A 72,089-nucleotide genomic window follows, 5' to 3' on the forward strand; every position below is an offset into this window, starting at 1 on the left:
GCTTCCTATAGTGTTTGTCCTTTAACCATGAATGAATAGCACCGATCTTTTCTGTTTTCATCAATACAAGCTCGCTTTTAACAATTTTCATAATTCCATTCTCTATATGAGTTTTGTACTTATGACTATCTATTTGTCTTTAAGATAATAGATTCTTCCTCAAGCCTTTGACATGTCGTACCTGTTCAATTGTGCGACATGTACCATTAAATATTTTTATTTTGGTTGTACCAATACTAGCAATCTCTAAGGCATGATCATCACCCATATATACAGATTCTCCTTAGATAGGTTCAATTATTTTCTCCAAGAGGTCATGTGGTAGATAGCTCTTGAGTTTATGAACCAAACGTCAGATAGCCGTTTTCTGCCTTTTGAAACAGTTGTTGCCTTGCTATAGAGAATTTCACCATCATCTGAGGTACTTGCTACACACCTTGAGCATTTGATGACACATGATCTTTACCTTCTCTTCTCTTATGGTTGTTCTAATACTCTTTCTTGACATGTCATTTCTTACCATAGTTGTAGCATTTAATATTCTTTTTACTTTTGGACTTTGATCTACTATGATTGTGACTCTCACTAGGGCCACGTTATGTTGATCTGCCTCTCATTAATAATAGTGTTTTTACTTGTTGCGACTGCTCTCTTCATTTAATACGGAGGCTGCAACATCGTTGAAAACTAGGCTGTCTATTGGATTGTTGTTCGTCAGGTTGATGATGAGTTGATCATACGAATCTGGTAAATTTTGAAGTAGAAGCCCTGCACGTTCATTTTCCTTTATATTATGACCCAATATTATGAGTTGTGAAAATAGAGTTTTTAAGGTGTTGATGTGGTGGGTCACTGATGTAGATTTCGTCATTTAAAGAGTATAAAGTCTCATATTTAAGAAGACTTGGCCTCGTACAATTTTATGTAGTATCTCATATTTCTTTTGTTTTCTTTTTCTCTTCCACACTGGGTAACATCCCATCTGCAAGTGCCTACTGTAGATCAACAATGACATTTTCGTCTATATCGTTCCACTTGTCATCAGTTATTTCCATGGGCCTTTCTCCAATTGTTACCAAACAATTATTTTTCCACAATACAACTTTTATCTTCATTTTCCACAATGAAAAATTATTTCTATTGAATTTCTTAATTTCGTATTTCGCTACCATCGCTTTTCACCACAAACTAACTTTGCTAGGATCGGCTCCCGCCGTTTCACGTGAACAGTAACCGTATATGTGAATAGTATTTTTACGTGAACAGTACCATCGACTCCAAAAAATACCCTTAGCTCTGATACTAATGTTAGGAAATTGATGGGTGAAGCAGAACCACAACTAAAATAAAATTAGAAGAAAAATAAAGAACAAGCAGAAAGAGGACACTGAGAGATTACGTGGTTCGATTTTTAGCCTTACGCTTATGGGCGAAGACAGAAGGAAATCATTTTACTAGAGATATGAGGATTACAAGTATTGTGATATTTTAGCTCACTACCCAAAATCCTAATACACCGAATCTCTCACTCACTGGACTCACAAGAACTTTATAATTTTAAGCTTTGAAAATCACTCAAGCTCTCTGCTTATTCTTACAAGACTTTTAGATTATTGAAAATTGATTAAAAAAAAGAGTTGAAAAGTCAAATTGAAACACATCATTTGAATTCAAATTGGAGGTGGCCGAGAACTTTGACAAGCAATTAGAAGTGGTCAAAACTATTGAAATGGTGGCTATTGAATGTTGAAAAATTGGCTTGATTTTAGGTAAAATTTTGTCTATAAAAGGAAGTTTTCATTTGAGAGCTTGGCATCCCAAATCCTAGAGAAGCGATCTAAGTTTTGGCGAGAAATTGAGAGAGAGAAATATTCTTAAATATATAGTTAGATTGAAGGAGCATTTGGCTCGTCAATATGGGTATTATGGGTTTACTTTGTTAAGGAATATTTCTCGGGATTGTATATTTGGGGTTTAGGTGAGAGAAAATTATTTCTGAGAGTGTGGTTGTAATAATTTTTCATATAGTAAATATTTTTGCTCTGGTTGTCTCTTGACAACGACTGTTTTTATTCCAAATTTAGAGTTTTTCACGTAAATCTTATGTTGTGTGATTGATGTATTCTCCATTTAAGTTTTCTTGTTAATTTGTTGCTTGACAAATTGCTTAGAGTGATCTTGGAATGAAACTCAATTTCTTACCAGTGGTATCGTCAAGAAAGAGTGTTGGAACAACCAGAAGAGAAGAGAGAGTAAAAAACATGAGTCATCAAATGCTCATGGGTGTGTAGCAAGTCAGATGATGGTGAAATTCTCTACAGCGAGACAACAACTGTTTCAGAAGGCAGAAAACGACTATATGACGTCTGGCTTATAGACTAATGTTTTTTTGCTCTGGTTGTCTCTTGACAACGACTATGTTTTTTTTCCAAATTTAGAGTTTTTCACGTAAATCTTATGTTGTGTGATTGGTGTATTCTCCATTTAAGTTTTCTTGTTAATTTGTTGCTTGACAAATTGCTTAGAGTGATCTTGGAATGAAACTCAATTTCTTACCAGTGGTATCGTCAAGAAAGAGTGTTGGAACAACCAGAAGAGAAGAGAGAGTAAAAAACATGAGTCATCAAATGCTCATGGGTGTGTAGCAAGTCAGATGATGGTGAAATTCTCTACAGCGAGACAACAACTGTTTCAGAAGGCAGAAAACGACTATATGACGTCTGGCTTATAGACTAATGTTTTTTTGCTCTGGTTGTCTCTTGACAACGACTATGTTTTTTTTCCAAATTTAGAGTTTTTCACGTAAATCTTATGTTGTGTGATTGGTGTATTCTCCATTTAAGTTTTCTTGTTAATTTGTTGCTTGACAAATTGCTTAGAGTGATCTTGGAATGAAACTCAATTTCTTACCAGTGGTATCGTCAAGAAAGAGTGTTGGAACAACCAGAAGAGAAGAGAGAGTAAAAAACATGAGTCATCAAATGCTCATGGGTGTGTAGCAAGTCAGATGATGGTGAAATTCTCTACAGCGAGACAACAACTGTTTCAGAAGGCAGAAAACGACTATATGACGTCTGGCTTATAGACTAATGTTTTTTTGCTCTGGTTGTCTCTTGACAACGACTATGTTTTTTTTCCAAATTTAGAGTTTTTCACGTAAATCTTATGTTGTGTGATTTGTGTATTCTCCATTTAAGTTTTCTTATTAATTTGTTGCTTGACAAATTGCTTAGAGTGATCTTGGAATGAAACTCAATTTCTTACTAGTGGTATCGTCAAGAAAGAGTGTTGGAACAACCAGAAGAGAAGAGAGAGTAAAAAACATGAGTCATCAAATGCTCATGGGTGTGTAGCAAGTCAGATGATGGTGAAATTCTCTACAGCGAGACAACAACTGTTTCAGAAGGCAGAAAACGATTATATGACGTCTGGCTTATAAACTAAGAAGTTACCTGGCACATGACCTCTTGGGGAGAATAGTTTCACACATGAACGTATCTCAGGAGGATCTGTATATATGAGTGATGATCATGCCTTGGAGATCGCTAGTATTGGTACAGTCAAAATAAAAATGTTGGATGGTACAATTCGCACAATTGAGGATCTCAGGAGGATCTGTATATATGAGTGATGATCATGCCTTGGAGATCGCTAGTATTGTTACAGTCAAAATAAAAATATTTGATGGTACAATTCGCACAATTGAAGAGGTACGACATATGAAAAGCCTGAAGAAAAATCTATTATTTTTTGGACAAATAGATAGTCATGGGTGCAAAACTCATGTTGAAAATGTAATTATGAAAATTGTTAAAAGGCGCGCTTGTATTGATGAAGACAGAAAAGATCGGTGCTAATCTATTCATGCTTAAAGGACAAACACTACATGAAGCTAATGCGTGTGTTGCATCAAACAAAGAAGAGTCAATGATGATGTGACATCTCAAATTTAGCTACATCTCGGAGCAAAGTTTGAAGATTCTCTCTGAGCGAAAATTGCTTCCAGGATTTAAATCGGTAACTTATAATTTTGCGTGCATTATGTTACAAGTAAGTAGCATAGATTAAAGTTCAGTAGATTTGTTGTTAGAAGTAAATACATTCTAAACTTAATTCACTCTGATGTTTGGGAATTACCAGACATATCCATTGGAGGTGTAAAATACATCGTGACTTTCATTGATGATTATTTCAGGATATGTTGGGTGTATCTAACTAAGAAAAAGTCAGATGTGTTTCTAGTGTTCAAGGAATACAAAGCGCGGGTTGAACTTGAATATGAAAAAAGAATCAAGTGCTTGAGGACGGGACGGTGAAGAGTATATAAACGGCGAATTTCTTGTTTTTGGTAAGTAAGAAGATATTCAGAGGCAGTTCATGGTAGAATACACTTCTCAACAAAATGGAGTGACAGAGTGAATGAATAGGACTCTTACATAAAGGATAAGAGGTATGTTGAGAACTACTGATCTATCCAAGTCATTCTGGGTAGTGAACTAAAATATTAGGATAAGAGCTATGTTTTGGCCACTTCCAATTGCTTGTCAAAGTTCTCCACCACCTCTAATTTGAAGTCAAATTATGTGATCCAATTTGACTTTTCAACTCTTTTTTTAATTAATTTTTTTTAATTTTACTTTAGCTGTGGTCTTATTTTATCTATTAATTTCCTAACATGACTCATCTATGTAAGATAACCCACTTACAAGGATCTTAGATGAGGCCTACTCATTTGAGTTTGGTCTTGCATGCTTAGCTTCCTTCTTATGGGTTTATTGTTATAGACCTGGGTGTTACTCTATAAACTAAATTTTGCTCTCTTACCTTTCCAGAGCGAAATTATGGAATTTTTAAATAACAATATGTGTCTATAAAATAAGAACTAGAAAATAAATAAATGATCGACATAGTCGCTTTCAAGCCACAAGAATATAACATAAGAATTAAAAAATAATTTTAACAAAACATCTCCCATCAACACGATTGGTGCTATTATTATGTATATTCGCCGTTGCAGTCAAAATGTCAATCATAATATATATATTCATGCTATCAGCTTTATAATTATTTGTTCCCGATTAGTTGTAATTAATCTCCCATCAACTCGATGGATATGATATTTTGCAGCCACGGCTACTAGCACCATTAGTAATTGTTAACTTTTTGTACTTCCCTAAATCTCAACCGATTGATGGAATATATAGAAAGATCAAACAGAGGACCAATATGATATAGACAGGTGATAAAATTGATAATAACTTGCTCATTGAGGTATCCATAAACATAGAAGAAAATAGACAACGCTGGTACAATTTTTCACGGGGGAAATTAAAAGAGGATAATCATGATTAGAACATAACTATCATGAATATTTTTCTCCACATATCAAGATTAAGAGTAAGGGGAGCAGAGTGTTGGCACAAGATGAAGAGGTAATTTCTTATGAACCACTAGCCCATTAACTTCAAACATGTCCAAATTCTCCTCAACTTCACCAAGAGGCAAATTCCAATCAAACCAGTACAAAAGGTTGGCCATCACATACTCAACTGCAGCTAACGCAAATGATATCCCTGGGCATCCTCTTCTTCCAGCACCAAAGGGGATAAATTGGAAGTCTTGGCCTTTACAATCCACCGGGTTAGAGAAAAACCTGTTTGGCAAGAAATCTTCTGACCTGTCCCAAACTTGGGGATCTATCCCGATACCTTGGCATTCATATAGGAGGATGTTAGCAGGTGTGGTTTTGGGCCGGTTCGAGATCACAATATCATGAGTTTTAAACATTTCACAAGCCAACTCAGCCGATGAAACCACAAGGGTTGGAGAATTGCCACAGTAAACGAACATCAAAGGGCCGTACCGCTCCGAAAGAGCTTTGAGAGAGCGATGAGGGAGAGTTCCCAGAAGCTGGTGAAGGTTGCCGAGAATGGGGAGCTTTGGTGGGGATGGGGGTAAGTTGAGATGGTTACTACTACGTCTGGTGATTTTCAGCAACTGTACAAGTGTGAGCAAGAGGATAAGAAGAAGAAGAAAGGTGGACAGAGCGGGGTTGTAAATTTCTGATATGCCCGTAAAAGGCTGCAGCAGTCGCTTCATCAGGACTGATACCGTAGCCATTTCAGGTTGGGATTCCCCAAATTAAGCTTCAATTGGGGTTTGCTCGTTGAATTCTCAACTCTATCAAGCTTTTCAATGAGGGAACTAATCCCTTGTAGCAGGTGACATGCCTATGAGATCACATTTAAAGATAAGGTTTCCACCAATTCAATTGGCACGTCTGATTGCTCTTTTCATTTTCTTCTGTTTTTGAAATTTCTTTCAATAGTGATGTAATAGAATATGAGCATTACTAGTAGCTCCATGATGATTTTGTTACAAGCCTATGATATCCAATTTAAAGATAAGATTTCCGCCAATGTAATTTGCATGTCTGATTGCTCTTTCCTTTTCCTCTGTTTTGGAAATTTCATCGATAGTAATGTAATAGCGCATGAGCATTATTAGTAGCTCAAACCTATAATAAACTGTTCGGTATTAATGAAAAAAATTGGTTTTTATTTCTTAATTATTTAAAAGCTTTCTAGAGCTGGCTATAAAAGCATGGAGTTTTCTAACTACTTGGTAATTACTGTAACTGGTTTTAGTTAATTACCAAATATGAATTAAGGATTCTTTTTAAATTTGAGCTTTTCGAGTTTTCTAAGGGTCTTGTCTCACTTGCAGTATTACACTCCAAACTCAGATGGATCTGAGGAGCAATCTTTCTTGCAATTCGTACACCGACGAATGTGGCAGAAGTGTTAAAGCATAGTAAATAAACTTTCATTGTTAATTATTGATTGAACAAAGTTGCGACATTACATACAGCATAAGTTTTGAGAAATCCTTAAAAATCCAAAATTTAAAAACTTTTCTAATCCATTGATAGATGCAATTGTCAGAAGAAGACATAATGCTAAATCATCTATGATCCTCAAATCAAGTCATTCAATTTTGTGAGTTCATTTATTTTAGTAATCATGAATCAATATTTATCTTCGGAATCATAAACAACTATAATGAATATAATCAAGCAATTTTAAGTTTTTTAAATTTGTGTTGTTATAATTGTCTTCTCCATCATAAATGGACATGTGGGATTGACTTCTAACTTGCTTGAATTGATTGTAATTGCCTGCATATGCATTTTTTGATGATAGAATACTGAATTTTGTTCAATATATGCATGCATTCAGGTTAGTAACATAAATCATTAAGAAGAGGATTCGTGTTCCTATGGAGCATGTTCAAACTTCAACGTATACTGATACTAACGAGTTCAAGCAGAGGAACTCAAGACTGAAGCTGAGGCAAGAGGTGAAGTCATCAGTATAAAGAAGCAGTCACTAAGTTTTATGGTAGAAGGTGCAACATTGGAAACTGTTGATCCCATTCCTTATGATGTCGTCAACGATCTTAATTCTTAAGGGTGTTTACTAGGTTGCTTTTTTAGTTTTGTTGCTGTTTTCTTACTCATTGCAAAGTTTTGCAGACATGGTCAGCTTATTTGGATGTATTTCATCCTTCTTAATTTTGTTTTTGGAGAGGAACTGCTATAGCAAATACGTTTGTTTTTAATTTTCATTTCATATTAGAAACAAGAGATGTTTTCCAATGCAAAGTTATATGCTTTTGAGGATGTGTTATGGAGATGGGCTCCAAATGAGTGTTCATCTGATGGTGAACGTTGCCTTAACTAAGCATTTTTTTTTTTTTTAATACTGATAATGCATCAGAGTACTGTAGTATACAGATATTTACAATCAAATATATAACTAGAACTTACATTATTACATTAATTCTATGAAAGGGTAAAAATCCATTTAGTCCCTATATTTTAACATTAGTATCCATTTAGTCCCTGTATTTTTAAAAATACTTCAAAACATCCCTGCCGTTAAAGTATTGATACCCATACCATTACTTTTTTATTTCTTTTGACTTACTTTTACAATATTACCCTTTTATAATAATTTTTTATTTGGACATTAATAAAAAGAAAATAATTAAATTACCAATTTAACCCTAAAAATTTAAAAAAATTATATTAATTTTTAATTGTCAAAAACTGTATGCAAACTACCAAGTGTGCAAATGGTGCTTGCAAAAAAAATTAATAGATTTTTTATTTTCTAGGTTAAATTAGTAATTTAATTATTTTCTTTTTATTAATGTCCAAACAAAAAAATTATTATAAAAGGGTAATATTATAAACGTAAGCCAAAAGAAATAAAAAGTAACGGTAGAGGTATCAATACTTTAACGACATGGATGTTTCGATGTATTTTTGAAAATACAAGGACTAAATGGACACTAATATTAAAATATAGGGACTAAATGAACTTTTACCCTCTATGAAATACATGCTCAGACATATGATTCTCACAGACGAGGGATGTCTATACTCTAAGGATGTCAAATAAATATGGATCCGGCCCGGATTTGCAAAGATCTGGAAGATCCGGATCCGGATGTGAAAGATGGGGATCCGCATGGATGCAGATGCAAGTGCATCCGAAAAACCGGATATCTAGATCCAGATAAATTTTATTTTAAATTATAAATTAAATTAAAAATATATATTAAAAATTAAAAATAAATTTTATTTGTGGATTTATTATGTTGTTGTATATTATTCATGTTGAATTATTAATTGTTGGTTTATGATTGAATTTTATTTGATATTATTAGGTAAATTATTGAATTTTATTTTAAATTAAAAATTAAATAAAAAATATACATTAAAAATGAAAAATTAAATTTTATTTGTAGATTTATGAGATTATTTATATGTTATTCATGTTGAATTATTCATTGTTAAATTATGATTGGATTTTATTTGATATTATTAGGTAAATTATTGACTTTTTAAATTATATATTAAATTATTAAATTTTAATTTTTGCGGATCCAGATTACTCGCATCCAGATTCGCATCTTTTTTGTGAATTCAGATGCAGATCTGGATGTAAAATTATTAATCCAAATCCGGATTTTGCCAACCCTACTATGCTCCACTCGCATTTCGCAAGGGAGAAAAACTTACAAATTAACTCCACATAATTTTTTGCTTAATTGAGGGAGGTTGAGCATATGAAGACTCGAACCACTATCTTTATAATCTTATTTTAACTTTGAGCATAGTAGTTCACCACTGTGCTAAAGCCCAAGTGGTTGACTGAGCATTACTTAGCTGCAAGAATACTAATACGTTAACCGAGCATTACTTAGCTGCAACAATATTGATATGTTTTTTAACGTCCAGGAAGCATGGTTGACACTTGACAGTGTGCAAGTGCTAGGCTTTTAACATCTTGAATTTCATAAGCATATTGATTTGAGTTTGTAGCTTCTAGGTGAGTTTTTCTCAAATCATTTAGGTTTTATGAGCATTAGTCTGTTGGGTTTGTGAGAGTAATGGAGGTTTTGAATTCTTTGAGACTGAAAGTGATAAATGCATATGTTGCTAGCTTCAAAGGATTAAGCAATCATGGAATTTGAATTTATGATATTAAAAGAATACGATTGGAGGTTTTGGATTTTATTTATGTTTTGATATTATTTAAAGGTTATTTAATGGAATTATTTGTTTCAATCTTTATTTTACAAGTTATATATTTAGAAAAAGTTAAAAAAATAAATATTATGATGTCCAAAATTTAAGGTTATAAACTTCGATCTTTATAAAGAATTATGATTTTTTTTTAAATTATATTAAAAAATAATGTTAAATTTTTAAATTTTAAGAATTTTATATTTAGTATTTTTTTAAAGTACTAATAGATATTATTTTTTAAATATGTAATTAAATTAATCACTAAAAAATTAATACAGTTCAGTGCAATATTAAATATAATATAACAAAAAATTAATACAATACAATATAGTATCAAATATTATACAATATTATTATAATACATTATTAATACAATACAACATAATATAATATAGTATACTAAATATACTTTTATTGAATTCGATAATAATACCTAAAAATTAATTGAAAAAAATTAAGAGTGCTGCTAATTGTCTAGAAGGGCGAGAGAAACGCGAGAGAAACGGGGACACACATAATGCCGTTTCTCTCCCCCCCAGCTCGCGCCCTTCTAGATAAAAAAAATTAAAATTTTAATAAAAACTAATTTTGAATTGAGACGACATTGAAGACAAAATCCCTTACTCTTATCAGCTTATCCTCACCCACTCTGTCTTCGCCATTTTCTTCCCTCTCTGGAACGGCTCTCTCGAATAGTACCGCTGCCGACGACGACACGACCGCCGCCGACGACACGGTCACTCATTCACGCACTCGTACATAGTTTCCCATTATGGAATTGCGTGTTTTTTGAGGCGTTGGCTGGAATTGTGGATTACTTGAGATCTGATCTCCATATATTTTGCAGTTTTTGGTTTTGGGTAATGGGAATGCAAAAGCATGATAAGATTATAAAATAAATGTGGGCTACGGGATATGAATATATAGATATGAATTCTCTTTTTCAGAAGTGGTAACAAGGAGTAAATGTGTGTCTCTTTCAGAAAATTTTCCGATCTCTGTGTTCTTTTTTCTTTTCTTGTGCTTGCTATTATTCATATAAACTCTCTGGTTAAATTGGTTTTGTGGCTTCACATTATTCATGACATGAGCTTATTCTCTCCTTCGGAAGTGGTAATAAGGAACAAATGTGTTTCTCTTTCAGAAAATTTTCTTGCCTTGTACAAATAAATACTAAGATAGAGGGAAAAATTAGTAATTAAAAAGATTATTAAGATCTGAGGTAGTTTTCTCTTGATTATATTATTGTTATTTTTTTTTATTAATTTATTAATTTTTTTATCTAGAAGGGCACGAGCTAGTGGGGAGAGAAACGACATTACCATGTGTCATCTCTCGCTTCTAGACACTTGGGCATTTTCAAAAAATTAATAAACTTACCAAATAGCGGTCCCTGATGAAGGTCAGGCTACAGTGCAATTGTGGTACCGTGTCACAGTTGTACCAACCGTTGGATCCACTCAAATGAGTGGGGTTCACTTAAATAAGTAGAAATTCAACGGTTGGGTGCAACTGTGGCACGGTACCATAATTACACCACAGATTTATCCTCCTGATGAGTAGGCCGACGCCAACGGCCGACCACATCACCACACAAATTTTACTCTAATATACAAAGAGACCAAATTTTACCTGAAAAAATAAATAAAATAATAAAAGAGAGGATCTATTTTCAGCAAGTTTCAGATAATGCAACTTAGTGGCCTAAAATGAATATAAAAATAAATAAAATAAAAAAGATAAAGCCTCTTAATTGTTGAAAATTATAAAATAAAAATAACGTCACAAGCAACCGGTAGTCTGGTAGCGGTTTAAATTCTAAAGTGCTTGTTATATGTCAGTTGTCTTCACTCTAAGGTACGCCGCAGCGGCCAAAAGAACTGAGGATTTGATTGAGGTCATGATCTTTTGAAATTTACAAATCTGTTTCTGGGTTCTTCAATTTAGTGGATTGCTGATCTGGCTTCGTTTATTTTCAATTTTTTTTCCCAGTAACCACAAAGACTTGAGTTTTAGCTCAAAAAGCAAGGTACCCATTTCCAAGGCTCTATTTTTTTTTGGTTTGATTTTGAGCCTGAATCGTTGTTGATATATATTGCTATGTGAGTAGTGTTTTTGATATGTTTGCTGATTGAATGTGTAGAGCAATAGTTCTGATCTTTGCTGAAATGGGTAAAATTTGGCTCTTGAATTAGAGACTTGAAATTGTAATTATAGGGAATCATAGTTGTGATTGCAAGAAAGTTAATTATTTTATTTTGATATCAATTTGTGTGAAGCTTTGTGGATGATCGTGTTAGGAAATTGAGTTTCCTTCCAAGATCACTTCAAGCAATTTGTCAAGTAACAAATTAAAAGAAAAAATTAAATAGATAATACACTAATCACACAATACAAGATTTACGTGGAAAACTTTAAATCCGAAAAAAAAATCACGGTCGTTGTCAAAAGACAACCAGAGAAAAAAATTCACTATGTGGAAAATTATTACAACCACACTATGAGAAATAATTTTCTCTCACCCAATCCTCAAATACATAATCTTGAGAAATATCTTTTAACAAAGCAAATCTGTAATATCCATATTGAGGAGTCAAATACTCATACAATATAACTACATGCTTAAGAACATTTTTCTCTCTCAATTTCTCACCAAAACTTGGATCGCTTCTCTGGAATTTGGGATGCCAAGCTCTCAAATGAGAGCTTCCTTTTTTAGGCAAAATTTTGCCTAAAATCAAGCCAATTTTTCAACATTCAATAGCCACTATTTCAATAATTTTGGGCACTTCCAATTGCTTGTCAAAGTTCTCGGCCACCTCCAATTTGAATTCCAATGATGTGTTGCAATTTGACTTTTCAACTCTCTTTTTTTTTTTAATCAATTTTCAACAATCTCCACCTTAATTAAAAAAAAAATTCATAGCCACTGCTACAAAACACTGTCTTCACCAACAATCATAATTCTCAACATAGAGAATTATCTTACTCCACCATAAAGAGCATACCACTTATAATCAACCGTTCTAAAGTTTTTCTCGACACATGTCGAACATATCCGCTGAAAATTATGGTGCAATTCTCATGCTTGGTTTCCCTAAGAATTCTTCAGCCATGACATAACTTTTCCACCACACATCTTGCATTTATACCAAGCCAATGCTCGCGTGCAAACTTGTGGACCCCGCTGATAATAACATGTTCTCTTTCATGGCAACTTGGAGATCTACATGCCAAAAGAACTAAACTAGTCTCTTATAAAAAGAAACTCACCGTTTGCGAGAATATCAATATCTCCTTTATTGATTCGGGAGCAATTTGCCAAACCTTGAGGTGCCAAAATTGTCTACCTTCTTGACAATTTCCTTGGGGTGCCAAAATTGTCCACACCATCAAATCCTTGTGCATACCAGATTGGACATGCCTTTGACTTGAATTCTCCATAAGCCAACAAAAATCATTCTCCCATTAATTTTTCAACAACTCCACCAAGATTGAAAAACACAAGTTGTTGACATATTTGCTTTACAGATGACCCTATACTCTTCACCACGGACTATTTGGATTGGCTCCACAGCTTCACGTAAATAGTACTATACATATGAACAATACCATATACGTGAACAGTACCCTGACACCAAAACTTCAATCAATGACTCTGATACCACTATTAGGAAATTGAGCTTCCTCCCAAGATCACTCCAAGCAATTTATCAAGCAACAAATTAAAAGAAAAAATTAAATGGAGAATACACCAATAACACAACACAATATTTACGTGGAAAACTCTAAATCCGAAGAAAAACCATGGCCGTTGTCAAAAGATAACCAGAGAAAAAATATTCATTATGTGGAAAATTATTACAACCACACTCTGAGAAATAATTTTCTCTCACCCAATCCTCAAATACATAATCTTAAGAAATATCTTTTAACAAAGCAAATCCATAATACCCATATTGAGGAGTCAAATACTCATACAATATAACTACATGCTTAAGAACATTTCTCTCTCTCAATTTCTCACCAAAACTTGGATCGCTTCTCTGGGATTTGGGATGCCAAGCTCTCAAACGAGAGCTTCCTTTTATAGGCAAAATTTTGCCTAAAATCAAGCCAATTTTTCAACATTCAATAGCCACCGTTTCAATAGTTTTGGCCACTTCCAATTGCTTGTCAAAGTTCTCGGCCACCCCCAATTTGAATTCAAATGATGTGTTCCAATTTGACTTTTCAACTCTTTTTTTTTTAATCAATTTTCAACAGATCGTGGGGGAAAAGAAATGATTTCTGGGTTTTTGAAATTCAAGGTTTGAGGTTTCAATTTTTGGCATATCAATGATTTGGATGCTGAGTGTAAGTGATATTTGTAGCTAGTTTTGGGTATTAAGTCTAGTTCTGTCCATGATAATGGAGAAACAAAGTAGTTTTAGGACACGGACAATGGAGAAACAACAAAGTATTTGCAGTGTCACCTTTGAAAAACAACCTAGTATTCAAAGAGTTACAGAAGAACAACAGAGTTTTCTTGGTGTGAGCATTAATAAACTGCCTAGTGCTTGTGGAGTGATAGAGAAACAACAGAGTTTTCATGGTGTGAGTATTGATAAACAGCTGAGTACTTGTGATGGAAAAACATGAGTTTTTGCAGTTTTATGGAGAAACAGAAGAGTTTTTGCATAGTGACGGAGAGACAACTGAGTTTTATAGGTGGTGGTCAGAGGAAGAAGAATTAGGATTCACCAGGAAAAAGAAGTCACTTGCAGCTACACTTGCCAGGTTGAACTGGGAATTTAAGTAGAGTTACAGAGATTTTGCAGGATTGTGATTCTAGTGAAGCTAAGGAATTGTTGTCGAAACAAAATCAAGAAGTCGAGACTCCCCTTTATGTGGTTGCAGAAAGTGGCAAACTGGCGCGCTTTGATGGTTGAAGAGATGCTTCAACATATGAACCTTGAAACTGCGTCTATTGCAGCTGGGAATGGATATGATTCATTTCATGTGGCATCAAAGTAGGGTCATCTTGGTAAGCTTCCAATGATTTTGCATTTTTTAGTGGATATTCCTGTTAATATTATTTTTAATGCTTAAGAAAATTGGAAAATTGTTGGTAGCTATGCTAGACAAATTAGGAATAACAGTTGCTAGCAAGCACCCACATTTATACGTGCCGCTGAATAAAAGTGACTTGAATAGTTTAACATTTATTTGCACTATATGTTAAAAAAAGTTGAAACGAACTAAGAAATTTGCATGCATTCTACTGAAAGTTTTAGTTTCTTTGGAAGTTTGCATGGGCACTAAATGTTAGCATGCATGTTTTGACTTTTATAGCATGTGAAAGAATGCATGAAAGTTTATGCATGTAAAGAGTTATTGGCATTCATTTGTTTATTCGCATGCTATAAAAGTAAAAAAATTCATGTCAATATCTAATGCCCATGCAAATTTCAAAATAAACTAAAACTTACATGGAATGCATGCAAATTTGTTAGTTCATTTTTTCAACTTTTACTACAAATGAATATTAAACTATTCAAGTCACTTTCATTCAAAAATTCTCCACTTTGATTTGAATAGTAGTAACTCCACCCTGACAATAAATCAGTTCGCCTTATCCTTCACAGTAGCCATGATTCTCAACATTGAGAATCACTATAGTCCACCTACTTGGATACTCATGTTAAATTTAATATTCCAATAATTCATGGAATCATCATACATTATTAAACAATAAGCTCAGAATGAGCTTCTCTAAGGAAGAAATGTTTAAATTTTACGAACTCAGTGAACTCAAGTATACTTTGGTAGAAAGACTGGGGTTTGGATAAATCCCATGGTTTAAAAAACCAGCCTTTCGGAAAAATCTTTGAAATTGCTTGAAATGGATCAGAATGATAAAACCCATCCTCCATAGATAAAATATTTTGTTGATAGGCTTTATTAAACCAATCCGATGATTTTTGTGAAAGCTTTGATTGAGAAACAATAATTTGTGAGGAAGAGCTTTCACATGAAACGATTTCTTTAGAGGAAGAAGGTTTTGAAATTTCTTTAGAAACAAGTTTTTCTTTCTCAGGAACTTGAGAAAGGGTTTTAGTTTGAGAAATATTTTGTAAAGTGAGCATAAGCTCTGGAGACTTTGTAATGGAATTCATCCATTCTTTTACCTGATCTTCAGAGGTAATGGCTTTGTATTGGGCTTCTTGTTCTTCAACCATTTCAATCTAAGATTTGATGGGCATGACAGAAGAAAGTAATTTTTCTTTAGAGGGAGTTGATTGGGGTTCTTTTGAGGTTGCTTTTGACTCAGTGTCTTTAAGAACAGCTTTGCTTTTGTTTTTTTTCTTGGGTGACATTATCTGTTTTGAAGAAATTCCCTGGTTAGAAAGTAAGGGATTGAATTTGTATCACCTTTAATAAATTCAATTGCAAAATAAAAAACATTTAAGATGACTTGCCATCGTGCAAAAATATGTTTTGATGCAATATTTTGAACATCTTTTTCCAAAACATGTTTTGCAGCTTTGCAATCAATCCTAAGTAAAAATTTTTGATTTAACAAATCACTTTGAAACTTAGAGATGCATAAAACAATAGAAAGAATTTCCTTCTTAATAGTAGAGTAATTTCTTTGACATTCATTCCAATGAGCAGAAACATACTGTACTATTTGTTCTTTATTATTCTCGGATTGCTTTAGTATACCTCTATAACCCAAATTTGATGCATCTGTTTCAACAATTTTAGGTAATGCAGGGTTTACAAGAAATAAATATGGAATATTTTTAACAGAATTTTTTATTAGCTTAATAGCTTTAGTATGTTCATCAGTCCATGCAACAGGGTTCTTCTTTAATCTGTCATGCAAAGGTTTCGACATTCTGTTGATATTAGGACAGAAATCAAAAACATAATTTAGACTACCTAAGAATCTCTGCAATTGTGTTTTGTTAAGGATTTTATCAGGAAATTTATCAGCAAAGGCAAGCGATCTTTCAATAGGCATAATGGTTCCCTTGGAAATGTAATGACCTAGGAACCTGATCTTTGTTTGAAATAAAGAGACTTTAGAACTAGAAATTGCCAGACCAGCCTTTCTAGTGGCAAGGTAGAAAGTTTTTAAATGTTTGAAATGTTGATCAATTGTTTGGGAGAAGATCAACACATCATCAATATAAACAATGTAGAATTCAGAAAAAGGATTATAAATATCATTCATAATTCTTTGGAATTCTGAAGGTGCGTTCTTTAAACCAAATGGCATTACAGTCCATTCGTATTGTCCAAAAGGAACAGTAAATGTAGTTTTATAACGGTCTTTTGGATGGATTTGAATTTGCCAAAAACCCGATTTCATATCAAATTTTGAAAATACAAAAGCAGAATATCGTTTTTGGAGTAAGTCTTTTTTATTAGGTATGGGATACTTAATCCATTTTAATGCTTTATTGAGAGGTTTGTAATTTATTACAAGTCTGGGTGTTCCTCTTTCTATTTCAGAATTTTTGTTAACATAGAAAGCGGCACAATGCCATAGAGACCTAGATTTTACAATGAGTCCTTTTGATTCTAAGTCTTTTATTTCTTCTTTACAATGTTGTTCCAATTCCATATTCATTTGGATTGGACAGGCTTTGATAAGTATTTGTCTTTCATCAAAAGAGTTTTCATAAGGCAAATCTACTAAATGTTGCCAGTTTTTATAAGGCAAATCTACTAAATGTTGCCTTCTATTCTAAAAAGCAGAGGGTAGATCCGCCCATATCTCTTTTTTAATGAGATCTTTAAAATCAGAGATTTTTCTTTTTATAAATTCATTTTGTAATTGGTTTTCGATTCTCTGTAAACTCAAATCCTTTTTTAAACAAATCAGGTCATTTTGTTTTGACTTGAGGAGTACATTGATTTGGTTCTGGTAAACAGAACAAGCTTTAACTATATTCAAATTTCTTGTTTTAGGTTTCTCAATGAAAGAGAAAACAAGTTTTTTGGTTTTTGCTTTAAAGGATATACTATCGTAGTTGACAGTATAAGGAGTAATGAGATTGATAAAAGGAGTTCCTAATATAACAGTGTGATGGATATCATTTGTTAAGAGAAAGGAAGTCCTAAATTCAAATTCATTATTATGCACTGAGGCATCAACTTTAGATTTTACCTTCAATTTTGAATTATTGGCGGCAGAGAGTCTTTCATTTGTTTTTTCATGAAATCTTTTAGGAACAATATCTTTTTTTATACAATTTAAATCGGCACCAGTATCAAAAAGGGCAATGGTGTCAATTTCAAAGTCTTTAGAAAGTATCAAAGTAATTTTAATCAAGTATTTTCTTGTGGTGTTGTTTTAAAACAAACAGAAAATCATTGGGTATAGATTCAATGTTTTCAACGTTTTGTTCATTTTCACCATCAGATTCAACTTCTTTTTCTGAATTATCTTCAAGTTGTTTTTGTAGGAGGAGTTGAATGGTTTCAGAATCGTTTTTTTGTTTTTCTTTTAGTTCTTTTATCTCAAGTTTGATTTCTTTTATCTCCTTTTGAAGATCTTGGATATTAGGAGTTATAGTTCTCTTTGTTTTCTTTTTGTCCAAAATCTCAGTAAGATCATAAGTGTTCGTTTTAATTAGTGGGGCTTTGGAAGTTTCTGTTTCATTAAGTTCTAGGGTTTTTAAGAGTTTATCAAGGTATTCCTTTTGGAGATTTGGATCAGAAATATGTTTAACCAATTCAAGAAAAGTCTCTTGTTCTTTAGTCAAGACATTAATCTTCTTTAAATAAGATTCTGTATCAGAATCACTCTCACTGGATACAGATGTCTTTGAGTCAAATAACTCATCAACCTGTAGAGGTTCATTATCTCCCGTCATAGAAGACTCAGAGTCTGAAGACTCTACAAGCAGAGAGGCGACTTTAGAAAGAGTTTCTTCATCAAGGCTAAGCTCATGGAGCTTTCTATTCATTCTACAAAATTTTACAGTATGGCTTTTCTTTTCACACTTGTAGTATGTGGCTTCTTTGTAGTTAAAAGGGGTTTTTTGTTTGGGTCTAAAGTCCTTTCTTTTAGAGAGGTTAGGCTTTTTATAAGGCCTTGAGGGTTTCTTATAAGAAGGTTCTCTAGACTCTTGGAAAGATTTTCTATGGCTTTTGGACTTGTAATATTGTTTGTAAGGTTTTGAAAAACACTTACCATTATAATCTTTAGAAGTAGAGGCTTTAAAGGGATCATAATTGAATTGCTTGCAGAAACTGCCTAATTCTTGCTTAGATTTCCTAAGCTCCCATTTTAGACGTTTCTGAAGTTTCAAATCTTGACAAATCTTTAAACCTTCCTTGTTAACAAAACTGACAAGTTCACCGTAGGTGAGCTCATCATAAGGAATACGGTTGTCATACAAGGCTTTTATAGAATTCCTAACCTTTTCTCCTAGGAGGGTTGGTAGACCTGCAAGGAATTTCTCCTTCCAGGTTATATGATTTGCATCATCCCTAAGGAAAAGTCTGGTAAAGAATGTGGTTTTGTAACTTTGGAATTCACTAAGTTTCCTACATCTCAAGTTATGTAGTAACTCAGCATTCTTATCTCTTAGGTGTGAAGGATTACCTATGAAATGAAGGGATATAGTCAGAATTAGGGTAGCAACAGCATCCTGAATTGGATTATTGAACTTATCGAGAATGGGGGCTCTATTCTCATCTGTTTGAATAGAATCAAGGATATATAATTGTTGTTGTTTGGTGAGAAGATGATCCCACCAACCTTTAAGTTGACCAGTAAAACCAACAATGAGAATTTCTGCAATGGCTTTGTCAGAAGTTCCCGACTGAGTTTTATAGGCATTGGCTGCCATGGTCATCTGTTGCAACAATCCTATGATGTTATATTCTGACATACCATCAATATTCCACTCATAGACAGAGGATGCATTAAAGCGGGATTGGTTTAATGCAGCAGGTCTGTTGTCTATGGCCAGGTCAGGTGGAGACTTGACAGTAGGTAGGGCTAATTCCCAATGGATTTTGTTGGCTTTAAAAACATGTTCTTCTTTAAATGCTTCTATATCAGAAGAGGCTATAGAAACATTGTCCTGTTCAAGTACACCAATCTTGCTAGATTGGGCACTATCAGGGGCTATTTTGATTTTACTAGATGAGGAAGAAGAAGCTTTTATTCTATCTAGTTGTTTTTTAATGGCTTTAGCAAAATCTAATTTTGACTCTTGAACAAGCTTTTGACTAGTTTTCGAAACCTGAAAAGGTTTGAAAATAGGCTCTTTAAGCTTTTTGTCAGAATCCGATTTTGATGTAACAGGAGAGACAACTATGGTTGACTTCTGGAATTGATTTTCTATCCTAGTCAACTGTTTTCCTATTGTATTTAGATTAGCATTACAGAAATTATTCTGTTGGATAATGCTATCTAAATTTGTTTCTGGATCTTTGTGGATTTTATAAAGTGAGGCTTTAATCTCAACAGGAGGCTCACCATGTTTAATGGTTAGACTCCTAAGAGGTGGATGCTCAGATTCTATGATTCTACCACTACCAGAAAAGTTCCACTCCGTGACTTTCTTTCTGATAGTAATGGGATTTGATGCTTTAAACGGATATGAAATGTTGTTGTCCGAAGCATACATCTCAAACCAATCAAAAAACAATATATGAATTTTATGCAAATTTATAAATTCGTAATAAACTTGTTGGATTTCTTTTCTTTGGTTTAAGAAATGTTTGAAAAACCAAAGTCTTTTTTCTTTATTGGAATTAGAATAAAAATAATTGTGAAGAAGAGTTTTATCTAATTCAAATTCTTTTTCTATAACATTAATGACATTTTCTGTGACGGCAGAAAATATAAGAGAAGTTGGAGGAGAAGGTTCTTTTTCTTCTTGTCTTTGTTCATGTTGTCGGCTAGTGTAAATAGGATGTGGGATACTAGTTGTATAATCGACAGAATGTATGGAAGAACTAGGTATATCCGAAGTGGAAAATTTAGGTTGACTTTGTACTTGTTGAAAAGGGAGATTTATAACAGAAGGAATTTTTGAAAATTTCCTTTCTAAAGTAGGAATATTTGTGCTTGAGTCTTTGTCGGAGAATCTGGATGATGTATATCTCCTAAAGGATAATTTGACTTTACCATCTGAATACCGAGTCACATTTTGCAACTCCGTATTTGGCTCAAGTTGTTTTGGAATAACTGGAGCAGTGACTCCTTCAAGAATCCATTCGTCTGGAAGATTGACATCTTTCCATTGGATTGGTTTTGGAATAACGGTGTTGGCTTTAGACATGTCAGTCTGTAAGAGAAGAGTCTCATCTCTTTTTGACTGAAATTTATGTTGCGTGCTAAACACAAAAATCATGGCTTTATAAGAAATTTTATAGATTAAGGCAACAGGAACAGATCCCTCAATCATGTGATAATTATGGGTCTTGATTTGTAAAATCATGCTTTTTAGAATATTCTTGTCTTTTAGAGAAATTGTTATGTTTGGGTAACAATTGAATGAAATGGGACCTTTACAAATACTTGATTCTATACTACTTAGTAAAGAATCATCAAAAGAGATGAATCACCCATCTCTCAAGACAGCAAAAATAGAAGTATTAAGGCCTTCTTTAGTAAGGGATTTTATGCCGATTTGTATTAGGCCGATGTGAACATAATTAAAGTTTTTATCTTTTAATTTCTTTAAAGATTGTTATGAAAACAAATGGATTGTTTCAAAAGGCTTTGAAAGGGTTATGTCTCTTTCTTCAGTTTTTATAACATAATCATTCTTTAAAAAATTAAGTTTTTTTTGTTTTATAGATAATTTCTTTATTAACTTTTGGTAATTCCCAATTATCAATTGCTTTATTAAAGTCTTCAATTACAAATTCTTCCGAATTCACAACATTCTTTGAATCACTAATTCTTCCAGAAGAAGAGCTAGAAAAGGACGATGCTCTACAGAGCAGAGAATCCATGGGTCAAAACCTATATCCTAGTTTTAGTCTTGTCGGTATGGCTACAATCCAAGACTAAGAATTGGCTTTACTGCCCTTCAACCAAATCGGGACTTACGACCAAAAGCTACCAAGGCACACAGAGGTAACACTCACCACACAAACAAAATTTCAACTAAAACACAAGTCTTTAAACATAAAGTCTCTGACCTATATTACACTATCCTACCCTTGACTCTAATACCAGTAGGAAATAGGATCGAAGGATGGATGTGAATTAAGACAAATTTATATAAGAAATTTTAATTTGCAATTTATAACTTGGAAATAAATCAGTACGTGGCGTTGTTACCAGATCGATGCAGAACTTAATCTGCCTTTGTGACCAGATCTGACTTAGAACAGATCAATATCACGCACGTTCTATTTTCCAGCCGATATACCAATTTAATTTTAAAATGTTTTAATTAAGTAATTTTAAAACAAACCTAGCAACAGATCTAAAGGCTCATAGATAATACTAGATCTGGATCCCAAAAATAATATTCTGATTAGATGGAGGGAGAAGAAAAGATACAACTAAGGGTAGAGACCGGTCTCTTTGCCTTAAAGGAACGTAGCAATTTATATGAACTTTAAATTACAGAAATTTAAACGGAATTTAAAACATACATTTGAGACTTTAAACTTTAATTAAATTAGATGAGAGATGCTTACTTAGATTGCTTGGATCCGAGAGCTTTACAATGAAAATTGTTTACAGATTTGTAGAAAGGGAAAATTACAAGACAGAAATGAGTTTCCTTGATGTCTTGATCCTGATTTCCCGAAGAGAGAGAGAGAGAATGTGAAAATTGTAAACAAAACTTTGACCCTAAATGCTATATAGCTTTGAATTTAAAACAATTGAAGCTTGAACTGTGGCGAGTCTGTAGCTTCAACTGTAGCGAAACTGTAGCTTTACCAGAAAAAGCCAACAAGGGAAGTGTCATGGAAGACAACATGATTGAAGGCATCTTCAGCTTTATTTGCTTTTGCTGTAGTTTCACATGCGTGGTTGGTGGAGCGGGATCGTCAAGACATGTGGGGGACAGCATCATTCTGCTTTACAACTTTGAAAGAAAACAAAAAAAAAATGGGTGAAGAGACATGTGCGCTCTCACTTATGTCCAAGGGACCACCCAAAGAAAATAAAAGAAAATACAACTTAACAAAAAATAATTATAATAATTTACATAAGTGCAAATTATAGAAAATAAGGATAATTGTTACGTTTTTTTTTTGAGCTTTAATGCTTTAAGGGGGAGAAAATTCCGAAGCAGTCATCTTCATTTTCATCTCCGAGGGAGATAAACGGTTCAGCTTCTCCTGAGGAGCTTGATGAAGAACTTGCAGCAGAAGTCTCTGATCTTGTGGCAAGAAGTTGCTACATTACTTTGAAATATTCATCCTCGGTTTTGGCACTGGCCAGCAGGGATTGGGCTTTTGCTCTCTGGGCAAGGAAAGTGCTTTGGGCTTTGGCTACGTCTTTACTTGGGGCAATGAGGCCTCTTGTGGAAAGCCAGGATTGGACCGTGGCTTCAGACAATTTTGACTGTTCGTCAAATTTAGACCACCATTTGACTTTGAAGGTTCTTTGTAAGACTAGTTGGGTGTCTACGGTGTGGTATTGAAAATTGCACATCCAAACCCAAGGAAGGAAAAAGTTTGTACAAAAACAAAGAAAATGAGGAAACCTCTTCTCAGACTCAGAAGGAACATAGTGGGCTTAGTATGTTCATTAGTCCATGCAATAGGGTTCCAATTAGGAACTCCTTTTATCAATCTCATTACTTCTTATACTTTCAACTACGATAGTATATCCTTTAAAGTAAAAACTAAAAAACTTGTTTTCCCTTTCATTGAGAAACCTAAAACAAGAAATTTGAATATACTTAATGCTTGTTCTGTTTACCAGAATCAAATCAATGTACTCCTCAAGTCAAAACAAAATGACCTGATTTGTTTAAAAAAGGATTTGAGTTTACAGAGAATCAAAAATCAATTACAAAATGAATTTATAAAAAGAAAAATCTCTGATTTTAAAGATCTCATTGAAAAAGAGATATGTGCTGATCTACCCTATGCTTTTTGGAATAGAAGGCAACATTTAGTAGATTTGCCTTATGAAAACTCTTTTGATGAAAGACAAATACCTACCAAAGCCCATCCAATCCAAATGAATATGGAATTGGAACAAAATTGTAAAGAAGAAATAAAAGACTTATAATCAAAAGGACTCATTGTAAAATCCAGGTCTCCATGGTCTTGTGCCGCTTTCTATGTTAACAAAAATTCTGAAATAGAAAGAGGAACACCCAGACTTGTAATAAATTACAAACCTCTTAATAAAGCTTTAAAATGGATTAGGTATCCCATACCTAATAAAAAAGGCTTACTCCAAAAACTACATTCTGCTTTTGTATTTTCAAAATTTGATATGAAATCGGGTTTTTGGCAAATTCAAATCCATCTAAAAGACCATTATAAAACTGCATTTACTGTTCCTTTTGGACAATACGAATGGACTGTAATGCCATTTGGTTTAAAGAACGCACTTTCAGAATTCCAAAGAATTATGAATGATATTTATAATCCTTTTTCTGAATTCTGCATTGTTTATATTGATGATGTGTTGATCTTCTCCCAAACAATTGATCAACATTTCAAACATTTAAAAACTTTCTACCTTGCCACTAGAAAGGCTGGTCTGACAATTTCTAGTTTTAAAGTCTATTTGTTTCAAACAAAGATCAGGTTCCTAGGTCATTACATTTCCAAGGGAACCATTATGCCTATTGAAAGATCTCTTGCCTTTGCTGATAAATTTCCTAATAAAATCCTTGACAAAACACAATTGCAGAGATTCTTAGGTAGTCTAAATTATGTTCTTGATTTCTGTCCTAATATCAACGGAATGTCGAAACCTTTACATGACAGATTAAAGAACAACCTTGTTGCATGGACTGATGAACATACTAAAGCTATTAAGCTAATAACAGGACCTCCTTTATGAAGACATGAGAGGCGAATTTTAGTGATCAAACTTGAAACTTCATCATTTCTAACATGCTGAAATGATTGCACTCTTCTCACACTCAAGAGTTGAAGAATACAAATCTTCCGAACTTGTCTCCAGTACTCGCCGTAATCAGAGAACGAGATATCTTGGCATTCATAAATGAGGATGTTAGCAGGTGTGGTTTTGGGCCGGTTCGAGATCACAATGTCATGAGTTTTAAACATTTCACCAGCCAACTCAGCCGATGAAACCACAAGGGTAGGAGAATTGCCAAAGTAAACGAACATCAAAGGGCCGTACCGCTCGGAAAGAGCTTTGAGAGAGCGATGAGGGAGGGTTCCCAGAAGCTGGTGAAGGTTGCCGAGAATGGGAAGCTTTGGTGGGGATGGAGGTAAGTTGAGATGGTTACTACTACGTCTGGTGATTTTCAGCAACTGCACAAGTGTGAGCAAGGGGATAAGAAGAAGAAGAAAGGTGGACAGGGGAGGGTTGTAAATTTCTGATATGCCCATAAAAGGCTGCAGCAGTTGCTTCACCAGGACTGATACCAGAGCCATTTCAGGTTGGGATTCCCCAAATTAAGCTTCAATTGGGGTTTGCACGTTGAATTCTCAACTCTATCAAGCTTTTTAATTACGGAATTAATCCCTCGTAGAGGATGACATGGAATGATTAGACTGACGTCAACGCGCCCACTTCCGCAATTTAAGTATCATACGAAATCGATGAAAGTCCATGCACATAAAAGATTTCTTGACTTTCATGCATTCATTCATATGCCATTATTTGACGCCCATGCAAAGTTCCAAAGAAATTAAAACTTCAAGTAAAATGCGTGTAAATTTGTTAGTTCTTTTTTTCAACTGTTTTTCAACTTTTGCTGCAATTCATTCAAAAAATCTCCACCTACTTGAATGGTAGTAACTCTACCTTGACTATAAGCCTAGTTCACCTTATCCTTTACAGCAGCCATGATTCTCAACATAGAGATCCACCATACTCCACCTACACGGGCAACCATAGCACTTAGAATTAAATTCTAAGACATCCCAGTTGGATTTGGTCGTCGAGTGTGTCTAATACAAAATTTGGCCATTGTTGAGCTTAAGATACTACTTGCTCTCATGCTGACTAATTTCTTTAATTTTTTACTTTTTTCTGAGTATGTTCGTTCACCTATTTATTGTTCGAATTTTTTACAATTCCCATAAAGTAAATATACCCTAATTTGTATAAACTTTAATCCTTAAGATCATAGAATAATATGATTTTCACATCATCAATAATTGAGAGAAGACATACCTTGATCCATAGCAAATTTTTTTGATCAAATCCCACTGTAAAAAATTAAAGATGAGCAAAATTGATTTCTCTCTCTTAATCCCTTTAGACTAACTCACTTTCTGATGGAGAAAAAATTAACCTTATACCCTTTTTATATTGGGTGGAGAGAAGACCAATTTTAATAAAATTCTAATTCCCACTTTCTATCAAAGTGGACAATTGGTTTTTTTTTTCTAAATTAACCAATAAGATTTTAACACATAATTTAAATTCTAAATTATTACTAATTTAATAATATGGCATGTGGGCCACTATAAAATATTCAACTTTTGTAGCTTCATTATGGAAGATGGAATCAATCTGCAAGTAAAAAATTTGTGATCATGTGTTTCTTGAGAAATTAATTTCAATATATAAGGCAAAAAGTGACATTTGGGAAACAATTTAGGTAGGAGATGATTTATTTTTGTTATGTTTGTTCTGTAATTTGGTGTATATGGTTTAATTTAATGCCATCAGGATAATAGAAATTAGTACTCGTAGAATTCGATTTGGTCAGTAAATATCTAGGCAATTTGTTGCCGTAGCTTGTAGGCTATCTCATTTCATCCTCAATTAATTTTTGTGGGTGTTTGACTGTTAGTTGAATGCATAAAATCTCTTATGGAAGAAGAGGTCTGTAGTTCAAATTAATCTAGCTCACATGTAAAGCAATTAATTTGTGAATGTTAATTAGTTCAATGGTTACATAAAATCTCTTATAATAGAATAATATGTTGATCTACATGTGTTTTATGAAACTTGCAGCATTTTGAAATATTCTATGCACAGGACTTCTATTTTAATATATTTTCTAAACAAGCATTACCTTACTGTGAGCTATGCAGATTACTGAGTAAAAATTCAGGTGAGTGATCAGTGGTTAATTAAAAAAAATAGTTAAATACCTGGTATTTGAACTCCTAAATGTATGTATAAAGTCAGAGATAGAGATTGTGAAAAGGATGATTTATTACTGTAAAGCCAAGTAATTATATATACAAGTTCATGAAGCTGTACACAAGTTTACGAAGCTGAAAAAGGAAAGTTACAGAGGATTCCTTAGTCTATGGAATTGCAGAGATTACTCCTAAAGTCAAGCACAATCATGTGAATCATCTTAATTGAAGGAGGAGATTGATTCTATCCTTTTAGTACGACAACCAAATTACGAGATTCTTAGATGAGGCTACTCAATTGTGTTTGGTCTTGCGTGCTTGAGCTTCCTCCTCATGGGTTTATTATTATAGACCCACCTTACTTTGTAAACTAACTTTTGCTTTCTTTACTTTCCAATGCGAAATGGTCGTAGTTCTAATTAAAAATCTATAACTATAAAATACGAATTAGAAAATAAATGAGTGATCAACATAGAGTCGCTTTCAAGCCGCAGGAATAAAAAATAAGAATTAAAAATAATTTTGACAAATAATATCCCATCAACACGATTGCTGTTGTTATTGTACATATTTGCCGTGCTGTCAATATGTCAATAATCTAAATTTTTTTTTCATAATATTAGCTTCATGATTATTGATTCTTGATTAGTTGTATTTAATCTCCCATCAACTCGATGGACGTAACATTTTGCAACCACGACTACTAGCACCGTTGGTAATTGTTAACTTTTTGTATTTCTATAAACTTAATTGATTGACAGAATTTATAGAAAACGATTAATCAGAGAACCCATATACTACGGACAGGGAACAAAATAGATAAAACCATGCTCCTCAAGGAATCCACGAACATGGAAGAAAATTGACAACGCTGGGACAATTTTTCACAAGAGGGAAATTAAAAGAGGATAATCATGATTAGAACATAAGTACAATGGATATTTTTCTAGACATATAAAGATTAAGAGTAAGGGGAGTAGAGTGTTGGCACAAGATGAAGAGGTAATTTCTTATGAACCACTAGCCCATTAACTTCAGACATGTCCAAATTCTCCTCAACTTCACCAAGAGGCAAATCCCAATCAAACCAGTACAAAAGGTTGGCCATCACATACTCAACTGTAGCTAACGCAAATGACATCCCTGGACATCCTCTTCTTCCAGTACCAAAGGGGATAAATTGGAAGTCTTGGCCTATACAAAAGGTAGCAAGCTGCTCTTCCAGCGTTCTTGATAACTCACCAAATTTATTGCTCTTACCAGTAAGGTGGGATTCGAAGAAGGACGAAAGTTATTTCTATAGAGGTATTTCTATAGAAGTTTGGCGGGGTTGAGATATAGGTCTCTGTAGAGGTAAACTCATAGGTGCAGATGTTGTGCTTAGAATGTGGAATCAAGCGCACCAAATGATCGCAGAAAAATAAATAACACAAAATTTAACGTGGTTCGGCAATATGCCTACGTCTACGGGAGCAAGAGAAAATAATTATACAACTAACAATTATTGGAGTATAAAATTTGAGTAAAGAAATCTTACTTCCCAAAACCTAAATACACACAATACTCTCACATACTTGAAAGGAAAAACCTCTCAATCACAAACACTCTCCAATTGCTCACTCTCTCAATTCTTTACTTGAATTGTTGCTCTCAATTTTGGGATGCTCTCAAGTTTTTTAGATGATTTCCAAGTAAAGAATGCATCTCTATTTATAGCCAAAATGGTTGCACTGTTGTACCAAACCCTTTGTCAAATTGTCAATTAAATCTGCAATTAAATTCTTCAAAATTGACAAATGCATGCATGAGGCTTACCTTTCTTTTTTCAACCAATTTGAATAAACAAATCACCAAATTTGACTTTTCAACAGCCGAGTCAGTCGAAGTGAGAGAGTTGATGACAGTGGCTGTTGAGATACAAGTGTAGGTGCAGATTCCGTGGAGATGATGATAGTTGGAGGATCGTCACACAAGGGCAGCTGGGACGTTGGCTTATCAGATGGGGGGAGAGTGGCAGTACTTGACTGGGGACAGTAATAATTGGAGGGATACATGTATCAATTCTGTTTGCTTGTGGACATGGGGATTTATTGGAAAGAGGAACAAAAGAAAACATTGACTCGACAAAATTGACATGACGGGACACAAAAATTTTTGACATGGAAGGGTCAAAACATAAATAAGCACTTTGAGTGAGAAAGTACCCGAGAAACACACAGGTTTGGAATGAATGTCAAGCTTGTAAGAGGAATATGGTCTAAGCCAAGGGTAACATAAACAACCAAATACTCTTTAAGTTTTGAGTAATTTGGTGAAGAGCCAAAAAAATTTTCATAAGAAGAGGACAAAGCTAATGTGGTAGTAGGCATACGGTTAACTAAGTAAATGGTGGGGCAAAGGCATGAGACCAAAATTTAAGAGGAAGTAAGGCACGGGAAAGTAGGTGAGCCCAAAAAAAAAAAAAAAATCCTGGTTATAAGGTAAGGCATTATATTTGGAGATAAGTATTACAAAAAAAAAAAAAAAACTAGAAGCTCTCATCTCTTTTTGACTTAAGGATCAAGAGCGTTTTTCGTGCCGTGCCCTTACGATTTTCTTGTTTTACAAATTAAAGTATTCCAATTCAAGAGTCAACCCCCATTAACTCATAGAGAACTTTAAGACCGGTCTCCGCGTTCGTAAGCACATAGTTAATCCAAATTTTAGTATCAACAAACTTCCTTTTGGCCACACTTGTAACCTCTTCTCTAGTTCTTTTCATGCTAGTTGGATTTTTCACTAGCTCTGCCATCGTCCACTCTAGTGTTGTTGCATATCTCCTATTCCATAATGCAACATAATTCTCATTGGTTAATTTTCTCTTTAAATCTCGTGTACTTAATTGCAGGGATTCATTAAATGAAACAATTGTATCAAGCATATAAAGATTATCATTACTTGACAAAGAACCAGAACCAACCGGTTTTGAATCATGAGACAAACTAAATTTTCCATTTCCAAATGAACAAGAATAACTATTTTTGTCCAAAGCGGAAATAGACATCAAGTTCCGTCTAAAAGACAGAACAATAAATGTTTTATCAAGATCCAAATAAAATTTGATCTTTAATAATAATATAAATTTTCTAATTGCTTCAACTTCAACAGTCTTACCATCACCCACATAGATGTATCTTTCACCATCATTGGGCTTTCCGCAATTCATGCAATCCTACATAGACACATTGATGTGAGCGGTTGCACTAGAATCAATCCACTACGTGTGTCTAGGTACCGTAGTTAAATTAACCTCATAACAAACCAAACCATTCCTTCAGCTTCGCAAAAGAGACAATTGGTGGCTTCTGGATCATCCGATTTCTTTTGTTGTTTCTTTTGAGGTGTTGTATCTGCAGCTTTCTTATTCTTGTTCCTTTTCTACCCTTGTCCTTGCCCTTATACCTTATTGAAATTGGACTTGTCAAGAGCGTACCAATTTCAGCCTTTTCGTTCTTGACAAACCTTTGTTCAATCTCTGTAAGGAACTGTTTAGCAATAACTACCTTTTCAGACTTTAAATCTCTAAGTGCTTCTGGAATGACCTTCTTCATAATAATGATACACATGCTATTTGATCTCTCATACCTTTCTATATCCCTCTTGTAATCAAAGGTACCTTTATCCGTAAGAGGTGGGGGAATATCAACACTTAACGCAAGGTTAAGATCCATGACTAGGAGAACTATTAAGATGTTCTCTTGCCATGATTTGAAGTTAGAGCCATTTAGCATAAGAATAGAATTGATGTTGGCAGTAATATTAACAACAGGCATAATTGAATCAGAAAACAACAAATAAACAAACACTAGCTCATATTAGTCTTAAAGCAAAATTAAGTTAAAATAAAGGTAAACCCCATCTCAAGATACCAGACACTCTATTAGTATTTCATCATTGAACAAAATATTAACTTGTAAGTGATATCTTGGTGTAGTAATCAAACACTAATAATAAGAACATGTCAAACAATAAATCTTCCTTTGAGCCGATTTATTGTTCACATGTAAAACTGAATAATCATCACGTGTTTATTACCACAAATGCACATATAATTCTATTAAATATGAATCTTCCTTTGGGCCGATTGATATTTATAGAAATTATATATATAGAATCTTTTCTATTCCAAAATAAATTAATTTCCACAAGAGAGGTTACTTTGGCGACATGTTGATTCAATTAATTTATCTCAAAAAATATATAAACATATTTAAAATTGCACAAAAAATTTACCCAAAAAAAGGGGTCAAAGCTTGGTCAACATCAACATTGATCATTGATCGGTTCAGGTTAACCTGAACCAGATCCTGAACCAGCCCACAAATCAAGCCAACTTTTTTTTTAATGGACCAAATCTTAATTTTACATTTTAATGCGCTAATATGAACTAACCCTTAATTTTAATCTATCAAGCCCAAAATATTGAGCCCAAAATTAAATTTCTTTAAGCCGAAACAAGTTTAGGACTTAAATGAAAATTTCCTTAACCATTGTGCCCAAAAGGAAATTTATAATATCTTAGGGACCTTAAAGATATTAACCAAGAGACCCTAATACATCTTTTTCTTTTCTCCATCTTTTACGCGCCAGCCCGCTGCTTCTTCTTCCTCATATAGCGGCTGTGGCCGCCACTCTTAACCTATGTGCCGCGGCATGGCTGCCAGCATGGCCAAGCCATCCTTTTTTTTTAAGGCTCCTTATTTCTTGATTGCTTTTTTTTGTTTGGTTCTAGATGCAGTGGTCGTGGCCGTAGCTTCAAATTGCTTTCCTGAATGCTGATGGTGGCTGTTACTGCCACCAGCTTTAATTTCTAAATAAATTGAAACTATGAAACCGAATTTGGAATTTTTTTAAATATTGAATTTCCTTAATTTTGTTCTCAAAATTAATAATATTAATAATTCTGGTATTATTAATTAGAGAGCACCAAAGTTTTAATCATTAATCAAAACAAATTTGATTCTCAATGTTTCAACATGAAGGGGCTATGATACCACTTGTTTGAAGGAGAAAACCTTTGGTGAAAACTATAACGTATATTCCGGGAATATTCATGTTGTATCACCCAGAATCAATAACGAATTAGGCGGAAGCTTACCTAAATTCATAACACTGAATTGCTCTATAAGATTTTGTGGTTGGCCTTTCATATCTACATGTTCTTCTAAAGAATCCTTTAAGTTTCTCACTACTCTCTCTCTCTCTCTCTCTCTCTCTCTGATGATGGAATGTTAATAGAGAATAGAAAGATACGTGTGACCGGAAACCATAGCCACTTATAGAGACAACTTTTTTCTGTTGAAACTAGGTATTCCTAATTCTACCCATCATATAATTAGAATACAATTAGTTTTCTAAACATTAAAGGCCCACACCCTATTAGATATATTAAAACTCATAATACCAAAAACTTTAATAAATCACTTTTAATTAGACATAACCTTATATGACAGTCCGTAACACATAATTATTGACATATAAACCCAACATTGACTTAAGGATCCAACAATGCTAGATTGAAAAATTCAACATGATCAACATAGAGCTACACGTTCTTAGCTGTCCCCAGTGCGTACCGGCTTCCCTAATCAGAATTCATCCCAATCAAGCCCAATCCATAGATGAATTCCTCCCAATCTTTCTGAAGGAAGTGTTCTAGTGGATTGGCAGCCAGCTCGTACTTGCTTTCAAGCTTCAGTGTTCAAGCAATTGTAAGCAAACAATCTTATTTCTTAATTAATAGCTAGATTTTTTCAAGAATATTAAATATCTTTCATTCAAAAGATATTTAATTTCAATACCAAGTGATCAAAGCATCAAAAACCCCACTCAAATACAAATTCAAGTATTTACTAATAATTCAAAATAAAACCTCGTAATAAATCAATGCATTGACTTTTGAGCTTGAAAATTACTTGAAAATCCAAAGCCCGTTTGGAAGCATGATTCCTTTTTTATTTTTTTAAATTTTATTATAGGGTTCCGGCTTCAATTTTAGAGAGAGTAAGCAAGTAATGCCAGAGTAGGACAGGGAGAAATATTTGTATCTACGGTATGGTTATTTCTTAATTTCGTAAATAGAATGACATTTCGACTATTAAGTTAAATTTTAATTTTTTTCATTAAATTTCTTGTGTACCAAGAAATCTTGTGAATTCATTAATTTAAAATAAGAATTAGAAAATAAACGAATGATCAACATAGAGTGGCTTTCAAGCCATAGGAATATAAATTAAAAATTAAAAAAAATTTGACAAATAGTCTCCCACCAACAGCATTGGTATTATTATTATACCTATTTGCCGTTGCCGTCAACATGTCAGTCATATAATTTTTTTCCCCAAAATAGTAGCTTTATAATTATTAATTCTTGACTAGTTGTAATTAATTCTCCCATCAACTCGATGCGTGTAACATTTTGCAATCACGATAACTGGCACCTTGGTAATTGTTAACTTTTTGTAATTATCTAAACCTTAATCGATTGATGGAATTTACAGAAAAAGATAAAAAAGTGGACCCATATAATACAGACGGGACAAAATTGATGAAACCATGCTCTTCGAGGTATCCATGAACAAAGAAGAAAATTAACAACAGTGGGACAATTTTTCACAAGAGGGAAATTAAAAGAGGATGGTCATGATCAGAACATAACTACAATGGACATTTTTCTAGAAACATCAAGTGCTGGCACAAGATAAAGGGGTAATTTCTTATGAACCGTTAGCCCATTAACTTCAGTCATGCCTAAATTCTCTTCAACTTCACCAAGAGGCAATTTCCAATCAAAGCAGTGCAAAAGGTTGGCGATGACATACTCAACTGCAGCTAACCCAAACGACATCCCAGGGCAGCCTCGTCTTCCAGCACCAAATGGGATGAATTGGAAGTCTTGGCCTTGGCAATCTACCGGGTTATTCAAAAACATGTCTGGAAGTTATTCAAAGACCTGTCTGGAAAGAACTCTTCTGGCTTGTCCCAACTTCGAGGATCCCTTTGAATTGCCCATGCAGATCACTCGAGTTTTTGCAGGAATGTCGTAACCTCTCCGTTTGACACACTGTGCTATTTCTCGCGGAACCAAAAGAGGAGCTGGTGGATGTAACCTTAGAGTTTCTTTGAGGACACATTTCAAACTGTCCATCTTCTCAATATCCTTCATGTCTATATTTAATTTCCCTTTTGCCACACTTCTAATCTCTTCCTGAACTGTTTTCATACTAGTTGGATTTTTTACTAGCTCTGCCATTGCCCACTCTAGTGTTGTTTCTGTAGTATCAGTTCCTCCTAGAAACATGTCCTAAGAATGCGAAACATGAAGAAATATTTAGTCTGATGCATATGTATATGTATATACGCAAGTGTGCGCTTTGGCTCGCGTGATGTGTGCAAAAGATGTAAAAAATCTAGGGCGAGCTAATAATTGAGACTACCTAGTTAAAGGGAAGAGACAGACCAAGATAATTGCTTCAAGATTGTCCTGAGAAAGCTCTGCCCCAAGCATGCTATTCTTCCAAAGATGGAGGAGTATATCCACGAAGTCTTTTTTATCAGATTGGTCATCAACATCATCACTTTCTGATAATACCTTGTTAATATGCTCTTCAATCACCTGATCAAGCAAAGCGTCTAATGCTCTAGCAGTTGCGTTTAGACGACCAATGAGTCCCGATAGATCATCTAACCATCATAAAGATGAAAACATATCCCCTATACAAAAGGCTGCAAGCTGCTCTTCTAGCCTTCTTAATAACTCACCATACTTATTGCTTTTTCCAATATTTTCTTCTTCTTCATCAGCTTTCCTCCCAATAACGCAGCGGGAAACTATATTGTTGGAAACAAATAGTAGCATCTCCATTAAATTAAGAGGGCCTCCTTTATTGAAACACGAATGGCGAATTTTATTGATCAAACTTGAAACTTCGTCATCTCTAATATGCTGAAAATTGAAATGATTAAACTCTCGTCACACTCAACAGTTCAAGAACACAAATCTCCCAAACTTGTCTCTAGTACTCACCCTAATTAGAGAACGCGATATCTTGGCAAGCTGAGCTGGAGATGTGGGCCTACTATTAGTTAAAAGTCGTTATTATTAGTGGCTGATTCTAGAAACAAAGGCATGCATATATAAGGGCTAGTTTGTGGCAAGGTTAGCGTGTGATTTTAAGAGAGATAGAGTGAGAGATAGTAAATTCTGTAAACAAGAGATTTAATCTCTGCACTCCATATATTCTTTGTGTAATCATCTCCATTAATAAAGCATGCTGGTTTTTCAGTCGTGGATGTAGGTACCTTGGTACCGAACCACATAAATTTTTTCTCTGTGTTCTTCTTGTCTTTGCTTACTTCTTGGTTCTTGTTGAATCTTGCTGGGGTTATTTTTGTTTCTAATTCTAGTTCTTGGCTGTTCTGGGTTGATCCAATTGCGTTAATTGGTTCAAGGTGGTTGGATTTGTAGATTAAGCATTAACAAACTGGTATCAGATCAATTCTTAGGGCTGTTCTTAATCTAAATGACGACTACCAGATTTGATCTCGAAAAGTTTAATGGTGATAATGACTTCTACCTTTGGAGTCTTAAAATGAGAGCAATTCTCATCCAGCAAGGGCTCGACAGTGCTCTTGATGATGAAGATGAAAATCCAAAGGGCAAGAAAGAACATGCAGAGGGTTCCTCAAGATTAGGAGGAGATCTAAAAACCATTAATAACAAGGCTCATAGCACCATCATCCTACATCTCTGATGAAGTGCTGAGAAAGGTTGCAAAAGAGAGGACTACATCAGGATTATGGTCAAAGCTTGAAGACCTATATATGAAAAGTCACTAGCTAAGAGATTATTTAAAAAGAGGAGACTGTACACTTTCTACATGAAAGATGGAGTAGCTATAAAGGATCATCTGGATGAATTCAATAAGCTGATCTTGGATCTTGAAAATGTGAACATTGATTTGGAAGATGAAGATAGGGCACTAATTTTGCAAAGCTCCCTGCCTGATTCAGTTGAGCATTTTGTTGACACTCTTTTATATGGAAGGCAGACTCTCACGTTAAAGGATGTCAAAAGTGCTTTGGAATCAAAGGATTCGAAGAAGAGATCTAATGGGAAAGATCAAAGCTACGGGGAAGGATTAACAGTCAAGTCAAAGGCAGAGAAAAAGAACAACAAATAAAAGAAAAATGCCAACCAGAAAGATAAAATAGAAAAAAAAAAGAAAAAGAAGAGGAAATACTACTTTTGTCAGAAAGAAGGGCATTATGTAAAGGATTGTTTTGAGAAGAAAAAGCTTGAGAAGCTTCAAAATGAATCAAATGGGAAGACTGCCATTGTATCAGAGGATGAAGGAGACTCAGAGGGTGCTGATGTTTTAGTAGCAACAGAAAAACACCAAATTGGTGAGTGGATACTTGGCTCTGGATGCTCTTTCCATATGTGCCCAAATAAGCATTTCTTTAAGACATTTAAAAGTGTTGTTGGGAAATGACTTAGCTTGTAAAGTTGCTGGAATTGGAACCGTTGATATAAAAATGTTTGATGGTGAAATCAGAAACTTAGATCAAGTAAGATATGTACCAAAACTTAAAAGAAACCTTATATCATTAGGCATATTTGATCAAATTGGTTGTAGTATTAGACTTGAAAATGGTGAGATTCATGTGATGAAAAATGGTACTACGATCATGAAAAAAGTTAGAAGGAATGGCCTTTATGCTCTAGTAGGGTTTTGTCTTTTGCCTGGAATTACAACCACTGTGAGTAATGATAAAACCAAGCTGTGGCACATGAGGCTAGCACACATGAGTGAAAGAGGGTTAAAAGAATTAGAGAAACAAGGCTTGTTTGGTGAAGACCATATATCCTCATTAGAATTCTGTGAAAAATGTGTTTTTGGTAAATCAACAAGACAAAAATTCAACACAGGAAGAAAAGAAACAAAACAGACCTTGGACTACATTCATTTAGACCTATGAGGACTATCCCAGATTCCCTCTCATGGTGGAGCTAGGTATTTCATAACCTTTATTGATGACTACTCAAGAAAGGTCTGGATCTATGTGTTAAGACAGAAGAGTGAGGCCCTGGAGAAGTTCAAAGAATGGTTAACACTTGTAGAAAATCATACTGGTAAGAAGATAAAAAGGCTAAGGACAGACAATGGATTGGAGTACTGTAGTAATGAATTTGATGAATTTTGTAAGAGCAAGGGCATAGCAAGGCACAAAACAGTAAGGCACACTCCACAACAAAATGGACTTGTCGAAAGGATGAATAGAACCTTACTTGAGAAAGTCAGGTGTATGCTGCTCAATGCAAACCTATCTAAGCATTTCTGGGCTGAGGTAGTCACAAGAGCAGCTTATCTAGTGAATAGAAGCCCTTCATCAGCCTTAAACTTCAGAACTCCACAAGAAGCTTGGTCAGGAAAACCACCAGATCTTATTAACCTCAGAATCTTTGGCTGCATTGCATATGCTCATGTTAGTCAGGGCAAATTAGAACTAAGAGCAGTGAAAAGATACTTTATAGGAAATCTAGAAGGCACAAAAGGGTATAAGATCTGGTGCATAGATGGCAAGCCCTCAAGGACTCTAATCAGGAGGGATGTGGTGTTTGATAAAGACTCAATGTTGCTGTCCAAAGTAGAAACTGAGGTAATGTCTACTGGTTCAGATGGGAAACATAATGCTGAATTGAAGGTAGAACATGCTGATGGCCATCAACCTGCAGAAAAGACTCCAGAAAGACCTGACAAGGAGCTCAAATCCTATGAGCTGGACAATTATCAACTTGCAAGGGATAGAGAAAGGAGGACAATCAGAATGCCTAAGAAATATGGCATTACTAACCTTATTTCATATGCACTAAGTGTTGCTGAAGAACTAAGTGGTGAAGAACCTATGAGCTATAAGGAAGCCATGTGTAGAAGTGGTAAAGCTAATTGGCGTGCTGCAATGGAAGAAGAATTAGCCTTTCTTAAGAAAAACAACACCTGGATCTTGGTAGAAAAACCCTTAAATAAAAGACTAGTGGGTTGTAAATGGATTTATAAGTTCAAGGATGGAGAGTTTGTTGATAAACAACCCAGGTACAAGGCAAGACTGGTAGCTAAAGGCTTCACACAGAAAGAAGGAGTGGATTTTAATGAGGTGTTTTCACCAGTGGTAAAACACATCTCCATAAGGTTGCTGCTTGTTGCTTGCTGTTACTGTTTTCCTTGACCTGGAGTTAGACCAAATGGATGTAAGAACCGCTTTCTTACATGGTAACCTTGATGAAGAAATCTTTATGACACAACTTGAGGGTTTCATAGAAGAAAGGGTTGAAGATATGGTATGTTTACTTAAGAAAAGTTTATATGGCTTAAAGTAGTCTCCAAGGCAGTGGTATTTGAGATTTAACCAGTTTATGAGTAGCCATGGTTACAGCAGAAGTCAGTATGATAGTTGTGTGTACTACAGAAACTTGGCTAATGACAGCTACATCTACTTACTTTTCTATATGGATGACATGCTTATTGCATGCAATAAGAGGGAAGACATAGAGAAACTCAAAATGTAGCTCAACAACGAGTTTGAAATGAAAGATTTAGGTGCTGCAACTAAAATTTTGGGTATGCAGATTGTAAGAAACAGACTAGCAAGAACTTTGTTTCTTACTCAGGCTGGTTATGTAAGGAGAGTGCTCAATAGGTTCATCATGGATAATGCTAAACCTATGTTGACACCTCTGTCAGCTCACTTTAAGCTCTCTAAGCTTCAAGAGGCAACAACTGATGCAGACATAGAATACATGAAGAAGATTCCCTATTCAAATGCAGTGGGGAGTGTTATGTATGCTATGGTTTGTTCTAGGTCTGATATAGCATATAGTGTTGGGGTTGTCAGCAGGTTCATAGGAAATCCAGGCAAGGAGCACTGGAATGGAGTCAAGTGGATATTGAGATATCTTAAGGGGACTTCTGATCATGGCATTTTGTTTAGGAAAGTCAATGGAGCCACCTGTGAGGTTGCTGGTTTTGTAGACTCAGACTTTGCAGGTGATATAGATAAAAGAAGATTCATAACTGGTTTTGTTTTTACCATGTCTGGAGGGGCTATTAGTTGGAAGGCTTCACTGCAATCAGTTGTTGCTCTCTCAACAACTGAAGCACAATACATTGCTCTAACTGAGGCAGTAAAGGAGGCAATCTGGCTAAGGGGTTTAATATCTGAGTTGGGATTCAAGCAAAAGACAGTTACAATTAGCAGTGATAGCTCTAGTGCTATAGAGTTAAGTAAGAATCCCAAATATAATGAGAGAACTAAGCATATAAATGTGCGGTTACACTTCATAAGGGAGGAAATCAGTAGTGGTGTAGTTAGTGTTGTCAAAATACCTTTTGAGGTTAATCTAGATGACATGCTTACTAAGCCACTACCAGCAATTAAGTTCATGAGTTCTTTGAACTCGATTGGACTTGGTAACATGTGAACTAAGTCCCGAAATGCTGAAATAGAGATGGAGGAAAGCTTGAAATCATAATAAACTAAGGTGGAGATTTGTGAATCTGTAAGTTTAATTTTGTTGTTAATATGCTGACATGGCAAGCTGAGCTGGAGATGTGGGCCTGCTGTTAGTTAAAAGTCGTTATTCTTAGCGACTGATTTCAGAAACAGATGCATGCATATATAGAGTGAGAGATAGTAAATTCTATAAACAAGAGATTTAATCTCTACACTCCATAGATTCTTTGTGTAATCATCTCCATTAATAAAGCTTTAGCCTCCTGCTAGTTTTTCAGCTGTGGATGTAGGTACCTTGGTATCGAACCACGTAAATTCTTTTTCTGTGTTCTTCGTCTCTTTGCTTACTTATTCGTTCTTGTTGAATCTTGCTGGGGTTATTTTTGTTTCTAATTCTAGTTCTTGGCTGTTCTGGGTTGATCCAATTGCGTTAATTAGTTCAAGGTGGTTGCATTTGTCGATTAAGCATTAACAATAACAAACCCAACAGAGTTCAGCAGCAGTAGTAGTAACAGAGCGATATTCAGCCTCAGTAGTAGAGTAGGCCATAGTGCCAGCTTCTTAGAGCTTTAGGAGATTTGATTACAACCAAGATAAATAATGTAAGCACTAGTAGAGATAAAATTGTCCTTGTTGCCAGCTCAATCAACATCAAAAAAGGTATGTATTGAAAGTAGAGAATCCCGATAAAAAAATGCCATCATTTAATGAGCTACAAAGAGAACACAAGAGACGGTTTGTAAGTAAAATGCCATCATATCAGTGGTCGGCCGATGCATAAATTGTGTCCGGACGTGTAAGTAAAAGATATTGCAAACTTCCAACCACAACCCAATAGTCGGTAGGAGCAGAAAAAGCAGAACCCGAATGCAAAGTAATAGACCGATTAGTTGACAAAAGTGTGAGAACTAGTTTGGTTGCCTGCATATTTATGTGGTCAAGAACATCAAAAAGATAATATCTCTAACAAAGCAGAACACCATGAGCATGAGAAACAGCTTCCACACCAAGGAAATAAGCTAATGGCCCAAGATCTTTGAGAGAGAATCGGTGAGCAAGCAAAGTAAAAAATCTAGAAACTAGATCATTATTGTCACCAGTGAAAATTATATTGTGAACATAAAGTAGAAGATACATGAGATGACCACCACTGCTCAGAACAAAAAGAGATGTATCAGCATTTGAATTCTTTTTTCTTTTTTTTTGAAAGATCAACATCTGAATTCTTAAAACCCAAAGAAATAAGAAAATTGCAAAGCTCATGGTACCATGCTCGGGGAGCTTTTATGAGCCCATGAATAGCTCTCTGAAGCTTATAGACATAAAATGAAAAATCTAAATCAACAAAACTTGGGGGTTGACTCATGTATACATCCTCTGAGAGATGATCTTGTAGGATGCATTGTTGATGTAACACTTCAAATTTAACATGCGCGGAGCACGTGGTAATAGGAGGTTACTTACAAATCGAAATCCTCTCACAAAATTTGAAACTAAAGTACCTTAAATTTTATTAAAAAGATCAATAAATCTATAAGTCAAATACTTGACATTTTCTCCCAAATCATAAATGTAACAGAAGTCTCAAAACTCTATGATTACAAGTTAAAAAGACTAACAAGCTTAAAGGAAATAGAAATCCATCCTTCTTTTATTTAACTAGCAAAAGTAAATAAATCTCTCCCTCCAAAGATAAGCAGGTCTCTCAACAAGTCACTCAATATGTAAAAAATAATGATAAAGGGTGAGCCGTCAACTCGGTAAATAAAACTATTTGTTAACGCACTAGGGATATATGATACCAAAAGTATTGCAAGCCTTATTTATCGATATGTATATTAAAAGCATAAATTTTACAAAATGACATTATAACAGGAGGACAGATTCATAAATGATTCAGAATATCAAAGTCATAACTAATCACGAAAATAGATCATATAATATATAAATACAGGAACCAAAAGATTAGCTCATCTCATATAACGTCACCTATACTCTTGGTGACCTAGTCAGAACAAAATCAAAATTAGAATATCGTGTGCACACGCAGAACAAAAATCCAATACTGGTATAGAACATATGTGTTGTATAATACGATTAGAATTAGAATCAGAATTAGAATGACTAAGGACAATGAGCCAGAACATTTATATTCATTTTTCATATGTAGCAAATTACACGTGGTACTTTGTATTGAATGTGGCACTTCATGACACTATAACCCTTGAGAGGTGGCCCCCATATGGCCTCAAGAGGTGGCTCTCACATAAATTCTCATAGATAAAGTCTCCTAAAAGATCATAACAAAGATTTAGACTTGCAGAACAATTTCCATTCTAATATTTTATGGAAAATTTCAAAAAATATAATTATTTAGCAAAATAAATTACACATTTAAAGGCATTTATAATATTTTGTTAAAACCATAAAAATAACACAAAAATTAGATTTGAAAACACTTACATAAATTAATTTTGTTGCGAAGAACTAAGAAAAAAATGTACTTATAATTATATTGAAATATCAAAATTATCATACATATCCAGTACACTAGATATCAAGTACAATAGGAATAGAGTTGCTTACCTTGACAAAAGAAGTAGTTTAAACACCTTAAAGGATTTGCTACATATGAAAAATGAATACAAAAATGACAGAACAATTTTCAATCAGCCTCAGACACCTTAAAGGATTCAAGGTGTAACTATTAAGAACTTATTCCAATATCCTGATCCTTTAACTTAAATCAAATAAGTCTGATTCTTTAAATTGTAACTCTTAATTTAAAGATTAGAATGACATAACATTATGCAGAAGTATGGTGGATATCCATAAGTATCTCCCATAAAAATTTCAGAATGAACTAGTGCTAAAAACAATTTCAAAACGATTTGTTTCATGACAAATTCAAAACTATCTCATAGTGCCTTAACTAAAACAGAATGCGTTCTAGGATTTTTATAAAATTAAATATTAACCAGAAAATTATGAAACTAAAATTGGAAGTACTATACAAATATATTAACCTTACTTAAAAAGTTCAAAATTTTTCGAGTTCATTTGACACTACAAATAATTTTGGGAATTTAGTTGTTTTGCTAGAACCACAGTTTTCCAGTGCAACAGTGTTAGTTTCGAAAATCCATATAAAATAAAAACAAAGTCAAATCTTATGAAATAAAATTTATTCAATAAGCCTTGCTTGTCTAGATTACAGAAAGATAAGGTTATTCTCAAAAATCATTTTTACATGGCCATGATTTAATACAAAATACTCATACTGTCCAGAAATTTCTATACATGTTTCATACAACTAGCGTTTCAAATAATGCATATATTCACAACAATGAAAACATAAACAATAAAGGGCCACCAATCAAGAAGCTTTCAATTAAGCTAAGTTCTCTAACTCAATTGTAGAAATGGAGAAGGTTACTATAAGACATTTAGAATTTAGAACTTGGAGTTAAGAGAGAAAGAAGATGAATAATGAAAGAAGTTGAATAAATCTATATTCTTTCTTTCAAGTCCTGGCTTTGAACCAAGCATTAACAAACACAAAGCAAACAAATAAATAAATACAAATATACATGTAAAGAAAGCTTTAATAAAGCAACTTTAATAAAATGATAATAAAATAAAAGCAAAATTTAATGAGTGTAATTATAAACAAAGCAAACTTTAATAAATATAACAATAAATTAAAGTAAGTTTCAATAAAGAAACTTTAATAACGTAACAATAAATATATGACAAGCTTACCAAAAGGTAATTATGAATGTTCATAATTGTATCTTTGAATAAATGCAAGCTTTTATGATAAATATAAGGGTCGAATTATATTAGAACCGCTCTAAGATAAAATATATCTTCATAACTATATGATCAAAGTTATAACGTATTTTTTACTATTTATCACTTTGTGCATGTGGCTGTAATTTGTGCTTTACCTTAGAGCAGTTCTAAGGTAGCCATTGCCTAAATATAAATTATAAATACATAACAAATGCAAGTAAAAAAGCAAGCACACATGCCTTGTGTATTTAATAACTCTAGTAAATTAGAAAAGCCTAGAATCATTCTCAAAAGTCTCTTAATAAACCAATCAAAAGAAATTACTAAGAATTACCATAATTATTAATAAAGAGAATATGAAGGCATTATAGTTGACTTCAAGTTGACGGAGAGACCATTCGCGATTAATAGCAAGGCTAAGAACTAGTTGAACAGTGGTTGTTTTTACAACAGAATTGAAAGTATCATGATAGTCAACACTGGGCCATTGATGAAATCTTTTGGCCACTAAACAAGCTTTAAACATGTCAATAAAACCACCAGAATGATGTTTAGTTCTAAAAATCCACTTACAACCAAGAATATTGTGACTAGAAATAGAGGGTTCTAGCCCCATGTCCCATTTTGAACTAGAGCATCATATTCCTCAGACATGGCTCGATGCCATTTTGGATTTAAGGGCTTGGATCATAGAGGTGGGTTCAAGATCAATAGAGGGAGAAAGTTGAGTGGAGAGGTTTAATTTCTGAACTAGTAGTCATGTTATGAATTAGAGCTTGGTGAGAGGAAGATGAAAGTAGAGGTAAGGTTGGATTCGAAGAATAGACGGGAGTTGTTTCTATAGAAGTTTGGTAGAATTGAGATATAGGTATCTATAGAGGTTAACTCAAAAGTGCAGAGTTAGTGAAAGTGGGAGGAGTTTATGAGGGTGGCTGTTGAGACACAGGTGCGGGTGTAAATTATGTGGCGATGATGACAATTGGGGGAGCATCACACAAAGGGCAGTTAGGAATTTGCCTCATCAGACAGGGGAGAGTGACAATACTTGATTGGGGATAGTAATAATTGGAGGGATCCGTGTGTCAATTGTGTGAGGTTGTGGACATGGTGATTGACTAGAAATGGGAGCGAAAGGAAACATCGACTCGACAAATTTAATATAATGAGACTCAACAATTCTTGATATGGAAGGATCAAAACATAAATAAACACTTTGAGTTAGAGAGTACCTGAGAAACACACATGGTTTGGAATGAATGTCAAGCTTGTAAGAGGAATAGGGTCTAAGCCAAAGGCAATATAAACAACCAAATACTCTAAGCTTTGAGTAATTTGGTGAAGAGCCAAAAATCTTTTCATAAAGAGAGGACAAAGCTAGTACGGGAGGGCAGACAGTTAAACAAGTAAACAATAGTGGAAAAGGCATAAGACCAGAATTTAAGAGGAAGTTAGGCATGGCAAAGTGGGTGAGATTAAAAAAAGAGCTCAGGATTACAAGGTAAGGCATTATAATTTGGAGATAAGAAAAAAGAATTAACAAAACTAAAAGTCTCCCATCTCCTTTATGATTTAAACATCCACGTGCCCTTATGATTTTTTATTTTGCAAATTAAAGCATTCAAATTTAAGAGTAAAGCCGCATTAACTCAAAGAGAACTTTGAGACTGATCTTCACGTTCCCAAGCACATAGTTGATCTAAATTTTATGATCAACAAATTTCTCTTTTGCCACACTTTTAACCTCTTCCCTAGCTCTCTTCATACTAGTTGGATTTTCCACTAGCTCTGTCATTGCCTATTCTAGTGTTGTCACATACTATCAGTTCCTCACTTCCTCTTACGAATATGTCTTAAAACTTCTCATCTCTAACATGCCAAAATGATTTCACTCTTTTCACACTTAAGAGTTTAAGGACACAAATCTTCCAAACTTGTCTCCAGTACTTGCCATAATTAGAGAACACGATATCTTGGCATTCATATAAGAGGATATTAGTAGTTATGGGTTTGGGCCAGTTCGAGAAAAAAAGTGTCATGAGTTTTAATCATGTCACTAGCCAACACAGCTCATGAAACCCCAAGAGTTATAGAATTGCTAAAACACACGAACATTAAAGGGTTGTACCACTCCAAAAGAGCTTTGAGAGAGCCATAAAGGAGATTTCCCAGAGCTTAGTGAAAGTTGTTGATAACTCTATGAAATGAGTGTTATCATGGCACTTTTAAATTTAAATCATAATTACTTAAAGAGTAAATGACATGTTTTTATTTCATTTTAATAATGTTTTGCATGAACATCCATTTAGTTTTACTTTTAATAAGTTTTGTTTAATTTAGAATAAATTGTTTGCTTAGATTACATGCATAATTGTAAGTGACCGAAAGCTCAAAATTCAAGAAAGGAATGCGGCTGCAATAGGCTTGTAAAGATAAAGAAAGAACTTGGTTAGAAAAGAATTGAAACAAGTCTGGAACAGTGTAGATGCTGAAGTTGTTATTGTAGCAATGTTGTTGTAGCACCTTTGCTGTAGCAATCCTAGAGCATTGATAGAGAAAATTTCGGCATAAGATACTCAGAATATTGCGAGTTAGAGTTTCCTAATCTGGAAGATACGCGCCCTCGACCTTCAATTGCCTTAATTTTAAGCTATAAAAAGAGCACAAACACAAAGAAAGAGAGAGGCTGTCATTAGAGAGAAAAGAATAGAGAAATAAAACAAGAGAAAACTGATGACTCCATGAAATGAGAGTTATTATGGCAATTCTAAACTTAAATCAAGATCACTTAGAGAGTAAATGATGTATTTTTATTATATTTTTGTTACATTTTGTATAAATATTCATTTTAGTTTAGTCTTAATAAGTTTTGCTTGATTTAAAGTAATTTGTACTCAAAACATATGCATAACTGTAGGTTTTCAGAAGCTTATAATTCATGGAAAGGATGCAGATGCAGTAGGATGGCAAAAGGGAGGAAGAATATGACCACCAAAGAAGTGAAATAAAATTTGGAGCAGTGTTGTGCTGTAGCAGTTAAGGGAGAACCCATTGCTGTAGCAATCCTGGAACAACGACAGAGAAAGCTTAGCACGGGATATCTGCAGAATAGCGATCTGCAGTTTTCTAATTTGACTCATGCACGCCCTATGTCTTTGTTTACCCTAATTTTTAGTTATAAAAAGGGGCGCACATCACATAAAACGGCAGCAAGGAATTAACATTGAAAAAATCAAGGGAAAAAGAGGAAAACAATTAGAATTCAAGGGAACCGGTTCTGCATAAGAAAAGAATCCAGCAGAGTTATTTGGATTCAATCTTTATCGTTCTCCATTTGTTCTTTTCTTTACTCTTAATTGAACTGATGTATTCTATAACCAATATTTTGCTGTTTGTTTTTCTTTTTCAATGTATGAACTAAACTTACTTGTGGTTGAGTGACAAACAATCAAAATGAGTTTTTGACTGTTCTTATGAGATGTTATATAATTGCTATAGCATTTTACTCTAATAGCTTTGATTATAACTATTATTTCGGTTGACCACCTATGTAATGGTTCAAGTTAAGATAGAGCAGCAAAAGGGCTTGTCTTAGTGGATATTAAAGTAATACTTGATCTTAATTTGAGTTTTCTAGATTAAGGTTATCTTAAATCCCATAAAGATTATACTTGGAGTTAAGATTTGTGAAGAACTAGACATAGGTATTCACCTTGTAGGGTAGAGAGAGAAGATGCTTTTAATGTCATGCCTTAAGTAGAATAGCAACTGGTCATTGTTAGGATATTTAAAGGTATGAGAGGTCTAACATGCTACAACTGAGGATGCAAAATAAATTTTGCTCAATACTGTAGGAATTGCTGTAACAACTGGTGCTAAGTTGATGAAAAGCAGTTAACTCATGAAGAGAGTTTGATCATTCAACTACTTCATTCTCATTTGATTCTTCTACATAATTTATTTAATTTACTTCATTACTGTGTTTCTTTGTTTTATTTCTTTACAATTGTTAGGTTCGGTAGTAATCAACTTAAAATTTGTTCATCTTGAAATAGAGTCAGATTGCACTATTGTCATTGATGTAGCATTTCTAATAACATCAATCCCTATAGAGACGATCTTGAATACTCATCACTTTATTACTTGTTGTGTACACTTGCACATTGACATCAATAGTAATTGAGTAAAAAATTAACCAACAAAAACAAAGATCAAGAGAGAGCGGAGGACGACAACAAATGATTTTAGAAGAACATTAAGCGGATCTCAACTCTTATTTTTTGTTCCCTTGTTTTTATCTTGTTATAATGACTTATTTGATGGCTGAAACTATTTTGATTCTTGTTTTATAGCGGATTATGAACTAAATTTATTTTTGGTTAAGTGATGAACAAACTTGATGGTTGATTGATTGATATTTTATGTTGTTGTATGTTTGTTATAGCACATTGTTTTGATAATACTTATTTCAATTCACTATTTTAGTTGACCACCCATTTAGTGATACTAGTTAAGAAAGAGCCTAAAAAAGACTTGTCTTAATATAACATATCAGAGTAATACTTGGTTTTAGATTAGATTTCCTGAGTTGAGTTTAACTTGATTCAAAAAAGATCATGCCTCATCTAAAATTAGTGATGAACTAGATATAGGGATTCACCTTATAAGGTAATTAGAGTCTAAAACGTGTAATGCTATATCTGATGTTAGTTTAACAATTGGTCACTGTTGAGTTGCATTTAGATATAAGAAATCCAACATGCGACAGCTAAGGATACATAAGAATTATGCCCAGTGGTGTAGCAACCAAACCAAATATTAGAAAAATAGTCAAAACCATTAAGTGAGTTTAATCACTCAACTGCTCAATTCCCATTGATTACATCCTTATATTTGTTGTGATAATTTACTTTATTGCATTTTTATCTTAATTAGTTTATTAATTTTATAATTTTTTATATTCTATTTTAGAATAAAAATTGCACTGATAAAATTACTGTAGCAATTCCTATAACAACAATCCCTGTGGAGATGATCTTGAATACTTATTATTATATTACTTGTTGTGTACACTTGCACATTGACATCAATAGCATTAGAATAAATATAACTACAAGTATCTCAATACTTTCTTTACAGATTTCCAGTGATCCAATCCAAGATTACTTGGATATATGCCCAACATTCCAATAGCAAAACTGATGTTTGGCCTAGTACACATCTAAGCGTACATCAAACTTCTAACAATGCATGCATAAAGAATCTTTTCCATTTGTTTGCATTTCAATTCGTTCTTTAGGCATTGCATAAGGCTGAGCTTATCTCCTTTCTGAATTGGAAGAACACTTACAGAGTTTTTTTTTTCTATTCCGAATATCTCTAAAACTTTATTAATAGATGCTTTATGAGACAACCTTAACAGTCCTTGTGCTCTATCACGAAATATTTCGATTCTAATTACATAGGGTTCGTTAACCATATTTTTCATTTTGAAGCTCTTAGAGAGAAAATCTTTAGTCTTATGAAGTACACTAAAATCATTAGCAGCTAGCAAAGTGTCATCAACATACAGAATTAGAAAAATAATCTTACTCCCACTGACCTTAAGATATATACACAGATCAACGATGTTTTCCTTAAATCCAAAAAAAGTGATGAGATCATTGAATTTAAGATACCATTGTCGGGAGGCTTGCTTAAGTCCATAAATTAATTTCTTTTATTTACACACAAGGGATTTATTTCCTTTAGCTAAAAAGCCTTCTGGTTGGGCCACATAAACATCTTCATCTAAATTCCCATTTAGAAAGGTAATTTCACATCAATTTAGTGTAACTCTAGATTATAATGGGCCACTAATGCCATAATAATTTTAAAGGAATTCTTCTAAGAGATTGGTGAAATGGTCTCTTTGTAGTCAATGTAGTCCTTTTGAGTAAAACCTTTGGCAACGAGTCTGACCTTATATCATTCCATGTTGCCATGCGAATCACGCTTAGTCTTATAGACATAATTGCACGCGATTCATTTACAACCTTTAGGTAATTCAAGAACATCCTAAACATCATTGTGATCCATTAATTTCAACTCTTCTTTCGTGGCATCTATCCATTTATTAGAATTGGCACTTTTCATGGCTTGTGAAAATGAATCTGGATTTTTATCAATTCCCAAGTCAAATTTTGACTTTTGTAAGTAAACCACATAATCATCAGAAATAACAAATCTTTTTTCTCTTTAAGATCTTCTTAATTATATTTCTTGTGGTTGAGCTGCCATAGGTTCATTATTGACAACTTTATTATGAGGTACTAGATTATTTATTTTTTGTTCTTAAAAGTTGTTAGTGTGTTCAACAACTTTAGAAGAAGTAACAAGCAACGGAGCTTTTACTCTAACTTCTTGGATCTCCACTTTTCGTGGTTCTATACTCCTACTAATTTCACCATTTTCAATGAACCTGGTATTTCTAAATTAAAAAAATTCTTGTACTATAGTTAGGATAATAAAATCTGTACCCTTTAGATTTTTTGGATAACTAATGAAATATCTGCTCGTTGTTCTTGAATCCAATTTCCTTTCATGTGGATTATAACTCTTTAATTCCTCACGACAACCCCAAACATGCATGTGTCTTAAATTGGGTCTCTTTTCCATCCGTAGATCAAATAGAGTCTTTAGAACTACCTTAATAAGAATCCTATTTAACAAATAAGTGGCAGCCTTTAATGCTTCCATCCACAACGATAAGGGTAAAGATGAGTAACTTAACATACTCCTAATCATATCCATTAAGGTACAGTTACGCCTCTCTACTACACTATTCTGTTTTGGAGTACCTGACATTGTGTATTGAGCACATATGTCACGTCTTCCTAAGAACTTAGCAAATGGGCCAAGGTATTGTCCATTCTCAGTATATCTTCCACAATGTTCACCTCTTTTATCAGACTTGACAATTTTCATTTTTTTATCTAGTTGTCTTTCGACATCATTGATAAATATCTCTAGGGCATGCACTGATTGAGTTTTTCATGCAATAAATAAATATAATCATAATGTGAAAAATCCTTAACAAAGGTGATGAAATACGTTTCTCCACCAAAAGATAGAATGTCATAAGGTCTCAATGTGTATAATCTCAAGAAGTTGTGAACTTCTTGCGGCTCTTTTTTTACTTGTGTGTTTTGTTTGTTTTCCCTTAATACAATCTACACAAATTTCAAGATCAATAAAATCCAAATCTGAAAGGATTTCATTCTTTACTAATCTCTCTATTCTTGCTTTGGATATGTGACCCAAATGCTTATACTATAAGTAAGCTGAACTTTTATTCACTAAACCACGTTTAGTGCCAACATTATGATGCAAGGTTAATAAAGACTCAACAAAAATATTATTAAGCTTTAATTTGTATAGACCATAAGAAAGAATTCTAGAACCAATGATATTATTATGTTTAAATAAACTAAAACATCCATGCCCAAATGTAAAAGAATATCCAACAGAATCAAGTTTGGATAAGGAAATTAAATTACGAGAAACAGAAGAAACATAAAAAGCCTGTAGAGGATCTAATTGATGTCCAATATCCAAAATCAAATAGTAAGTCCCAATGCCTTCAATTGGAGCTTTAACTCGGTTCCCTATGAAAATAAACTTCTTATTTGGGTTTATGGTTTGGATCGTAAGAAATTCCTACATCTTGTTTGAAGCATGAGTAGTGCAATCAGAATCAATCTACAACGTGTTATAAGGAACTTTAGCTAAGTTTAATTCGAAACATATTAAAGCACTAGACTTACATTTTATTTTCGAACTAAGTTTTACACTTCAGGCAATCTTTAGCAAAGTGTTATAAGGAACTTTAGCTAAGTTTGACGCTTTTCATTCTTGATGCCCTTCTTGTGGACTTGGGTGCGTTGCACTTTCAGCTTTGATGCTTCTTTCTTGCCCTTGTGATAATTTTTTCTTTTAGGATTCTTTTCAGCTTCTTTATAACCGATGAGGTTAATTGAGTGAGTTCCTTGTTTCTTCAGTCTTGCCACTTTTTGAATGAGCATGGTTTGGAGTTCATTCGTACTCCATTTGTCCTTAATAGTATTATAGTTTATTTGAAATAGACTATACTCAGGAGGTAAAGAGTTAATAATGAATTGCATAAGGAAAATCTCACTCACTTCCATCCTTATGGACCTCAATTTTGTTGCTGTGCCTATCATCTCAATCATATGTTGATGCATTGTACGTGTACCATCAAACTTACATGTTGTTAATTTACCCATTAATGTCCACTATGAGACTTATCAGCAATTCAAACTAAGAATGCTCTTTTACAAATTTCATATATTCCTTCGCATTTTTAGTTCTTGGAATTATGCCACATAAACATTAGGCTTAGTCTATTTAATCTCTCCCAAGTCTTATAGAGTGATCTCTCTTCGGCGTTGCTTTTATCAGTAATAGCAGTTGTCTTTTCAGGTAATAATGCTAAGTCAAAATCCAAAACACCTAAGCAAAATTAGATTTGCTCAGACCAATCTAGATAATTAAGGCCATTGAACATAACAACGGACGAATCTTGCAAATAAAGAGTAATCGGCACAAATTCTGTAAATATATATAAATGCTCACATATTAGTGCTTTGAACTTAAACACATAATATAGATTCAGATAAAATTCACATAAAATTTTAGTGCATATTGAAGTTCACCTTTGAGGGATACAATAATACACTACAATAAACATAATTGATGCTTAACTTTAATTTCACATAATTAGTAATCAAATACATATTAACTGGACACCCCTGCTATCTTTGGATATACTAAACATATCTAATCAATTATACTAATTACCCACAATCATAATTATAGATTATAAAATTAATTATTCAACCTTTAGGCGATTCCTAAATATTTTATAATTTATGAATTTCAATATTCCTATACAACAAAATCATCATGTCATTCAATCATAAGCATCACAATAATTATGAGTACTTGAAATTGAATTTAATTTGACATTTATGAAACTTTCTAATTTAACCACTTTGGTGATTAACAAATTATATATAATATAGAAATCAAACTACATGAACATTAACAAATATATGTGTTCTACATAAATTAATATTTGGTTGTTTTTTAAAATTTTATACCAAATTTCAGATTTTATAATACCTTAAGGGACATTAATTATCTTTATGGAAAAGTCACTCTTAATATCTAAATCACATATTTTCCTTTGGCCACCAACAAATTTTGTCGGACTTAGATGCAACAAAATTCTAAACTTTGGTCAGAAACATAAATCAAAGAAACCTTAGGGTGCCTCATGAAAAAATCTAAAAGAAACCCTAGTTTCATCTTTAGGTATTGCGCAGCCAACAACCAAAACCCATCTTGGGCTGCCCCCCTTCTTTTTTGCTATTTTGTAACAAAATAATATATAGAAGAAATTCTTGTACCAATAATTTTCTTTCAACCTTATTTATATGCGGAATAATAATCCAAATTGCATATGCCCATAAGGACAATTGAAAATTAAAAGAGGGTTATTACAAATATTAATAAAAAAATCATAAATTCTCAAACCATGCTCTAATAACAATTGTTGTGATTTTTTTCTACTGTGCAAATTTTATTATACTCATATGCGCACGAATCTAATTAAAAATGCAACAAATAAAATGCAATAAGGAAATTTCTTAAATCAAACACAAAGGCAAACTCATTGGGAAAAGAGTAATTGAGTGATTAAACTCACTTAATGAAATTGACTGTTTCTTATTGAGTGTTAGAAAATATATATTTATAAAGGAGAAAATTGTCATTTTACATTTCAATTTTTACTAACACCCTTACTTTTATGTATTTAACCTTCTTTTGATTTAATTCCGTGTGTTTTATTTTAATTAAGTATTTTATGTATTTTAGGGGCATCATAGTCATTTCACAATAAACGAGAGATCAGACGGTAAAACGGACATCACTTTTGAACTCAGAACGGTCGAAAACCTTAGGAGGAGCATAAAAGGAAAAATGGCACTGTTCACATATACGGTACTATTCACGTGTACGGTACTGTTCACGACACTGTTCACGACACTGTTCACATAGATGGATCGATGATGTGGCATTGACCGATGATGTGGCATTGACCGATGATATGGCATTGACTGATAAGGTGTCACGATCCTGTTGGACTAAAATTCTTATGTACTGTTGATGGTGACGTGGCATCATATTAGTGGATCAAAAATCTCGCGTACAGTACATGCATCACATAAGATTATTTTCAACCAAACCGCGTCACTATTCAACCCGGGTCAAACCGTGTTACTGTTCATCCGTGTGGTCAAACCGCGTACTGTTGACTGATGACGTGGCGTAATCCTGAGCGTCCGAAATATTTTTAATCCGATGGCCATGATTTACTCTATGTATCTATAAAAGGGAGGCTCTTCCCCCTTAATTTGGCATCCCTGAATCCATCTTTTAGACTCCATTTTCTGTAATTCCTTCTCCATCTTGTATTTTCTACGTATTTTAATAAATTTTCATTTTACTCCTAGTTCAATTATGAGTAGCTAATTTTTTTTCAAGCTTGGGTTGAAGATGAAGTCTCCACATGTGCCATGGGCTTTATTTTGTAAATTTATTTTCTCTTCCCCTCTAATTGAGGTGGATGTTTTGACTTTTCGTCAACAAATAGTAATAATCTTGTCTAGATACCGCCCTGGTTACACCGGCTCTCTAGTACAAGATTATTATTATTTGGCACGATAAGCCTTTAGCACCATATTGATTAGAGTGTGGTTCATGAGGTGTGGATTCCCCCCTCATGATTTAATTGGCATTAATAAGGAATATTTATCCCATGATGCATGTTGATACGGATCCAGATACCCAAGTACGTCATCTCAATAGATTTCTCTTCAATTTATTCTCGCCATTTCAATTCTAATTTTAGAATTTATTCTCGCCATTTCAATTCCAATTTTAAGATAATCTAAGTCACTTTCACCACAAATCCAACCACTCTCATACAAAATTAATTCTACATATAATTAAAATCCACCTCCTTGTTGTATCGACACTCGTCTCCATTAATCTATTCTTTTCTTTCTCTATTCTTTACAATTCTGCAATTTAATTTTTAAGTTATTTTTCTTTGTAATTTTTTTTATTAATTTATTTTCAGTTAATTTATTTTCATGTATTTTTTTTTAGTGTGTTTTTATAGTAAGGTTGTAACAGCGCAATAAGGTTAGCATTGTAATTTCTCCCTCTTCTTTATTTTTATTTGTTTTGTTCCCATCTTTATTTTTATTTTATTTGTTTTGCATACATGGTCGAAGGTCATTATTACCTAATCTTGAACCTATAGACCTTGAACTTGAGAAAACACTTCGCACACACAAACAAGTTAAAAATAAAATGGATTTGCAACCACAGGAGAGGCCATTTAAGGACTACTTCAGTCCTTTAGCTAATTTGAGCACATCATGCATAAGATACTCAAATGTAGCTGCTAGGAGTTTTGAACTAAAACCTAGTGTGCTAGGCACTTATCACACTAGCATCTTGGGCCCATCTGCACATTTACCAGAAACCCATCGGTTTGTTAAATGTCAATAACTTTTATGATGACTTTATCGCATTTCTTAACCATGCAATAAAAAACTATTTCATTCTTTCCAATGCGAAAAAAACTTTTTATTTGTGCTCACACTGCTAATGAGCTATTTGATCTGTTACAAGCTTATAAACCGGAGCCAGACCCCTGGACCTTTGTGTTGGAGCGTCCAAATAATGATGGTAATAGCCGCAGTAAGAAGTACAATTTAGACTTAACTCTCCACTTGTAAATATTTTCTTCTGTGTTGCACCACCCAGGTGATGTCTTCTAAACAATACTTCTTTCCTTTAAAACATTGAGGACAATGTTTCGTTCTGGTTGGGGGGAGGGAATAGTCGACAATTGTGGAATCTTGGTTAAGTTTTTACTAATTTTTTGTTGTAGAAACTAACTATTGCTAACTTTTTGTGTTGAAAATGGCTGAATATGGAGTGTAGTGACTCTAGAAACGCATTTTCATCGTTTGAAAAAAAAATTCAAAAACAAAATAATAAAAAAAATTCAAAAAAAATTCAGACATTTTCTTCTTCTTTTTAATTTCTCCTTTATAAATATACATTTTCAAATATTTGAGTCGAATATGGCTGAATATAGAGTGTAGTGCCTCTAGAAACGCATCTTCTTAGTTAAAAATAAAAAAAATTTCTTTTTCTATCATTTTAAGTGTAACTTTTCTAATTAATTTTTCTGCATCATTTTCACATTTCTGCATGCATATTTTCCTTTCATGTTTAGAATAGGTTAGGGGGTAGAATGTTGTTTAAAAAAAAATTTGTGATTTGTTTTAACATTGGATGACATGATTAATTTGAAATTTTAGTATTTGTATTATCTTTGGTCTTAAGTGATGTTACACTATGTTTGCTACTTTACATGTTGACGTCGGAGACAAATATGAGTTGCTTGAAGGAATGAACATGTCATAATAAGTACCAAGTGAGTTTTTGAGCCTACTATTTTTTTTGGAGAGTAACCGTTTTGCCCATTCTTTATACAACTTAGCAGTTTATTATTGTATACACGATCTCTAGATTTCTTTTGAGTTAACCCTTAAAAAAAAATTGTAAAATTAAAAAAAAGAAAAAAAATGTGTGTTGCTATATTTGGAGGCCCATCTAACTAGTAGATATTGAAGGTTATTTAGAGCCCTAAAAGACGATGGAAAGGCCATTTTCGATCCGTTTGAGCCTTTCTAGCCATCTCTTTTGTGAAATATCCATAGTTAACCATTTTGAGCCTTTAAAAAAAAAGCCTTTTATTTGTTAAACTTATCATCTTGACCCACTCCGATTTGGAGTATTACCCAATGTCTTATAAGTTCCATCACCTATTTATGTTTGAGAAAAATGTAAATAATTATTTTGTTCAGTGACGTTGTGCCAAGCATAAGCAAAAAAAAATTCAAAAAAAAAGAAGAAAACAAAATAACAATAATAGGCGAAATCCACCTTGCAACTTCCAAAAAAAAAAAAATTCCTCTGCATTTTTCTCAAACATACACTTTATTTTCCTTATTTCCCTTTTTTGTTAACCATGTCCCTAGCCTACGTTACGTCCTAATAAAAATCCTTTTTTATTTTAGGGAACTATAGTATGAAGTAGAAGCTAGTTATATGGGCTAAAAAGATGTAGTGATGCACAATAATAAAAAAAAGGAAAAAAAAAGATAAATAAAGTGGGTTGCCTAACATTCTTGTTTGACTTGAGATCGTATTATTTTTAAGCTAAGGACATATTTCTTTCATCTTGGTGAGAGCATGTGATATCATTTTTTTTTATTATTTTCTCTCAATTATCATTCATTGGAGTGACTATTTTTATTGGGTTTAATTTCTTTGTGAAAGTGTCACTACTTCCAGTGAGATTTTGAGGTTTGACATGTCATTCTTGAAGGTAGCTATGACAAAGTCTATTAGGCTGATTCATGTGGATGGTTGATGCGGGTGTGATGTTTCTTTAGATTGAGATAATGCTTATACTTTTATTTGATTACTATCATTAGTCTAATTGAATAAACATGAGTGTTAAAAATATATATATATTATTTTGGATTTAAATTTTGTTTTCGCTTTATTTGCTAAGGACTAGCAATAAGCTGGTTGGGGGGTGTGTTGAGTGTTAGAAAATGTATATTTATAAAGGAGAAAATCGTCATTTTACACTTTAAGTTTTACTAACACCCTTACTTTTATGTATTTAACCTTCTTTTGATTTAGTTCCGTGTGTTTTATTTTAATTAAGTATTTTATGTATTTTAGGGACATCATAGTCATTTCATAATAAACGAGAGATCAGACAAAAAAACGGACATCACTTTTGAACTCAGGACGGTCGAAAACCTTAGGAGGAGCATAAAAGGAAAAATGGCACTGTTTACATGTACGGTACTATTCATGTGTACGGTACTGTCTACGTTACTGTTCACGACACTGTTCACATAGACGGATCGATGACGTGGCATTGATCGATGATGTGGCATTGACTGATGAGGTGTCACGATCCTGTTGGACTAAAATTTTTATGTACTATTGATGGTGACGTGGCAGCATATCAGTGGACCAAAAATCTCGCGTACGGTACATGCATCGCACAGGATTATTTTCAACCAAACTGCGTCACTGTTCAACCCGGGTCAAACTGTGTTACTGTTTATCCGCGTGGTCAAACCGCGTATTGTTGACTAATGACGTGGCGTAATCCTGAGCGTCCAAACTGTTTTTAATCTGATGGCCATGATTTACTCCATGTATCTATAAAAAGGGGGCCTCCCCCCCTAATTTGATATCTCTGAATCCATTTTTGGGATCCATTTTCTGTAATTCCTTCTCTATCTTGTATTTTTTATGAATTTTAATAAATTCCCTTTTTGCCCCTAGTTCAATTATGAGTGGCTAATTTTCTTTCAAGCTTGGGTTGAATGTGAAGTCTCAACATGTGTCATGAGCTTTATTTGGTAAATTTACTTTCTCTTCCCCTCTAATTTTTGTGGATGATTTGACTTCTCGTCGACAAATAATACTAATCTTGTCTAGATACCGCCCTGGTTACACCGGCTCTCTAGTACAAGGTTATTATTATTTGGCACGATAAGCCCTTAGTACCATATTGATTAGAGTGTGGTTCATGAGGTGTGGATTCCCCCCTCATGATTTAATTGGTATTAATAAGGAATATTTAGCCCATGATGCATGTTGATACGGATCCAGATACTCAAGTACGTCATCTCAATAGATTTCTCTTCAATTTATTCTCGCCATTTCAATTCCAATTTTAAGATAATCTAAGTCACTTTCACCACAAATCCAACCACCCTCATACAAAATTAATTCTACATATAATTAAAATCCACCTCCTCGTGGGATCGACACTCGTCTCCATTAATCTATTCTACAATAGATTCGTGCACTTGCGAGTTCAATAAAATTTGCACAACAAGTTTTTGGCGCCGTTGCCGGGGAGGTAAGTTATTTTAATTTGTAAAATTAATTTTTGTGAATAATTTCTTTTATTTTTTTCTTGTATTTTTTTTCTTATTAAAAAAAATGAATATGCATTTAAAGGTAATAATTTCTTTTCTTTCTCTATTCTTTACAATTCTGCAATTTAATTTTTAAGTTATTTTTCTTTGTAATTGTTTTTATTAATTTATTTTTAGTTAATTTATTTTCACGTATTTTTTTTAGTGTGTTTTTATAGTAAGGTTGTAATAGCGCAATAAGGTTAGTATCGTAATTTCTCCCTCTTCTTTATTTTTATTTGTTTTGTTCCCATCTTTATATTTATTTTATTTGTTTTGCATGCATGGTCGAAGGTCATTATTACCTAATCTTGAACCTATAGACCTTGAATTTGAGAAAACACTTTGCACACACAAACAAGTTAAAAATAAAATGGATTTGCAACCACAGGAGAGGCCATTTAAGGACTACTTCAGTCCTTTAGCTAATATGAGCACATCATGCATAAGATACCCAAATGTAGCTGCTAGGAGTTTTGAACTAAAACCTAGTGTGCTAAATTGTCTCCTCACATTCTATGGCTTAGAAAATGAGGACCCATATAATCATCTGAATGATTTTCATGCTATTTGTCAAACTTTTAAATATGAGAATTTTTCAGATGATGATGTAAAACTTAGACTATTTCTATTTTCTTTAAAGGATAGAGCTCGTTCATGGCTCAATACATTGCCTGCTAATAGCATCACATCATGGGAACAAATGGTAACTAAATTTTTAAATAAATATTTCCCAGTGCATAAAACCAATGCTATTCGCAGAGAAATCTCAGAGTTTACCCAGAGAGAGGACGAGTAGTTTTTCGAAACATGGGAGCGATTCAATGGGCTATTCTTGAAGTGTCCACATCATGGGTACGAGAAATGGCACCAATGCCAACACGTTTTGGAGGGATTATTGCCGAATGTGCAAGAATGGCTAATGGCAGCAAGTGGAGGAGAGCTAATGTCAAAAAGTGCATCAGAGATTTTAGAATTCTTCCAGCGACAAGTGGATGATTCCCAACAACGGAGTCGATCACTCAGGAATACTAGAAGAATTAAGGGAGTGAATGAGGTTCACTCCGGCGAGTCAACTTCGGGAATCAAAGAAGTCAAGAAGATGGTTGAAGGTCTTGCTCGACAAATAGCATCGTTATCGACTGCTAAATCAACAGAGGCCCATGACCATAACTCATACTCAGATCAAGCTAATGCCATAGGTGTAATAAAAATAGTTTTTGCCATCAAATACATTCCTATAAATAAATAAAAACAAGAAGAAGAATTGAGTTCTGCTTGGTCTTTGTGATGTCTCCACCATTTTCTCTTTGAATGCTCTGTTGCAGCCTCAAATCTCTCTTATTATTTATTTTCTTTTTGATTTCTCCGTTATTTTTTCCTTGTGACGACTCTCTTTTTTCTTTTCATGTGTCTTCGTTTATAACTTAGAATTAGGGCAACCAAAAGCGTGTGGCCACATGTCTTTAATTTTTTAAAACCTTGGATTGCAATCTTTTAGTTATTGCACGCAAAATCCAGTTCATCATTGCCACAGGATTGTTGTAGCAACAACTACAACATCTTTATTGTTCCAGACTTATTTTAATTCCTCTGCAACCAAGTTCTTTTTGGTCACCTTCAATCACACACAATCAGAGCACAAAATGATCTAAAACAAAATCAATTTCTTAAAAGCAAAATTAAATAGATGCTCATGCAACATGTAACTAAAAATGCAATAAAATACATAATTTACTCTCTAAGTGATATGGATTTAAATCTAAAAGTGCCATGATAACTCTCATTTCATAGAGTTATCACACCCCCAAACTTAAACCATTGCTTGTCCTCAAGTAATAACAACAACACTACACTTCAATCATGCAATCATACAACAAATAACTTAACTCTGTCATTAAGCTTGCTAGGATTCATCAACCCTCAGATCACCTTCTTAACATGCAAAATTACCATAGTTGTTCCAGTTCAAGACTTAGATCTTATTTTGTTCATTGTGCGTGTATAGCACTTTGATCAAGCTCTAGAGTTGTTGCAGCATCACACAGGCATCACACATAACTCAAAGATAAAACACTAATACATTCATATATGGGGGAAACATGGGTCAAAAATAGGTTTAAACTGTGCTATAGCAAATTCTTTTTCTTTTTCATAGATAAATACTCTTCAATGTAACACTGTTTTTTTATGTGAATGTCTAACACTTGTAATGATGATACCCAATTACTTGACTAATGTGCAAATCAGAAATGTTGCAGCAAAAACATTTAAGATGTTATAACATAGTCTTATCTTTGGACACCTTTGACTTAAGGCTGAACATGAGACTCATAAATAGACCTAGGTACTCAATATCTTAGACAGATGACCTATCTTGCTCTTTTTTCTTTTTTTTTTCAAAATTGGGTTACTACAACAATGCTCATAACTCTCGTTGCCTTTTAACTCAAGTCTACATATGAAGTACATTCTCAGCCCTGGTTACTCGGCAGCTAAGTCATTGGAGTAGAATTTTATTTCATAACTAGTACAGTTTGTGATAATTTTGAAAAAAAAAATTAGGTTCCCTCAAACTTGAAATATACTTAACCTTGTTGCACTACCTAGTTTTTCTACAACATTCTCACAAAACTCAACCAAAGCCTAAGTGTTAAGATAGAATTTCAACCTTCATCCATAAGCTATCTCTACTTGGCAGTCATTTATTCCCACATTTCAACACTCAATTCATCCTCATTGGGTTTTATAATCCAAATGCAAATACTAAATAATAGAGCTACACACACAACAAAAACACACGCATTCATAAACACATTACACTATAGCATAAGCCCCAAAAACTTGAGAGGTATTGTGTCCTCACATGCACATAAAATGATTTAAAGATAACATGCATACACTAATAAAAAAAAATCCTTAAGAAACAAGATGAAATACATAAAGGAAAAGAAAAGTTTCAGAAATTGAAAAATTAAAGTGGGCTAGCAGGGGATACTCTCCTAGTGTTAGAAGTTTTGATGCAGTACATGCTAAAAGGTTCACTTCTTCTTTAATCTACTCCTCAAACATTCCTTAAGTGAACCTTGTGGTACAGTAACCGATTGTTTCTTTTTCTGGCTCTTAGTTGGACTAGTTGGAGGAGTCCCAGCAGTTTCTATGGCCTTGACAAAGTTGTCTTTGTTTTCTTAGGTTCTGGTTCTTCTGGTACTGTAGTACCTCCAGAAGGTTATGCCCTTTTTTCGTTTACTAGAAGCCCTAACAACTAAGACTGGGGATTTTATTGGGGTTTGTTATGTAACAACTCGTGCAAGTGTTACTGATGTTGGTTCCTCAGCAGTGATACTTGCAATAAGGTTTCTCAAGCTACTTCTTGCTTCTTTTGTCCTAGCAACTCTGCTTATGGCTTCTTTTATGGCTGCATCCACGTCCTCTTCCCACTCTTACTCGAACTCCTCTGCAACCAAAAATTTCTCTTCTTCTTTGCTTATGGGAGCCACCATTAAAGGTTCCTTCTCATTTTCCTCCTCTACTTCCTGCTCTCCACCTTTTGACTCCTCTGATGCCTCAACATCTTCTGCTTCCCCTTGCTCTAGCTACTGTTCTTCCTCAGACTCTCTTTCAGCCTCTACATCTTCACTCACTTCTGTTAGAGCAGCTTCCTCAGCGCTTCCAAAATTAGACTACTGCAGCAATAACTCAGGAAAATCTGCATCTTTGCTCCTCATGTGCAGGGAAAATTCATTCTTTTATGCTTCAAGATGCAGCAAGTAAGTCCAAAATCACTTATTTTCTTCTATTTGTGCTTGGACACATGCCTCACGGCTTCACTGAGTTATTAAAGTATATTCTCAATCCATGTAGTTTGTTCTGGCTTAGCAGTAACAAGGCATTCTGAGGTTACTACAGTTGTAGATTCTCCAGCAATCCTCTCAACTGTCCTCACTATAATGGCTCCTTCATTCTTCACTTTTTCATCACTTTCCTCAAATTTCACTCCAAAGGCCTCACAAATTCCCATGATAAGAGAAGAGAATAACAATGCAGTAGATTTTTTTTTTTTATCGCACACTCTCTAATTTCTTTCTTAATGATCTTGCCTACATCTATGGCTAAACCTTAACTATAGCATAAAGGAGTACGAGTCTATCTTGGGAAACCATAGTAGTGTGGGTGGTTGGCATTACTCTCGATTTCAAGAATTTGACCTAAACCTTGGTAATAGGTTTCAAATCTATCTTACTAACCACTTGCCCCTCCCTATTCATCCATTCACTACCCTGAATAGTTAAGGTTTTAAACCCCCCCCCCAATTTCTTTTCCATCATGTTCTTAGTAAATTTTATATATTCACACTCAACAGCAGCAGGTAAGTCATAGACGGCATTAATAGCTCGAGAGTTTAAGGGGACTTGCACTTGCCTTACATAAATGTTGTGTTGATCTTGCTGCAACAAGCTCCTTAACGATCGAGATGATTGGGTCTTCGGGGTGAGAGCAAAACTTGACCCATCATTTTCGTGCTACAGTGGTATAGATGCTATTCATTACTTCCGTTGGCTGCTCTAGGAATATAAAGCCCTTTTCTTCCAAATTTTTTCACGGCTCGATGAATTCTTCAAATTTGTTCTTTACTCAATAGCTATGGAAGCGCGCAAGGTCCTTCAATCTAACAGCGTGTATTCTAATTTTCACCATTGTTATAGCAATTCACAGTAAATATTACTGTGTTGAAAGAAATTTGTGAGATGTTTCTGTTGACATGAATATGTTTATAATAATGATTTTGATTATAACAAACAAGATTACATAAATCGTTATTTTAATATAGTAAAGGCTTGGAAAACAACTATTTTTCATACATTTTAAATAAATCGTTAATTTGATATAGTAAAGGCTTATACTTAAATGCAAAATGATTTTATGAAAATAGTTGTTTTCTAAGTTCATGATCTAATTGAAAATGTTTGAAAACTTTGAAATTAACAAGTATTGCTTAAAATTTTAGAAATTGACTTATTTGACAAGTTTCATAAAGATTTGGGCCATAATATAATTTTATAAAGTTTTAGAACAAAACTATAATTTTGAAAAATAGTTCACTGTAGCAGTCAATGTAGCAAACGGTTAATTGACATCTTGATAACGGTTAACTAACATTAAACAGAATTGAAGATTCACTTCTGGACACTGTCGGCGATTCGACTTCTTGAAAATGGTAAGCCAGCATTTTCTTTGCGGGTCACTGGACGATAACGGTGATCCAACAATTTGAAATTTTGTCAAACGGTAACTTGCTCAAGTCAAAACGGCAATCCGACTTCGAGTTAACGATGATCTAACTTCGAGCAAATTGTCTGTAACGGCTAGTTTTCAGCTCAAACTTTAAAAAGGCTCATTTAAACACAAACAATTGATATTTCAACTTTTATCATTGAGCAAACTATTGAGCACACAACTTTCATTGAGCTTTAAATTCTTGTATTCATCTCATTTACTCACACTTTAAAATTTCATTGGTAATCAAACATTGTGTGAGAGAGATTTATTTAAAATCCTTTTGAAAAATTAAATTGAGAGGTTGTAAGTGTTGGGATACACACTTGGGTTAAGAGATTGGGGGATAATCTCTTGTTGTAAAGGTTCATTGACACATTGAAAGTCAATTGTAAGAGTGGTTGAAGCCTTGGGAGGCTTACTTGCTTAAATCATCAAGTCCGGTGAGCTTGGAGGCGTGGACGTAGGCACGGTTAGCCGAACCACGTAAAAATCACGTGTTTGATCTATCTTCCCTTACTCTTTTATTATTATTATGCTTTATTAAATTTATTGCTTTTGATTTTATTAAGGCAATAGATTGAATTGTTGTGTAGTTTGTTTACCTCAAGTTCTAAAAATCTCAATTCACCCCCTCTTGGGTTGCCTAGTTATTATTTCATTTTCTTGAGAAATTATAAGGCAAAGAGTGACATAAGGGAAATTATTTATATATGAGATGATTTTTTTAATGATTTTTTTTTCTGTAATTTGGTCTATATGTTTTAATTTAATGCCATTTGTATAATAGAAATTGATACTTTTAGAATTAAATTTGGTTAGTAAATTTATAGATACTTTTAGAAATTGATTCAACGAATAAAATCTCTTATGGAAGAAGAGGTATGTAGTTCAAATTAATCTTATTCACATGTAAAGCAATTAATTTTTAAATGTTAATTGACTCAATGGGTACATGAAATCTCCTATGATAGAATAATATGTTGATTTACTTGTGTTTTAGAAAACTGGCACCATTTTGAAATATTCTATGTGACATGACCCGCTCCGACCTATCTATCAGATCCAAGGCAAATCATGTAATCTTACATCTAAAGCTTGTGACATAAACTTAATCCATGAAAATAAAAAACTGCCCTTGGCCTCTCCATTATAAACATATGACAATATATGTGGCTCAACCGAAAATATATTCAAAACTTGCACCTTTACATCTCACTATACATATATACATATAAACATAAACGTGCTCAAAATGCAAGTTGTGCAACAATGCATATTGTGGCCCATCCTCAACTGATTAGATACTGAACCATACGAAATCTTACAGAAACCTAGGAGAAACGGGGTAAATAGGAAAAATAAGGAGCTTATGGCGCAATTAGTCGATATAATTATATCTATATAAAAATAAATTAGTGTATTAATGCTTATACATAATTACATGATATAACTCCACACTGAACATAATACATAAGCAAATATGAAAAATCATATACGCATACATAGCCAATAGCACCAAGTAATACCCAGGAGAATAACTATCATACTTGCCAGGATCATCATCGCAAGCAGCGCAAAGGAAAAACATGTCAGTACCCTCTGGAATTTAACTATATCGCACGAACGGAGTAATCTACTCTCAATATACATGCATAAAACCTATTGGAGAGGGCATATGTATGATGACTGACAATCACATCTCATGACTCAATCAATCATATAATGTACGTACATATAATCATAAGATGATACTAAAAATCATAGTATCAAATATAAATGTTTCACAGAATACATAATAGTAATAATAGTAATTTTTTCATAGATTCTGGTACACTCTAGGGTTCGTTGGGGTTCATATGAGTTCCTAAATACTTGGATTTCTCCAAAAATATAGGGTTCAAAAACTAGTTGTTAGAATTGATATAAAAATATATGAGTTACTCAGGTTTTATTACATGAGGCAGGCAACTTGCCGCTTTTATTTACTAAGCTACGTGTGGCCTTTTCCATGTGTTACACTATGTACCGCACTTCTAATTTGAAATATGTTTCAAATGAGTATTATCATATGTGAGCTATGCAGATCACTAAGTCAAAATTCAGGTGAGTGGTTAGTGGCTAATTGGAAAAAAAAAAGAAAGAAAAAGAAAGAATAGTTAAGTACCTGCTATTTGAACTCCTCTATGAGACAACCCAATTACAAGATTCTTAAATGAGGCTACTCACAGGGTTTGGTCTCGCGTGCTTCAACTTCCTCCTTATGCGTTTATTATTATTGTAGATCTGCCTTACTCCGTGAACTAATTTTTGTTCTCTTTTCTTCTGCAATGCGAAATTGTAGTAATTTTTAAATAACAATTCGTATAAATAAAATAGGAATTAGAAAATAAATGAATGATCGACATACAGTCGCTTTCAAGCCACGATAATATAAAATAGGAATTAAAAAACAATTTTGACAGATAATCTCCCATCAACACCATTGATGTTATGATTATACATATTTACCGTTGCTGTCAACATTTAATCATAATTTTTATTTTCATAATATCAGCTTCATAATTATTTGTTCTTTGATTAGTTGTAATTAATCTCTGATCAACTTGATGGATATAACATTCTACAACCACGACCACTAGCACCGCTGGTAATTGTCAACTTCTCGTATTTCTATAAACCTTAATCGATTGATGGAATTTATAGAAAAAGATCAAACAGAGGACCAATATAATATAGAGAAGTGACAAAATTGATAATACCTTTCTCGTCAAGGAATCCATGAACATAGAATAAAATAAACAACACTGGTACAATTTTTCACAAGGGGGAAATTAAAAGAGCACAATCATGATTAGAGCATAACTACCATGGAAATTTTGCTACACATATCAAGATTAAGGGTAAGGTGAATAGAGTGTTGGCACAGGATGAAGAGGTAATTTCTTATGAACCACTAGCCCATTAACTTCAAACATGTTCAAATTCTCCTCAACTTTACCAAGAGGCAAATTCCAATCAAACCAGTACAAAAGGTTGGCGATCACATACTCAACTTCAACTAACGCAAATGACGTCCCTAGGTATCCTCTTCTTCCAGCACCAAAGGAGATGAATTCGAAGTCTTGGCTTTTACAATCCACCAGGCTATTTAAAAACTTGTCTGACAAGAAATCTTCTGGCCGGTCCCAACCTTGGGGATCCCTTTGAATTGCCCATGCATTTACAATCACTCTAGTTTTTGCAAGAATATTATAATCTCTCCATCTAACACTCTGTTATTTCTCGTGGAGCCAAAAGGGGAGTTGGTGGATGCAATCTCAGAGTTTCTTTGACGACACATTTCAAGTAGTCCATCTTCTCAATATCCTTCATGTCTATATTTAATTTCCCTTTTGCCACACTTCTAACCTCTTCCCGAGCTCTTTTCATACTAGTTGGATTTTTCACTAGCTCTGCCATTGCCCACTCTAGTGTTGTTGCAGTAGTATCAGTTCCTGCTACAAACATGTCCTGAGAATGTGAAACATGAAAAACCATTAGTATTGATCTGCACGTATGTGTATATGCAAGGGTACGCTTTTGCGTGCGTGAAGTGTGTAAAAGATGTAAAATATATATAGAGAGAGCTAATAATTATAATAATTAATACTAGCTAGTCAAGAGGAAGGTTAGACCAGAATAACTGCTTTAAGATTGTCCTGAGAGAGCTCTGCTCCAAGCATGCCATCCTTTCGAAGTTGGAGGAGTATATCCACGAAGTCTTTTTTATTAGATTGGTCATCATCATCATCACTTCCTGATGATGCCCTGTTCGTGTGCTCTTCAATCACCCGATCAAGCAAAGCGTCTATTGCTCTAGCAGTTGCGTTGAGACGACCAATGAGTCCCGAGAGAACGTCTAAACACCCCAAAAATAGAAACGTATCTCCTACACAAAAGGCAGCAAACTGCTCTTCCAGCCTTCTTAATAACTCACCAAACTTATTGCTCTGACCAGTATTTTCTTCTTCTGCATCAAATTCCTCCCAAGGACGTAGAGGGAAACTATATTACTGGAAGCAATAAGTAGCATCTCTAATAAATTAAGAGGACTTCCTTTATTAAAACATGAGAGGCGAATTTTAGTGATCAAACTTGAAACTTCACCATCTCTAACATGCTGAAATGATTGCACTCTTCTCACACTCAAGAGTTGAAGAACACAAATCTTCCGAACTTGTCTCCAGTACTCGCCGTAATTAGAGAACCCGATACCTTGGCATTCATATAGGAGGATGTTAGCAGGTGTGGTTTTGGGCCGGTTCGAGATCACAATATCATGAGTTTTAAACATTTCACATGTTGAAAAGTCATGCATGTGGTAATTTTTCAAAGAGCTACCAAACATTTGAAGAAAAAATGGAAAGTTGGCAAATTTGCCAAATAGACACCATTGACTATTGGCTTAGGTTAGGTGGAATAGTAAAGGGGTTGGTGCAATAGTGCCATTATTTTCCCTATAAATAGATGGCACTTCTTCCATTCTTTTGCATCCCAAAATTGTTAAGCTTATAAGTTTCTAAGCTTTTGAGAGAAGTGAGAGAAGTGTGTCTGAGGAATTTATCTTTCCTGCAGAGTGTGAGAGTACTGGGTATATTTGGGTTTCTGGGAAATGAGATTCATTACTCAAATATTGTACTCTATTAATTGTTAAATAAACAATTATTCTTTCTTGCCTCCGTAGTTGTAGGTTTAATTACCGAACCACGTAAATTCTTGTGTCCTTTATTTTTCTGTAATTATTTGGTGTGCTTGATTCCGCATTCCGCATAAATAAGTGGTATCAGAGCCGAAGGTTTGTACTTGGGGGGATAAGGTACTGTTCACGTATACGGTACTATTTTCGTATACGGTACTGTTCACATACGGTGGAGACAGCCATTTGTACTTGGGAGACAGTCTATTGTAAGTAGTGTGTATTTTTGCATGTCTAGGAAAGTTCTGTCAACAAAGGCGATAAGCGTCTAAGGATTCTAGTTTTTAATTGGGACCGAGTTCCCGTCCAGTTTTCTGGGACCTTCCCTGGTGCATTTATTCACGCAAAATTAACATCATAGAGACTGTTTTTCAAGTGAAAATAGTTCGTTGAAAAAATGGTAGAAGGTGAAACTTCCAGAATTGAGGAGAGATCTACCGAGACTATTTCAGGAGACACTTCAGGTGAAAGGCGAGATTTGTCAAATCACTATTCAGCACCTGTTATAGGAGGCCAGAAGATCGATGTTGAAACGTTTGATGGGAAAATCAACTTCGGCATGTGGAGGCGCAAAGTTATGGATGCCTTTATTCAAATCGATCTCGATGTTGTTCTGGAAAATAAAAGACACTTGTATGATGAAGAAATTTGGGATCGTATGAATGAAAAAGCATGTGCTCAGATCAGATCTTGTTTGACCAAGGAGGTGAAATACTTAGTGAAAGATGAGGAGTGTGCGGTGACTTTGTGGCGTACATTGGAGAAGAAGTACCTGGTGAAAAGTCCTGAAAATTGCCTTCATGCAATGAGCCAAGTATATGGTTTTCGAATGAAGTCTGGGGTGTCAATGCACAATTATGTCTCAAGATTTGAAAAGTTACTTGCTGATTTGAAGAATCTTGATGAAGATATTAAGGATGAAGTCAAGGCTATGATTCTATTACACTCACTACCAGAGGAATCTAGCCATTTTGTGATTACTTTGATATATGGGAAGAGTGTGATCGTCTTTAAAGATGTTTGCACAGTATTGACTAGCTTAGAGATTCAGAATAATGATAAAAATTCTGAACGAGCATCGTCTGAAGCTTTGGTAAGCAGAAATTGGGCGATGGAGAAACAGAAGAAGCGTGGTGGAAAGAATTCTCGATCCAAATCGAGAAGCAGAAATATAGCTCGAGATGAGTGTGCCTTTTGTCATGAAAAGGGCCATTGGAAGAAAGATTGTCCAAAGGCTCAAAAGAGAGATGGGAAGAAACCAGCAGCAGCAAACATGGCACGGAAAGATAAGGGCTCTGATTATTCACTAAGTATTACTCCTGCAGCATACGTGGCTAGTTTGAGCGAGTGGATACTTGATACTGGAGCAACCTATCATTTGTGTCCTATTAAGGAATGGTTTACAGATTTTCGTAATCTGGAATCCGGTGCAGTTGTGATGGGGAATGATCAACTTTGTCGCACAATGGGGATAGGAACAATTCGGCTCAAAATGTTTGATGGAATGGTTAGAGAACTCAAAGAGGTTAGATTTGTTCCAGCTTTAAAGAAAAATCAAATTTCTGTGGGTGCTTTGGAAGCTAAAGGCTACAAGGTTACCATTGAAGATGGTATAATGAAGTTTACACATGGGGCTATGGTGATTCTGCAAGGGGTTCGGCGTCACAATCTGTACTATTTGAAGGGAGGTACAACTAATGAAGCAAATGTTGTTGAGGCGCACGGTGACACCACCAAGCTATGGCATGTACGACTGAGACATGCTGGAGAGAAGTCTTTGCAAACTCTGATGAGGCATGGACTCTTAAAAGGTACCAAAACCTGTAAATTAAGTTTCTGTGAGCATTGTGTAGTAGGCAAGAAAACAAGGGTCAAGTTTGGTACAGCTAATCATGATACTCATGAGATCCTTGAATATATTCATAGTGATGTATGGGGACCAACCAAGACTGCATCAATTGGTGGAAGCCATTATTTTGTTATATTTGTTGATGATTTCTCTAGACGTGTGTGGGTGTACACCATGCGAGCAAAGGATAAGGTTCTAGAGATTTTCGTGAAATGGAAAAAATTGGTGGAGACTCAAACTGGCAGAAAGATCAAAGTATTACGATCTGATAATGGGGGTGAATATACTTCTGATCCATTCTTGCAAGTATGCCAGAACGAGGGTATTAAAAGATATTTCACGATGAGACATACTCCGCAACAGAACGGTGTGGCTGAGCGTATGAATCGTACTTTACTGGAGAAGGTACGGTGTATGTTATCTAATGCTGGTTTAGATAAAAAGTTTTGGGCTGAAGCTGTGAGCTACGCAAGTCACTTGGTAAACCGGTTGCCTTCTGCTGCAATTGGAGGTAAAACTCCTATGGAAATGTGGTCTGGAAAGTATGCACAAGACTATGATTCCCTTCGTATATTCGGGTGTCCAGCTTATTATCATGTCAAAGATGGTAAACTGGATCCTCGTGCTAGAAAAGCTATTTTTATGGGATTCAAAGGTGGAGCAAAGGGCTTCAAGCTTTGGGATCTCGAAGATAAAAAGTTTGTGTGTAGCAGAGATGTCACATTTGATGAAGCTTCAATGATGAAAGCTTCAAGTTCTCAGCAGGTGGAGAACAAGACCAAAGAGGTATTGCAGTGGGTGGAGTTTAATGCAACTCCATATGTACTAGTTAGTTCTGCATCAAAGAAGAGTTCAACTATGGAGGTGACACCTAGAGTTGGAGAAGAGGTTGTTTCTTCTGATGTCCCACAAAATGAAGAAACAATTGATGATGTAGATAATGATGATTTTATAGCAACAAGGAGGCCAATGAGAGAGATTTAAAGGAGGAAATCTATATGATTCAGCCTTGTGGTTTCAGAGTTGCTGGAAAGGAGAATCATGTGTGTAGGTTGATTAAATCTTTGTACGGACTGAAGCAATCTCCAAGGCAATGGTACAAAAGATTTGATCAATTTATACAAGGGCAGAAATTCACCAGAAGTGAACACGATCATTGTGTTTACTTTAGAAGACTACCAAATAGAGCTTTCATCTATTTGTTACTCTATGTCGATGATATGCTTATAGCTTCGAAGAATAGAAATGAGATCGAAAGATTAAAAAAGCAGCTGGCTTCTGAGTTCGAGATGAAAGACTTGGGTGATGCACAGAGAATACTTGGGATGGAGATTCGTAGAGACAAGAAGAATGTGAGCGTATGGTTGACTCAAAAGTCTTATTTGAAGAAAGTGCTAGAAAGATTCGGTATGAATGACAAAACTAAACCGGTATGTACACCTAGTGCTAGAAAGATTCAGTATGAATGACAAAACTAAACCGGTATGTACACCTAGTGCTAGAAAGATTCTGTATGAATGACAAAACTAAACCGGTATGTACACCTAGTGCTAGAAAGATTCGGTATGAATGACAAAACTAAACCGGTATGTACACCTCTAGCTCCTTATTTCAAATTAAGCTCTTCTTCATGTCCTAAATCTCAAGAAGAGCGCGATTACATGGCTCGTGTTCCATATGCTAGTGTTGTGGGTAGTCTTATGTATGCTATGGTATGCACAAGGCCCGATATATCTCAAGCAGTGAGCATGGTTAGTAGATACATGCACAATCCGGGTAAAAATCAATGGCTTGCGGTAAAGTGGATTTTCTGATATCTGTATGGGACAGCTGATGTTGGGTTATTGTTCAAGAAGGATTATGGTCAACAATGTGTTGGGTATTGTG

The 72,089-nt window shown here is 34.2% G+C and overlaps 3 protein-coding genes, 1 non-coding gene and 1 pseudogene across 4 annotated transcripts; all 5 read right to left on the bottom strand.

The window, feature by feature from the left end:
• Positions 1–5,391: 5,391 nt before the first annotated feature.
• LOC127900550 (phenylacetaldehyde oxime monooxygenase CYP71AN24-like) lies at positions 5,392–6,120 on the bottom strand. Its single transcript, XM_052435695.1, has one exon. It carries the CDS (start codon positions 6,118–6,120, stop codon positions 5,392–5,394), a length of 729 nt encoding a protein of 242 aa, XP_052291655.1.
• An 18,343-nt stretch (positions 6,121–24,463) lies between these two features.
• LOC127901406 (phenylacetaldehyde oxime monooxygenase CYP71AN24-like) lies at positions 24,464–26,007 on the bottom strand. Its single transcript, XM_052438634.1, has 2 exons — positions 25,914–26,007; positions 24,464–25,616 (listed from the first exon to the last, which is right to left on the bottom strand). The coding sequence occupies exon 2, from the start codon at positions 25,166–25,168 to the stop codon at positions 24,473–24,475; it is 696 nt and encodes a 231-aa protein (XP_052294594.1). The 5' UTR covers positions 25,169–25,616; positions 25,914–26,007; the 3' UTR covers positions 24,464–24,472.
• Positions 26,008–27,628: 1,621 nt separating this feature from the next.
• On the bottom strand, positions 27,629–34,736 carry LOC127900551 (cytochrome P450 71A1-like; annotated as a pseudogene).
• Positions 34,737–59,092: 24,356 nt separating this feature from the next.
• On the bottom strand, positions 59,093–59,196 carry LOC127901592 (small nucleolar RNA R71). Its single transcript, XR_008053836.1, has one exon. It is a non-coding gene; the product is annotated as a small nucleolar RNA R71 (small nucleolar RNA).
• Positions 59,197–66,882: 7,686 nt separating this feature from the next.
• On the bottom strand, positions 66,883–67,951 carry LOC102609586 (cytochrome P450 71A1-like). Its single transcript, XM_052435696.1, has 3 exons — positions 67,753–67,951; positions 67,293–67,627; positions 66,883–67,128 (listed from the first exon to the last, which is right to left on the bottom strand). The coding sequence occupies exons 1-3, from the start codon at positions 67,949–67,951 to the stop codon at positions 66,883–66,885; spliced, it is 780 nt and encodes a 259-aa protein (XP_052291656.1).
• Positions 67,952–72,089: the final 4,138 nt, after the last annotated feature.

The sequence above is a fragment of the Citrus sinensis genome, chromosome 3, assembly GCF_022201045.2.
Source record: "Citrus sinensis cultivar Valencia sweet orange chromosome 3, DVS_A1.0, whole genome shotgun sequence".
Lineage (NCBI taxonomy): Eukaryota > Viridiplantae > Streptophyta > Magnoliopsida > Sapindales > Rutaceae > Citrus > Citrus sinensis.

Excerpts from the sequence above, each read along its gene's own strand:
- LOC102609586 (XM_052435696.1), bottom strand. The coding sequence starts at position 67,951 with ATGTTTAAAACTCATGATATTGTGATCTCGAACCGGCCCAAAACCACA. Across the intron at positions 67,628-67,752 it reads TAGAGATGGTGAAGTTTCAA|AAGAAGAAAATACTGGTCAG; the intron begins GTTTGATCACTA and ends AATTTGATGCAG. Across the intron at positions 67,129-67,292 it reads ATCTTAAAGCAGTTATTCTG|GACATGTTTGTAGCAGGAAC; the intron begins GTCTAACCTTCC and ends TCACATTCTCAG.
- LOC127901406 (XM_052438634.1), bottom strand. The coding sequence starts at position 25,168 with ATGGCTCTGGTATCAGTCCTGGTGAAGCAACTGCTGCAGCCTTTTATG.
- LOC127900550 (XM_052435695.1), bottom strand. The coding sequence starts at position 6,120 with ATGGCTACGGTATCAGTCCTGATGAAGCGACTGCTGCAGCCTTTTACG.